Below are 69,278 nucleotides of genomic sequence, written 5' to 3'. Positions count from 1 at the left end.
TGTAGACGAGATCAAGGTGGTTGAGAGAAGATAAGCCACCGATTTGGTAAGGTATTGCACCAGAGAGATTGTTGTATCCCAAGTATATCCATTTCAAGCTTTTCATCTTTCCTAACTCAGCCGGTATGCCTCCGGTTAACTGGTTTGAAGCCATTGTTAAGAACTCTAATCTTGAGAGGTTTCCAAGATAGGCCGGTACATGGCCGGTTAAGACGTTTCCGCCGAGATCAAGGACTCTAAGGTTAGAGAAAAGTCCGATGTCGTTGTAGATTTCACCAGTGAGCATGTTGTTGGAAAGGTCTAACGTGTAGAGGTTCGGAAGAGAGCCTCGAGGGACCAAGCCAGTGAAGTTGTTGTTGCTAAGGTTGAGGTAACGAATAGAAGGAGACAAAGTTGTAAAGATGTCTTGAGGGATTGGACCGGACAAGTTGTTGTTTGAGAGGTTGATAGTTCGAAGAAAAGGTAGCCGGAACGTTTTGGAGTTGAGTATTTGGCCGGAGATGTTCTTGCCGGAGAGATCAAGTGAGACAACACGAGAGAAGTTGTTGCAAACGACACCGTGCCAAAGACACACATCCTTGGTTGTTGAAGAGTTAGACCAAGAAGAGAGGTGTCTTAGAGGATCTTGAATTGAGGCTTTGAATGATAAGAGAAGCTCAAGTTCATTTGCATGAAGGCAAGAGAAGTGAAGAAACAAGAATAATAATGTAGTGATGAGATATGGAGGGTGATGAGGATGATGATGATGAGAAGTAGACATGTTTGCTTTTGTGTTCTTTGGCTTTGCTCTATTATTAACATAAGGTTGTTGCATATGTATATATATGCTCATGTGATGAGAGTGTTGCTCTTTTGGATTTGCTTTGAACCTTAGCTGTAAAACAGAAAGAAAATATAAATTAAAGAGGAGATCAATGATGACCTTTAATTAGAAAGATTATAATAGTCTTATTTTTCTTTTATATTTTCTTAATGGACCATTTTGTTTTGCTCCATATAAGAGAGTTTTATAAGAAAGGCAATGTGCATTATTCTTTGTACTAGATAGAAAAGGGATAAAAAGTGTGCTAGGATGGGCTACAAAAAGGGGAATATTACCAAAGTTTAATTTTTAAAATAGAAAGAAACAAAAAAAGGTGTCAAGCACACTGGCACCTTAAATTATGGCTAATTTTAATATTAATATTATCCATTAAAAATCTAGAGAAGAATTAATTATTAATTAACATTTATTAAAACAAAATATTTTTTTTTTAATGATGAACTAAGTGATTTCATTATAACTTATAGACATGCGATTTCGGTTAATTCGGTTAATTCAAACCAATTTATTCGGTTTTTTGGGTAGTTCAGAATTCAAAATTATGATCAGAAATAATCAAAATAACTAACGGTTTGGTTTGGTTATTGAGTTTTTTGGTTAATTATTTATTTACAAAATTTAGCGAAATATTACAGATTGTTAATAGACCAAATTATTCGGTTTTTAATTTGGATAGTTCAGAATTCGAAAATATTATCAAAAATAATAAAAATAACTAACGGTTTGGTTTAGTTATTGAGTTTTTCGGTTAATTATTTTCTTACAAAATTTAGCCGAATATTACATATTGTTTATTCAAATTCGAGTAATTAGGATAATATAATGTCATATAATTGCGGGTAAGTTTGCAATATTTACATCTAAAAATAGACATGTTTGCTAGAAAAACACTTAACATCATAAGGGTAAGATAGTGAGATTATGAATGTTATAAATCATAAACCTAATGCGAGATCGAGTAATCATAGAAACATTCACTTTTTTTTTTTCACTTTTGGAATCGGACGTTTGAACACGAACAGATGAGGATGGGATTGATGTCGTCAAAAAGCCTCTGAGATTTTTGTCGGCTTACTATCGAAAATGTTCTTTTGACTGAAGAAAAATAAAAATTACTTTTTCTTGTGACTTATGTGAACGTTGAAAAGCATTTTCCCACTCTACGCACTTAAACACTTTTTTTTTGTACTTAATCATGCCTACTTAAACTGAGATCTTCTTTATAATACTAATATATTTTTTCAATTCACTATATTATAAAACAAAAATTTTAACTATGTGGTTACAAAAATATTTTGGACGAATATATAAGTATATATACTAATCTATATGGGCAATTAGTTCATTTCATCACAAATCAGATTAGTTACTATATGTTGTGATATAAGGGGTGGTGGAGCTGGTATTGTTGATATGGGTATGAACCTCAGAACAAGCCAGCTACAAGTAAACAGCCAAAAACCGACGGTCGTATCCGTTTGGAAACCGTCGGAAACGACTTAAACCATCAGTCCAGATCTTGTCGCACATCCGTCGAGAGTCCATCGAATATTATCGACGGATAGCTATCCGTCGGAATTGTGTCGGCAACGACATTGTTTTCTTGTAGTGAATTAAGTTGCATAATCATTGACATGTATCATATATTTGCATAAAAGATGTACAATATTTCTTCAGATAAATGATTGTACTATCGAAGCACTTACAATATCATGTTTGATACGCCTTTTGCAAAGTTCATTCGTTTATAATCAAACTCCAAATAAAATCCTAAAGAAAAAGAAAAAAAAAATCATTGCAAAAACGAACAATGAACTTGAGGTACGTAACTGTTAAACTTATATTACCCTATGACGCAATGTCATGTTAAGGAAACATAAGCTCGAGTGAAAAGGTTTAGTCCGCACAATGATAAGATAGCACCCTTGGGATTTTCTATGTGAAAGGTTGTCTTTTGTACGCTCACCAAGTATTACCCTCTCCTTGGTACTCTTCTATGTTATGTGGCACATGGGACTCTAAGTCATATGCTCTTTTTTTTTTGTAGGCACAAAAACACTAACTATAATACTATCGGAAAGATACTCTGCGCTTGGGAAAGCCAACTGGATGCCGGAATCATGTGGGAGAAGATGCAATCACGAGTTCGAGCTTGCTTGGCAAGATGGTCCGCCCGGATGTTGGAGAGACGAGGGAGCAGACGTAAACGGAACATCAGAAAGCTTTTTTGAAGAGACTTGAAAGAAGTCAATTCCGCTACAAAGGTAGGCTCTCTGTTACATGTGGTACCCTCTCTCAAGCTTAACCAAATCATCTTTCAATCTAGAAAGAAAGCAATTCAGAGATTTGATGGCTATTTGAATTATATGATGGACAATTGAGCTATTTTCCACGAGAAATTTCGCATCAAGCTTGATAATTGACACTAAACAATTTCTTATGATTTTTTTTTTTTCGGGCAAGATTATAGGTTAAAACCTCAACTTTGTTTATATATATGTTATTGACATTCATATATAAAAAAAAGATATATACATTTAATTGTATAAAAAGTCTTTTTGTTCCAATAAAGTTGTACTATATATATATTTGCAACCAGAAAAGAAAAGCATACTTAACTTTTGAGGTGCGTCGATAGTTTCACTGGTATACTAGCTAGGAGATCTATGGAATGGGAATGTACCGGCCTCTAATCATATGACTCGATGCTAAGGAGGAGTCTAATATTATAGGCTTCTCGTATTCCTACCCGACCGAACTATGAGTCTATGACCAGGATGGTAATAATGTTTAGAGTGTACTGTTAAGTTGTTATCTTATCGAACTTGTATAGTTATGAAATGGGTTTGTACGAGTACCACCAAAATACGCACCTCGAGAACTAAAATGGAAAAAGGACTGGACCAAGAAAACAAAAAGAATAAGTTATATAGTGGAAGGAATATTCAATATATAGAGAGAGTGGTCATTGTCGCCACCAGGGGCATGCTTTGCTTAATTCCATTTTCTAGGGTTTTGCAATTTCACCCCACACTCCCACTTTCTAGTTTCTACCACACCACGCTTGTTCTCTTCTTTTTGTTTTCTTCCTTAAGTTAATGGGAATAATTCCAACTTGCTTTTCTCACTTCATGAACTAAAAGTAAGAATATCCAAATAAAGAATGTATATACACCAAGTAATTAGATAATAACATATAGAGAAAAAAGCAAATCCACACGAGTGAAGGCAAAAAAAATAGAGCTAGTAGTTTTTTACTATCTTTTTTTTTTTTGGAGAATTAAATTTACTTACTCAAAAAAAAAAAATTAAACAAGAAAAATTTTATTATATAAATTATGGTTTTCAAAATTAACTATTAACGCCATCGTAACATGTGTTAATTGAATTTATAATATGTTGATACATGTCAATTCTAAAGTTATTAAATTATTATAAAAAATCTCTAAAACTATTATATAAAAAAAAATCATGTCAATTGAATTTTGTTTTTTTTGATATAGTTCAAACTGAATATTTGAATGTTTAGACTATTAGAAAATAATAATTATTAGTTTAAATTATTTCACTATCGCAAAAAAATATATTAAACATTGATAGGAAATTTGTAAGAGAGATAGACTATGGAAGGCAACCAAATACCATAGAGTTGAATGCTCCAAAGGCCTATGAACCACTTGCAAATTATGGTACTTTGAACTAATCATTCAAACACCAATAAAAACAAGACACAAAGAGCTTTGTTATGACTAATGATGAGATACGAATGACGTTTTAGAGCCGACCCGTTTCCTTTGGAGGAGTTGTCTCCATCTTCTTTACACATTGATTAGTATTGTTGTAGGTCTAATTGTGTTCTTAACTAGTGGTCCAAAGTAGTCACTACTAATTACTTTATCAAAATTAAATTAGTGAATGAGAGATTAAATCTAAGTTTACGATATTGATTAGAGTTAAAGAGTATCGAGTGACTTATCAACTTATGTTTGTGTTGCTTCTTTTGTTTTCATTTTAATAATTTTGCTGTCTAAAGCCTTTGCTTTTGAATAGTACTAGTATCTACTCATGTCGGCCTTGATTGGTCCACTAAGATATTGACATGTTCGTTTATAAACTTTTTTTTTAATGGATAAGATAAAAGTTGGTGATTATAGTATGACATATTGCCATATTGCTATAAATTTGTATTATTTTGGTTTTGAATTCTTCTTTAATTTAATTTTTACTTGGTTGCACACAAAGAAAATATGAAATTGTTACATGAAGAATGATATTATCCCATAATATATTGGTTTTTTTTTTTTTTGCTAAAAGGCCTCATAATATATAGTTTTATTATACAAACATCTAATTTATCAAATTATAAACTAATTTAATAGGTAAGTGACGGCAATATACTTTATTGCATAATGTCGTAATTAACAAATAAAAGCTTATGTTTAAGCTTTAATTGTAGAAACCCAATATATAAAATCAATTCTTTTTTTTTTTTTGAATATATCTAATAGGGCCATGGGCCCTAATATTGTTATGGGCTTAATTAGGTCTAGTATTATTGTAACTAGGGTTTATATAACCTAAAGTATATATGTATGTGTGTATAGCCGTTTATGAATATACAGAATTTTCAGAATCGTATCTCTTTGACATTTAATTATTGAAGAAGACATGTCACAAATTCAGATATAAAAATACAAATAAGTATTAAACATAATCGAAATGATGAAAAATCGAGGCATTAAATAAGAATTCAAGTCTGATGAATAAGTACATATTGCAAAACACCTTTATATCATTGTAAATGTTTTAAGGAATAACTATAACTTGTTTTGTTTGTAATATATAGAAGAATAACGTGACGAACTTGGTTCTACATCATCGCTCAAGTCTTGGATCACAACTGATTGTTCGAGAAATTTTGGAACCTAAAGAAAAGTCTGATGACATTCTCTTCTGATTGCTTCGTTTAGCGATATCTCTCATCGATCTTGCGAAATCAAGTTTAGGGTTAACTCTTGTAGTAGAATTGAAGTCATCACAAATCCCTTTGTGCCAGTCCAAGGCTCCTTGTATCCCCGCGGCTGTGAGAGGATCCTTGCGAAACCTCTCAGTGATTACTACGGCGCAAAGACCACAAACCCAATTGCCTGAATACAAGTTTCTAACTTTGTCTATGTATTGCACAGTACATTCTTCTTCTATACCACAACAATCACATTTCACTTTCTTCACTTCTAGCTCTTCTCCTTCTTGTTCTTGCTCCTCCTTTTCGCGTATATTTCGTTTTATCTCGAGGGAAACATCAGAGAAGGCCTTTCGAAGCTTCCTTTCGTCCTAAGCATATATATGAAGATGAAGTTTTATTTTAAGAGAAGCTATAACTAATTGATAGAATACTAACGTATACTTCTATAAAAGTAAAAACCATATTGCTTTACCAAGTTTAAGTACCATATCATATCTTGTAAATATAACGGACGTGTATATATATTGGATTAACTAAATAATACATCATGCAGTACATATAGTTCAACTAAACGAAGGACATGAGATTTGATAAGAAGCGTTGTGGTGCAATAGAAGTTAAGACTATATAAGTAGGGAACAAAACTTATGTAAGTTTACTATATACGTACCATTGTCTCCTTGCAAGGTTGGCCTTGTAAGAACTGTGTATCTTCTCGTTGCTCTTCAATGCATGAAATATAGATAGAAACTTTGATATTCATATTTGAATCTGTATATATATAAGATTACATGCATACGTGATACGATCATAGCTACCTGCCAGTTGCATTGATGCTACTAGTAGGAGTGAGAATCATGCACAACAAACTTCACTTTACAGAGAGATGATGAAGGCGTTCCAGTACTTTATCTGAGAGCCACGATACAAAGAGTTTTCAAACTTCTCTTGACTTTTCTCATTGATATTTGAAAGGGATAAGATCAGCTCTTACTTGTAAGATATATCGAATATGAATGTGTAAGGGTCATTTTGATTGAATAAGTGATCATACAATAAAATTAATGAAGTTTTTCTCTTGTAAAAATAAAGAACTTATGTAAAAAAACAAAAAAAAACTTATGTAACTTACATCATAACTTATAAAAAAGAACTTAATTATTTTAAGTTAAAACATAAGACCAACATTATCAAAGATATCTTAGAGCTAAGATTTATAAAAGTTATTTTTTTATGTAAATCTTAGCTATAAGATATTCTTTATAATACTGTCCTAAGTACATAAACCGACACACATGTCGATTGACACAATCCATATAAAATCTATGAAATAAAAATAAAATAAAAAGAGTTTTGCAAGAACACGTTTCTATAAGTTGTAAAAAGAAGATAACGAAATTCTAGACTTGTGAAGATCTCAAGAGTTCACGAGCGAATTGGACTTTCCCCCAACTTGCTTTTAACCAAATCTAAACTGAAATTTTCTCATCTAGTTACTCATGCTTTATAGTTTACTTATATCATTTGACAAAAAAATTTGTCGCTATTGAATTTTTTTAATTTTGTTAGATACATATATAAAATCCTTTAATAAATAATTAAAAACAAAATACATAAATTTATAAACACCTTATAAACCTTATAAAACGTTATAATATATTCAGATTAAAAAAAAACAAGTGGATAGAAAAATATACCAAAAATGATATTTCTCAAAATTTCTCATATTTTCTTTTAAACAATGATATCTTAAACAAAACAAATATTTTTTAAGATGATATACAGAAATATACTTTGAATATGGCTCTTTCAAAATTAAAAGTTAACCTAAAACTAAACATGTGGAAATTTAAAATTGGATATTTAGTTCGGTTTGGATATAAATCAAATTATATCCCAGCAGATTTTTTATTTCCATATCTAATTTCACATTTTCTAATATTTCTCTAACTAATTAAAACAATATATATATATATATATATATATATCTTATTATATAAACCTTGGTTTTCAAAGTCAGCCATTAACAAGATCGTGACACGTGTCAATTATAAACGATAAGATGTTGACACGTGTCGTAACTAATTTTGTTAATATTTGGATAAAATAGAAATATTATTAACCCTATCGAAAAAGGAAATATATAAAATAAATATTATAAAGAATTATATATTAAAAATTATTAACAAAATTAAATAAATAACCTAATTTTAGTTATGTCAATTTGTTTTATTAATAAGATAGGGATTTAAATTTTATAATTAACAAGAATATATGGCGATTTTTGTTTACAGAAGAGGATTAAGATTTAAACTTTAATTATACAATTAAATCAGGTTATTTGTTGGTTTGGGTATATAAATGACAAATAAGAATTATGGTTTATTTTTATAAATTAAATTATGGTTTAAGTTTAACAATTAAACGAGATTATAGGTCGAAACTTGGTTTTTAAATTTACTAACTCACGTGATCATGATAAATGTCAAGTAAAACCATAAGATGTCGCAACATGTTATATCTAATTTTGTTAATATTAAGATACAAATAGAATTTTTAAACAACATTAAAAAAATTATAAAAAATTAAAGAGAATTTTTGAGAAATACCCCTTTTGGTGTACCCCTTTTCAAAAATACCTCATTTATCTATCCATTTAAAAAAATATCCACTTTTAAATATGAAAAATTACACATTTTTATATGGTTTATAAGGCACTTCTATATAATAACTACTACTTGGAAATTTGATACAAATATTTTATAATGTTTTAAAAGATTTTAAATCGTTTTTACAAGTTTTATAAGGTTTTAAGTGGTTTTTAAAAGGGTTTATAAGGTTTTTAAAAGGTATTTATAAGTTATTTTACGCTATTTGTGAAAATATATAAAAATTTAAACATATATAAAGGTAATTCATGTGTATATTTATAAGTTTTCACACATATTTGGATAAATTTAAACATTTAAAGTGGTTTTTTTATAAAGTTTGAAATAGAGGTGTTTTTAAAAAGTGGTATGGAAAAAGGGTATTTTTGATAATTAAAAAGTAAAAAAATTGATATTTATAAATAAAAATATGTAAGCTTATATATTTAGACACAAATTATCTTTCTATGTGTGTAAATTTAAATACCATATAAATACCTTTTAAAGACGTTTTAAAAATTATTTAAAAAGAGAATTTTTGAGAAATACCCCTTTTGGTTTACCCCTTTTTAAAAATACTCCCTTTATCTATCCATTTTCAAAAATACCCCTTTTTAAATATAAAAAATTATAAAGTTATATATAGTTTATAAGGTACTTCTGTATAATAACTACTACTGGGAGATTCGATACAAATATTTTAAAATGTTTTAAATAGTTTTAAATCGTTTTATAAGTTTTATAAGGTTTTTAAAAGGGTTTATACGGTTTTTATAAGGTTTTTATAAGGTTTTTATAATTTATTTTTACGCTGTTTATGAAAGGTATATAAAGTTTTATACACATATAAAGGTAATTTATGTATATATTTATAAGCTTACACATATATTTGGATAAATTTCAACATTTTTAGTGGGGTTTTTAATAAAGTTTGAAAATGGGGTATTTTTAAAAAGAGGTATATGAAAAGGGGTATTTTTGAAATTCCCCCATTTAAAAACATATAAAAACTTTTTAAACCTTATAAAAACCGTATAAAAGTCTTATATATGCCGTTTACAACCTTTTTAAAACTTTATAAATAAATTAGATTTTGAGTTTAACTAAATACATAATTTTATTCATGATTTTTATTTTATAATATGTTATATTTTTTTAATTTTTAATTTATGTATGAATGTATTATGGCATTGAGCAATTTCATTGTCTAAAACATAAGGGTGAATAAAAGATTTTCGAAAATAATATTTTTATCTTAAACTAAAGATAACAAAGTTCAATATAAATCGTAATATAGTAATTTTAAAATATTTTTAAAGAAAATATGTATTTTTTTATAATTCTTATTTGAAAGATTTTTTAATGTTTTCCTCAACGATGCTATATTTATTTTAGAATCTTTATGTTTATTTGCGTTGTTTATATGAATTTACAAATGACTGTATTTGTATTTAACATCATATTTTAAATTGATGTTAATTTGAAAGAACTTTACCATCATATTAAATAATAATTCATTACTTTTCATAGTCTGAGAATGATTTTTTGAAAAATTGAGAGTAAAGAAATAATTTTTTTTACAAAATGGTATAATCATGTTTTAGAGGATAATTGCTAAATTAAGATTTTTAAAAATATTTTATCAATATTATGAGTAATGGTGAATAGCTCCCAAATAGCTCCCAAATGTTTTGGTGATTGTCAATTTGACATTACTAGATTTTTATAATTAACATTTAGTAACGAATTTTAAGAGATATAGAGATGTATATATATATATATATATATATATATACACGTTTATTTGATACTTCTAACCAAATAAAATCTCTTTTCAAAAAAAAAATTGAAAATTGTTTTTTTATAAGTTATAATAAATTTTAATTTTAATTTAATTTTAAATAAAGATAACCCGTCCATCGGACGGGTACTAAACTAGTATTATATAAAGCTTGATTTTCAAAGTCAGTCATTAACAAGAGTGTGACACATGTCAAATATAAACGATAGGATGTTAACACGTGTCGATTCTAACTTTGTTAATGTTTAGGTTAAAAAATATATAGAAATATTTTTAAACATATCAAAAAGGAAATTTATAAACTAAGTATTACAAACAGTTATATATTAAAAAATCTTATGGAAATCTTAAAGTTGTTAAGTCGGTTTCAAAAACTGAGAAGGTTTGAAGTTTAGATTTTAATTCTTAAGGTTTAGATTTTAATTTTACAATTAAAAGTTTAAAACATATTAGATGTTGGATTTGGTTTATAAATAAAAATTATAGTTAAGCTTTATAAAAAAGAATTATGGTTTAGGTTTAACAATTATATATATATTGAAGCTTGGTTTTTGAAAGTTACTAACTCACGTGATCATGGTAAGTGTTAAGTAACACATAAGATGTCGCCACATAAGATAAAAAAAGTTTTTAAAAACCATATTGAAAAAATACATTAAAAATAATTATGTTCAACCTTATCAAAAGTTGAATATAATTATTTTAAATGTATTTTCATTTAATGTATTCAACCTTATCAACCTTTTTAAGTAAAAAATTAAACTATTAACCTAATTAGGTTATGTCGGTTGGAATTTATCAATGTTATTAGGATTTACGATTTAACAAGATTAAATGTTACTTTTTGTTTATAAAGGAAGATTGAGAGGTGAGGCATAGGTTTTACAACTATATGGGTTATATGTTGATTTGAGTTTATGAGCATTATAATTTAAATTTTATAACTAAATGAAATTATATGTCGATTTAGGTTTATAAGTAGGATTTATATTTTTACAATCTAAACAAGATTATTATCAGTTTGGGTTTATATTTTACAATTAAATGAGATTATGAGTTTAACTAAACAAATATTTTTATTAAAGATTGCTTTTATCTTATTATATATATATATATATATATATATATTAATTATAAATTATGTATAAATGTAATATAATCTTCTAATGATCGATTTATGCAAATGTTTTGGTGATTGACAGTATAATTTTGTAACAACCCGTCCTGTGGGATTATACAGCGTTGCAGCGCATCGACCCTAACCTCTCTCCTGTGGGTCCAAACTGCACATCTCACTTGCTCGCAGCCTCCTGGCCCACCAGGTAGGTTATTGGTGCGCCTGGCGTTCCTCGAACCCAGGTCCTCACCCTTTAACAACCTTCCCATAGGACAAGTTGTCATCAATTGAACTGCATATGTAACAACCCGTCCTGTGGGATCATCCGCCATGTGGCACATCCTGCCACATGGCATCCTTACAGCGCTGCAGCGCATCGACCCTAACCTCTCTCCTGTGGGCCTAAACTGCGCATCTCACTTGCTCGCAGCCTCCTGGCCCACCAGAGAGGTTATTGGTGCGTCTGGTGTTACTCGAATCCAGGTCCTCACCCTTTAACAACCTTCCCACAGGACAAGTTGTCACCAATTGAATTGCAGATCAATTGGTGTTTTAGATTATTGTTGGATTTGTTAGGGTGTTAGAATGGAATTTAGAAACATGTTAGGATGATCATGTTTTGGAATAATGTTTGGTTGAACTTGTTGGTTTAATGGAATTGTTTTATTGGATTTTTGGTTAAGTCTTCCGCTGGTTAATATTGTTGGTTTACTTTAATGAGATTGCTTGGTTTAATAGATTTAAATTATAATGGCCGGTTTAGCTGGTTTGAATTAATTGGGTTAATCCGGTTTGCATGTTTAAAAAAAGAAAAAAATGGGATAGGTTCTTTCAATTTGGTATCAGAGCCCTTACGGTTATAGGGCGGGAGTAAATTGGTTATTTTTAATGTGATGTGTGAATTTTGTTGATGGAAAATGATGATGTAGATTGCATGCTGATTGATTTGTGTGTTTAATCAATTGTGTGAGCATGGAGACCTAGATCATCCTCTCGAGCCTTCAATGAGATTCCACGGTAAGTTGTGATGTTTTGTCTTTTCTCTAGTCGTTTTTTTTCCTAGTTTCTGCTTGTGGCAGTGTGGGAGGCTAGAGGTTGCGAGCGTGGTGCTCGCAGTAGTTGTGTGGTCGTGGTGGTTGTAGTCCAGAGCGCGAGTCTTCGGTGATGTTTTGCTGGAAATGGATTTCCAAGAAGTTAAGTTGGAGACTATTATGTAATACCCTAAGTGACGGGATGGTTTGGGAGTTGACTTGGAGAATGGTCATGGTAGAGATGATATTCTAGGTGGGAATATTGTTTGGTAGGTATGACATTGTGATGTTCTACTTGGATTATGTGAGTATTTCTTGGATTTGACTTGTTGGTGTCATGAGAAAGAGAAATATGTGTGAGTTTCTAAAAATAGAAAGCAGCGGGTTTGATGGTTCTATTTTTGGAAAGTTTTGGGATTGTGGTTATGCGATGCTATAGGGGAACCACGGGAGGTATATCTGATCTAGAGATATACTCGGTGGCGTTCAGACTTATTTGCTCGGATGTTACGTGATAGTCTCGGATGACGATTTGAGAGCACACTTAAGGGTGACGACCCGAATACCGTACCTTGAAGGCTTGAGGCCTATTAGTGAGCCGGTATGATTTGAAGGTTGCGACCTGAGAGTGGGGGGAGTGGTGAGATTTCCCAGATACCGTAGTTTGAAGGCTGGACGCCTAATAGTGAGCCGGTATGACTTGAAGGTTGCGGCCTGAGAGCGGGGGAAGTGGTGAGACTTCCTGGATACCGTAGTCTAAGGCAGCTCCGAGTTGGGACTGAGCCTTTCGAATGATAATGCTTTGTTTCGTTGGAAAAACCAACTGGTAGGGCTCGCAGCTTCGCCAGAAGCGACGAAGGGGGGCTGGGGAAGGCCGACGACTACATGAGGGGGTGAGAATCTAAGGCGCTTAAGGAAGCATCTCGAATCGGGCGTGAAAAAGATCCATCTTTGGTGCCAACGCAGGCCTATCACCTAATCTCCACTGCGAAATCCTTTGTTGGAAGGCCAAAATGGCATAACCAAATGATTGTTTAGCCAATGATGGATTTCGCGCCACAGAATGAATCAAAGAACTGAAGACGTAGTCGAGTTTGTGTTCACAACCTCTCCTTTCAGGCGCTTGAGAGGACCCCGGGGAGCTCTTCTGTGATAGGCTCCGAGTTCCTGACTCTACTAGGCAGTGATTGGGAAGGATGATAAAGAGACCTTCGCTTTTCCTCGGAACAGCTACAATGCTTTGAATTCCTCTGTGCTTTCACGAACAAGCCGAATAACCTTCTATTTCGGGGCACTAGCACGAGCAAAAATGGTTGTTTCGGTATTCACTCTTGTAAAGGACTAAAAGTGCTCTCCGAACCGTGCTGGATACCACTTTTGAGGCCGATCACTACATAGTAGGCCTAAGGACGAGCCGGTATGATTTATAGGTTGCAACCTGTGGACGGGGAAGTGGGTGAGTATGAGTAAATAGGGTCTGAAATGTAAGTATATGGATTAGATAGGAGCCTCTGAGGAGTCAGTTGTGGGAGTGCGGATCATTTGGGACGGTTGCACGGAGTCCTAGACAGATGGACGATGTTGAAGGATTTGAGGACGAATCCATGTTAGTGGGGGAGAATTGTAACGCCCGTGTTCTGGAAAATAATATGAGACTTGAGTGTGTATAAGAATTAGTGTGGAGTCGGTTTGATTCCGGTGGATTTTCCTAAACTGGTCGATTTGTTTAATTAAATCAAAAGAGGTTTAATTAATGTCGGTTTAGGTAAATCCTGATTTAATCAGAATTAAACCAAAAGCCCTAGATTTATAAAGAACGCTTCATTCTCTCTTCTCTCTTTTGTTTTGTCGTTGTTGTTTCTGAGAGTTGAGTTGAGAAAAGGAGAAGGAGAAGTTCACTTGTGAGAAGGAGAGGGTTAGCTTTGCTTTGGTGTTTAAAGCAAGAGAAGCAGATTCGTCACGTCTTGGTAGAATAGAGTTCTGACGTATCAAATCTTATCGAAAGGTAACTAATTTTGGTAGGTTTGTTCTTAAGGAGTGTACGTTGTTTCTCCTTTTTACAGAAGTGAATTCGGATTAATATTCAGTGAGTTATATGCAATTTGGTGAGACGCTTTTTCTCTGTTGCGAACTGAGATCAGCGGAGTTTGTAAGTGCTATCCTGGTATCATCGTTTTTCTGATCGGCACCAAATTTTGTGGGAATATTGGTGACGTCTGGGTCTTGCTTTCCACCGAAGGGATGAAGAAGTTAACGGTTGGTTTATGTTTTAGGGCATCATTTCTGCGGCTATAGTTTTTCTGCTGTTTTTGTCCTTTTGGTTCTTAGAAATTTTTGTTTATGTGGTTTGTTGTAGGGCATTGTTTGGCTGTTGCAGTCGCGAGGAGAGTTTTTCCTGATTGTTTTTGTTATTCAAATCACCTTGTTAAGGTGAGTGCGTGACCATGAGCTTATCTAAGCGATTGGGATCGAGTGACTTGTTTTGTGATGATTTGTAGGTGAATTGGATGTGTTATTTGATGTTTAGTTTGCTGGATGGTTTGTTTTTGTTATATATGTGGGTGTTATCTCATTGCTTGTGTGTATAGCTCGCAGATGGGATGATCGCCCTCACTAAGTATTTATGAAATACTTATGCATCTCTTTCTTTGATGCAGATAAAAGCAAAGTGTGATCCATGGAATCATGGCGAGGAGAGGAGGATGATCTAGGCGCTCATTGGTGTTTTAAATTATTGTTGGATTTGTTAGGGTTAATCATACCAAATTGAAAACATTATTCCAAAACATGATCATGTTTATAAATTTCATTCTAACACCCTAACAAATCCAACAATAATCTAAAACTCCAATGATCGCGTAGATCATCCTCCTCTCCTCGCCATGATTCCATGGATCACACTTTGCTTTTATCTGCATCAAAGAAAGAGATGCATAAGTATTTCATAAATACTTAGTGAGGGCGATCATCCCATCTGCGAGCTATACACACAAGCAATGAGATAACACCCACATATATAACAAAAACAAACCATCCAGCAAACTAAACATCAAATAACACATCCAATTCACCTACAAATCATCACAAAACAAGTCACTCGATCCCAATCGCTTAGATAAGCTCATGGTCACGCACTCACCTTAGCAAGGTGATTTGAATAACAAAAACAACCAGGAAAACCTCTCTTCGCGACTGCAACAGCAAAACAACGCCCTACAACAAACCACACAAACAAAAATCTCTAAGAACCAAAAGGACAAAAACAGCAGAAAAACTACAGCGGCAGAAACGAAGCCCTAAAACATAAACCAACCGTTAACTTCTTAATCCATACGGTGAAAAACAAGATCCAGACGTCACAAAGCTTCCCACAAAAATTGGTGCCGATCAGAGAAGCGATAAAACCGCGATCGCACTTACAAACTTCGCTGATCCCAGTTCGCAACAGAGAAAATTCGTCTCACCAAACTGCATATAACTCACTGAGTATTAATCCGAATTCACTTCTGTAAACAGGAGAATTAACGTACACGCGTTAGGAACAAACCTACCAAAATTCGTTAACTTTAGATAAGCTTTGGTACGTCGGAACTCTGTTCTACCAATACGTGACGAATCTGCTTCTCTTGCTTTAAACACCAAAGCAAAGCTAACACTCTCCTTCTCACAAGTAAACTTCGCCTTCTCCTTTTTTTCAACTCAACTCTCAGAAACAACAGCGACTAAACAAAAGAGAGAAGAAGCGCTCCTTATAAAAGTTAGGGTTTTTGGTTTATTCTGATTAAACCATGATTTACCTAAACCGACATTACTTAAACCTCCTTTGATTCAATTGACAAATCGACCAGTTTAGGAAATCAACCGGAAATAAACCGACTCCACTCTAATTCTTATACACAATCAAGTCTCCTATTATTTTCAGAACACGTACGTTACAATTCTCCCCCACTAACATGGATTCGTCCTCGAATCCTTCAACATTCTCCATCAGTCGGACTCCGTGCAACCGTCCCAAACGATCTGCACTCCCACAACTGACTCCTCTGAGGCTCCTATCTAATCCATATACTCACGTTCCAGACCCTATTTGCTCGTACTCACCCACTTCCCCCGTCCACTGGTCGCAACCCATGAATCATACTGGCTCGTCCTCAGGCCTCTGCCTTAGACTACGGTATCAAGGAAGTCTCACCACTCCCCTTGCACATATTTCTCTTACACATGACAGAACAAGTCAAATCCAAGAAATACACATCTTATTAATCACCAATGTCATAATCATTACACCAAAAATGAAAATACAAAAGAGATACAACCAAAACAAAACTCAAAACAAAACAAGCCAACGGTCTACTCCTCGACCTGCTTGTCAAACCACTTCCGGAACCTTGCCTTCATCCTGGCCACTGGCTCCCAAGTCTCCTCCAAGACTCCATCACAGTCCCACTGGCTCCCAAGTCTCCTCCAAGACTCCATCACAGTCCATCGAAGTTCTTTTACCCGCCTCTCGAGAACCCTCACTGGCCTTGCTTCCAAGGTCACTAGGCTGAAGATCTGCCGGGATCGTAGCCAACACCTCATCATCCTTGTGAAGACACTTCCTTATAATTGACACGTGGAATACCTTATGAAATGCATGCATTACCTTAGGTAACTCCAACCGATAAGCCACAATCCTGAAAGGACATATAAACCTCGGACTCAGGTTAGTCTTGGTAAGGGACCTGTTAGGACCACGCAACATCGCCATCTTGAGATACACCATATCTCCAACCTCAAACTCCAACTTTTTGCGCCTCTTATCAGCATAACACTTCTGCCGATTCTGCGCCTCTCTCATGTTCAGCTTCAGAACCCGAATCTTCTCTGAAGTCTCCTAAACAAAATCCGCACCATAAATGCTCCTCTCTCCCACTTGAGTCCAGCATATAGGTGTCCGACATGGCCTCCCATACAACGTCTCATAAGGAACAATCCCAATACTCGCCTGATAGCTATTGTTATAAGCAAACTCCACCAAGCTCAAGTGATCTGCCCACTGACCACCCCAGTTCAACACACACATCCTCAATAGATCTTCAAGTGTCTGAATGGTCCGCTCAGACTGCCCGTCTGTCTGAGGATGGTAAGCCGTGCTCAAATGCACCTTAGTACCCATCTCCTTCTGGAAAGCCTTCCAGAACGCCGAAGTGAACTTCGAATCCCGGTCTGATCTCTTCACGATTGAGTTGGAGCCCGGGACAACGCCGTTGTCTAAGGCTCCGTACCGGATGGCTCCAGCAGAGATGGCTGAGCTGAAAAAGTAGTTCAATTGGTGACTACTTCCACGGTGGAAATGTTGTTAAAGGGTGAGGACCTGAGTTTGAGGAACGCCAGGCGCACCAATAACCTACCTGGCCGACTTTTAATTGTAACAACCCATCCCGGTGCGAATCTCTGCCACATGGCACACCCTGCCACATGGCAGCTACAAGCGCTGCAGCGCACCGACTCTAACCTCTCTCATGTGGGCCCAAACTGCGCAGCCCACTTGCTCGCAGCCTCCTGCAGATCAATTGGTGACAACTTCCACGGTGGGAAGGTTGTTAAAGGGTGAGGACCTGGGTTCCAGGAACGCCAGACGCACCAATAACTTACCTGGTGGGCCAGGAGGATACGAGCAAGTGGGCTGCGCAGTTTGGGCCCACAGGAGAGAGGTTAGGGTCAATGCGCTGCAGCGCTTGTAGCTGCCATTCGGCGGGGTGTGCCATGTGGCAGGGGTTCCCACCGGGATGTGTTGTTACAAATTTAACACTACAAGATTTTTATAATTAACGTTTAATAACGAATTTTAAGTATATATATACCTATATCAAATTCTTTAGACCAAAAATAGTCTCTTTCCAAATTAAAAGTTTTCGCTTATCTTTTTAAAGAAAGCTTTGGATAGTTATAATAAAGTTCTAATTTTAATTTTATTTTGAACAAATATGGACGGGTACTAAATTAATATGTTTATAAAACTTATATGTCAATCTAAGTCTACTTTATCTGCAATATTCATGCATCCACATCTTTCTTTAGAACTAAAGATCCATGTCCATATAATGGTCCTTAAGGTTATAACTTAATACTAAGACCATACAAATCTTATCAAATCAAAAAAAAGTTGACCTCAAATAGCTAATCATAATTTCTTAGATGTTGATGTCATCTTTAAAAGTTACTTAAACCCCATAAGCATCAACGTAACCTTTCCAAAATATGTTGATTGGCACTCAAAAATATTTTATAGTAGAAGTAGTTATGTACTTACCTTTATCGTCGGAGTTTATCGATAAGAATCGATATAAGCTTATGGAAATCCGAATGTTAGGTGAGAATCGATGTATTGTTCGGTTTGTTCGGACAAGATGGGACTTCTAACACTAATTTTGCCTCCTTTGCAAACTCAAAGTCTGTTAACTACATATAAAGTTAAGTTTCTCATCCCATTTTGACAGATTAAATTTCATCAATAAGAGGAATATACCAAAACAAACATACATATTAGACACAAGTGAGAGTTTAGTTTGTATACTTTGTATTCATCATCAAAACATGAAATGACATCTTAGGTAGTGTTGTCAGTTGTATAACATATATATATATAGTAGCAACAACATTAAGTTTTTGTGAGAAAAAGATGTTTGAGAGTTTATCGCCATGGCTGTGCTTATATATTGGGTGGCTGATAGGCGATTTAAGCCCATAGATTGAAGTGAAATAGAGAGTGTGACATTGTGTGATAGAAAGACAGTTTTTTCTAACTCTTTTGCTCATACATGTGCCACATTTTATATTTTTTAAGCCCCAAATTATATGGGTTTTGTTACAAATTCAACACAATCTTATTTGCTAAAAACATATTCGCTATCAACTCTTATCAACAACTTTTCAAAAGAGACTCTCCTCCATGTTCTTGGTGATTACCCCAAGTGCTTCCTCATACGACTTAACTAAACCATCTAAAGACATTCCTCTCACCGGATCAACAGTGAAACTCCACTCAACCACACAACCATCAACGTCTCCAACTTCACCACGTGGCGATACCTTCACCGTCGAGACGTATGACTCGAATCCAATGTTACTCTCTACTATCTCATACCTCATCACACGCTCCACAGGATCAACAGCCACGAGCTTCTCCTTTGACCATCCGGAGCCGGAGCCGGAGCAGAATCTGATGCAGCCGGGTTCACCGTAGATGCCGTAACACGTACGTATCGTCGGAAGCCACTTGTTGAGATTGAAGAAGTCAGTGAAGAGAGGCCAGATTTGGTCAGCCTTTGCCTTTAAGAGGGTAACTGAGACTTTGCCTTGCCATTGCTCTGCCCTTGAAGCTTCTTCCATGTCACAAGAAAGAAGATATATGAAAACAAGATAGTAAACTCTTATAATGCGTTCTATTATTATTGGAAAATGACAATTAGCGTGGACCGTGGTAACAGAGAAACTTGTTTTTTTGGCAGTTTTTTTTTTAAGGAGAATGACCAACTTTAAAGAATGTATCATTTTTGCTAAAATCTTATGAATTTTTCATTTTTGAACTTTTAAAAGTGTCTATTTTTCGATTTGTTAAAAGAATTACTTTATAGTAAACTAGATAAGAGCCCACGAAAAACGCGGATTAAAATTTATGTTTCACGTATGAACTAAAATTTATGTTTCACGTATGAACTAAATATATTGCATGTGTTAAAATTTGGATAATCATAACATTAAAATAAAAAATTAATCAATATTAATTGAATATCATATTTTCTAATATAGATTAGGGCCCGTCTAATAGACGGGTTATTTATTTTCAAAATAAAATTAAAATCAAAATTTTATTGTAAAAATGTTATAGCCAAAGTATTCAGAAAAAGATAAATTTTTAAGTTAGTAAATTGTTTTTTCTTGAACAAAATTATTTATGTATAATACATATTCAAAAATTGTTATTAAAAATTCATTATAAAAATCTAGTAATGTTAAATTATCAATCACCAAAAAAATTGTGAGCTATTCACCATTTTTCATAATATTACTATTACCAAATTGTTTAGAAAACTTAATTTAGATATTATACCCTAAACATGATTATACCACTATCCTAAAAAATGTTATTTCCTAACTTCCAGCTTTTTTAAAAACTATTCTTGCATATTTTTTTACTTTGCAATCTATTTTATTTCTTAAACTTAATTAATTATTACAAAATTTTATGGTAAATGTTTTTACAAATTAACATCAATCCAAAAAAAATGAGTTATAGTGTCGTTGAGATAAGTATTAAGAATTTGTTTTTATTAAATATGAAAGTATGCAAAATTACATATTTGAAAAAAGTATTTTAGAAATTATTATACTACAAATTAAATTGACTTTTTTATCTTTATTTTAAGTTAACAATGTCTCTTTTTAGTTCCCTTTTATTCACCCCTCTTATTTTAGCCAATGAGATTGCACTATGACGTATTATATTTAAATGTAAATTTAAAATTAAACAATCATAACATATTAAAAAAAAGTAAAAACATTTAATAAACACATTTATTTTGTTAAACCCATAATCTCGTTTAATTGTACCATCTATATCTTAATTCTCATAATTGTAACACATAAATAACCTTCTATAAATTGTGTAATTTAAACTCTACTCCTTATTTATAAAACTAAATCGACATAAAACCTTGTATGAATTGTGTAATCTAATCATTTTCATATTGATTATGCACTATTGTCTTAAATTTTATATATGATGTGGGACGTTGTACATAGATATTTCTTCTTTATCAAATTGAGTAATATACAGTATGTCTATTCTGAAAAAATCAAACTGCAACATATGAGAGAAAAAATAATTTTTATTTATTAGAAATATGTTTTGTATAATAATATACAGCAATATAAAAAATAAGATCAAATAAAGGTGAGAGAAGAATAAAAATTGTTTGAAATATATTAGTTTAAATTAGGTAGAGATATATTAGAAAAATACAAAACATATTACATATATAAAATTTCAAATTTAATATGCCATTTTTATGGTACAAATTAATAATTTCCATGAATATTGGTTAGGTATTATTTTTTTAATGTAATTTTATATTTTTAAAGTTGATTTTTTTTTTCATAGAAACTATGTGAGCCAATGAATCCATCTCTCATTACATCCGATCCGAATATCTTATTCAAGATCCTTATTGATAGAATGATAGGACCAAGATCCAAGTGTAACATATTTTGCAGTCTTAACTTTTTTTTGGATACACCCTCTATATTAGTGGCATTTAATTCATTGTAAATATGAAAAAAAAATTTGCTTAGTTTGTAATGAGTATTTCTCCTTTAATAGTATAAATAAATAAAAATGGCAATGGTTAAATTTTTTGTGACTATTTCTTAAGCAATTATCTTCTCTAATCTCTAAAAAGCTTTCAAATTGCCGAAATTGTAAATCGATTTAAAATAAGAGAAATTTTTATAGAAAAATATTTTAGTTTATGGTTTTTAATATAGGAAAAGAAAAGAATAGTATATTTTTTAATATAGGAAAAGAAAAGTATTTAAAGTATGTAACATTTAAAAAAATTGATGATTTCCGAATAAACTAAAGTTATTAGGAATAGACTAATCACAATTAAACACCTTACATTGATGCACATTATAGACCACCATATAATGGTTTAACCAAAATTGAGCACCTACTCTTTGGTTACTGAACTCATACATGTGCCATATATTTTTTTAATTTAACCCCAAATTATATGGGTTTTGTTAAAAATTCAACACAATCTTATTTGCTAAAAACATATTTGCTATTAACTCTTATGAACGACTATTCAAAGAAGACTCTCCTCCATGTTCTTGGTGATTACCCCAAGTGCTTTCTCATACTTGTTCACCAAACCATCTAGAGACATTCCTCTCACAGGATCAACGGTGAAACTCCAATCAACAACACAACCATCGACGTCTCCAACTTTACCACGTGGCGATATCTTCACCGTCGAAACGTATGACTCAAATCCAATGTTACTCTCCACTATCTCATATCTCATCACACGCTCCACAGGATCAACGGCCACAAGCTTCTCCTTCGACCATCCGGCCGCGGACACAAGGTCACTGGATCTTATGGAGGAGCCAGAGCAGAATCTTATGCAGCCGGGTTCACCGTTGTTGCCGTGGACGCCGTGACACGTGCCTAACGTCGGAAGCCACTTGTGGAGATTGAAGAAGTCAGTGAAGAGAAGCCAGATTTGGTCAGCTTTTGCCTTTGTGAGAGTAACTGATACTTTGGCTTGCCATTTCTCTGCCCTTGAAGCTTCTTCCATGTCACAAGAAAGATGATCTTGATGCATATATGAAATAATGAAAATAAGATAGTGTTACTTTTATGACAATTTATGTAAGAATCTCATAAGTAGAAATATGTATTAGCAATTTGGAGAATGAAATTTAATTACCTTACCAAACTCTTAAACGTTATGATGATATCGATGATTTTAGGTAGACCAAGTTCTATTATTATCACTTCTTGGGAAATTGATAGTGGACGTACGTGGTGGTAATAGAGACACTTGTTTTTTAAAGAGCTTTTTTTTTGTATTGTTTTTTTTGTGTGTGTGTGTGAGAAGTGTTAATGGTTTTTGGCAGTTTTTAAAAAAGTTTGTGAAATATAGAAGAAGAACTACAAATTTATTTAGTAAACAAATTAAAAAGGCAGTGTTGAATTTTTGTGATTTATTTCTTAATCAATCATATAAGTCTAAAACCCTTTTAAATTGCAGATATTATAAATCTATTTAAAATAGGAATTGAAAGATATTTCAATTTATATATGGAATTTAATAGAAATTTTTTAATATTAAAATATAATAATATAGGAAAAAATGAAAAAAAATATATATATCTTGGAAAAGAAGAGTACAGTATTCAAAGTATGTAACATTTATTAAGAATAGACTTAAGTTATTAAGAATAGACTAATCACAATTTAACACCTAACATTGATGCACATTATAGACTACCATATATAATGGCTTAACCAAAAATGGCCATGATGATTCCTTCATTGATGCTATTATATCTACTCTCTAGCAGTTGCTCTTTGGCATTTTTAAAAACCACCAAATAATATAATGGCTTAACCAATTTTTTTTGTCAAATAGTTTATGTATTTAGGTAGAAGAGTATTGAGTCATTATGCGAAGGAGGATATCGTCGACCAAACCTCGTTAAATACTCTCACTAAGGACCTCGAGAAGCCCAATAAATGAACTAAAGGAAGCAACTAAAATTCTCAAAGTGTTTGATCCAAACTATCCACATCTTACATCTACAAGAGGGGAACATGTCGAAGGCAGCTAGAGATCTAACTTGTAGGAATCTTTATATGTTTCTATAGTTGAGAGAGTCCTCATATGTCAACCAATACACATTGCTCATTTAAGCACATCAAAAGAAACCTTATCATGGGACGAGGAGAAGTGAAAGGAACTAAGAGCATCTCCAATGGAGGTGTTTAATGGGTGCCTAATAGGTTGTTTATTCTTATATATAATGAATATAATCAAAAACAATCTAAAAATCTTAAGTATTGTTGCTTAAATTGGGGTTTTAAGCAAATCACAAGCACTTTAAACTACAAATTATCACAATTTTTTTATAAAAATATTGGTAAGCATTCATTATGGATGCTTACCATTGGAGGTGGCCTAAGATCTCTTCGATAGTGTTTTGTGGATGAAATAACATTTCACTAAAACATTGTTTTCGCAAACTTAAACCAGCCGAGAAAGAAGATGCGTGAAAAATTCTCCTAATCACTCTTTATTAGGAGTACTAGAAATCTTAGGCCGAGTTCACATACAGCGCCGGCTTAAGCATTTGATTGGTCCCGGGGCTAAATATAAAAACAGAACACCTTTTGTACTTATAAAACAAAATCGTTTACACAAAGAAAGCAATCAGCAAATAACACATCTCTCATTTTATTATCAAGGTTCTCCCAAATATGAGGATCAAAAATATTAACACAAGAACTTGGGTTTTCACATACATTCAAACTTTCAACATTAGATGCATTAGCCACAGTATCATGCTGCTCACACAAGTGACTAGTGTCATCAACGGAACTATTATTTGATTGAGAAACATTATTTATACCATCAGGTTCTGAAATTTCATTCTCATTAGCACTTGTTCTTGTCACAAATCTATCTAACGAACCTCTTAGTGATTGAACAAACAATGTATCTTGTTTTTTTTTTCTTTTAAAACATTCAGATTTATGTCCCGTCATAATGCAATCTTAAGTCAATATGGCCCTTTAAGTCAATTAGATACTCCTTTTCGTTTTTATATGGGCCCTTAAGTTACAATTTGTTTTTAAACGTTAGTCTTAGAAAAAGAAAAAAAAATTACACATAAATAAGAATTAAAAAATTGGGAAAATGTCAAATAATTCGCGAACTTTTAAATTTACGACGAAAAATTCGCGAACTTTGATGATGCCATTTTAATCAACAACTTTCTGTTAACTTTACTCTAAAATGCCAAAACTATGTTGACCGGGCCAATTTGTTCTTGGGTTTAAGTCTCTGTGACGAGCTTAAGAACGAGATTAAGTGTCTGTTAGTTGTTTCTGTCTGTGCTTAAACACAATGTTTAGGAGAGACGAACAAGCTTAACAGACATAATCCCCAAATCGATTTTTGCTTTCAACAATCGAAACCCTAGAAAAGAAAAATCGAATTCTCTCAAATCTCTTCTGAAATTGCGATGGCACGAACCCGTGGAGGAAGACGGAAGCTTCCGACTCGTAGGTTTGCAAGATTAAGTTCGTCAAAGGAGGCAAACGAAAGAGACGTCAATGGAGATGAGATGGTTAATATCGAAGGAGACGTCAATGGAGATGAGACCGTAAAGATTGTTCAGACGACAGAGACAGTAGAGGCAATGGAGACAGAGACAGGACAGGCAATGGAGACAGAGACAAGACAGGCAATGGAGACAGAAACAGAGGCTGAGAAAAACAACCCAACAGAGAGTGAGCCGGTGGAAAATGCACCAATAGCAGACAGTGAGGTGGTTCGCATTCCATCAGAGACCTCGCCGGTTTCAAATCCACCCGAAGCAGCGACTAAGGTGGTTGGTCAACCCAAAGAGAAAAGGAATATCAAAAAAGGAAGAAAGGTCAAGATATTGAAGAAGATCGTGAGGCTGTTAGTGGGGATGATTGTGCAGTAGCGGGTGATGAAGACTGTGATGAGATTGGTTATGCAGACGAGGAAAACAGAAACAGTGAAGAAATTATACTTTAGTTGGTTACTGGGATCTCTTTAGTTGTGGACATGGGGCCGTCACACTTATTGTTCCCCTTGTTAAGTCGAGGTTGGTTACATACAAAGGTCACAAAGAAAGAAGCAAAAATAAGAAAGAAAACAAAGTAGACACATGAATGACTTACTTATGCATATTAAAGACAAATCCTTGGAGTAGCACTATTAGAATATTCAGAGAGGAAATTAAAATTATTTTTGTAGGACAATTGTTCCTGTAGCAAACTCTCTCTTCTCTCTCTTAAGCTCTCTCAACCTAGATCTTGCTTGTTCTGGTGGCCTTGTTCTTAATTCTCTTAGGTTTCTAGGTGATCCAAGGGTGGATGAGATCTCATCTCTGTCAGCTTGGGTTGGTTCTCTCTTCTCATTGGCGTGAGAACCACTACCCTACTTGCTCATTCTCCACAATTTCTAATTAGTTAATTATCAAAACCCATGGAAACATGATTCTGGATGTCCTATAATTATGTAACTATGTCAATAAAAGGTAATTATGCTTCCTAAAGATTATTCCCATAAGTCCCATTGGACTGTGCAAAGAAATATGGTAACCATGGTATGTCTATACCGACAAAATGTGACCTAAAAATGGTACGATGAACTCTTTTAGTAATTTTCTTTTGTCGTCCAAATATTTTTCTGCCAAATTCTTTTCCATCCGATCCATATGAAGAACTTGTGCTAATAATTTTGGACTTGTTTTTGCTAATTAATTTTGGACATTGAAGTAAACACCTAACATGTTTCACGAACAAAACCTACTCAAATATTTAAATGAGCATATCCAACTCCAAATGATCTTGAGATTTTGGTAGAACATGTTCCTTATAGTCTCTCAAAACGTAATATTTTAATAAAAATATACCTTTTGGGAAAGAAAATCAGACACAAAAATGTATTTAAAAGAAACTTACTTACTTTTGATGAAGTTGATGATCAATGACATGAGCAAAAATGTGAGAATCACCTTTGTAGTTGTTTTAGTGTTGCTATATATGTCTCTGTTCACCAAGATACCTAATATGCTTTTAAGGTATTTTTTTTTTTTTTGAAACTGATACACTCACTTGAAACATTATCATATATATAATATGTAACTTTAAAGAAAGTGTCACATTTATCATGAGATGTTTTAACATAAAAAGAGATTGTTATTTACAAATCAAAGGTGAAAGGTTAACTTGTCCAAGATATCCTTAAGACCTCTTGATTTCTTTTCCCCCAAATAAAAATGAGATAATAGGAAGTTTAGTACATTTATGAAACTTAATTAGAGAAGTGATACATTTACTATTTATAATTAGAAAAACAATCACTTTATACTATTTACCACTATTTGTAAGACTTTACCATCCTCTGAAACAATTGATATTTACAACACTTGCCACTCTTTCTCATTTTTTTTTACGCTCACATTTTTTTTCTTTTTCCTTTTTTCTTTTATGTTTTTCTTTTTATTTTATCCACCTTCAATCTAAAAGCTATAACACTATTCAATAAAAATAATATTTTTTTTTAAAAAAAAGTCAGATATATAAAAACCTATGTTTTTCTCTATTATTTGATATGCATTTTGCTAGATGATTTTATTTGATGATGTCAAATAATTTTTTTTCAGATTTTAGATCTGTACAACTTAATAAATGTACAACTTAATAAATGTACAAATGTATTATTAAATGTACATATGTAATATGTACAACTTATTATATGTACATATGTAATTCGTACAACTTATTAAGTGTACATTCAGACAACTTATTAAATGTACAATTATAGAGTAATACACACAATTTAATCTATATATCTCATAACTGTAGATATATGTTATATACAAATTTTCACCCGTACATCAAAACTACTGTACATCAGAACTACTGTACAGAAGAACTACTGTACACCATAATCAAGTATATTCCAACACCATAATCATGTATATTTCAACATCATAATCATGTATATTCCAACCATTGTACATAATCACAGCCTTCGAAGTCACTGCTTACGCTACAATTAATGTACAAAACCATCACGTACAACACTGTTGTATAGATAGAGAATGAAATGTATACTCCCCCGTTTCACAAAATGTGTCATTTTAGAGTTTTATTTTTGTACATATATTAATTTGTATAGATTTCCTCTGTACAATGATTTATATCTGTACAGACATCTTTATGCATAGTGATATACAAATGTACATATATTTTTGTGTACAGTTGTATCAAACTAAAACTTCGAGCAATAAACATCTGTGTAATAAATTGTACGCATAAAATATGCATGCAATGTATTTGAAACTATTAAACATAAACAATTGTATATATATAGCTTAAATTGTACATATATATATATGTACATAAGAATGTATGTACATATATAATTATATATATTTAGACTATTATACAATTTTTAAAATTATTTAACAAAATGCATATCAAACTATTGAGAAAAAAACATAGATATTTTTGCATGTGAAAAAAATTAGAAAAGAAAATTACATTGACAAATAACTTAATTAATAAACTGAAGGGGTGTGTAATAAAAAAAGATAAAATAAATAATTAAGTAAAAAATTTATTATTTTTCTTTTCTACATAAAACTAATTGAGAGTGACGAGAGTTGGAGAGAGGGAGATGAGGGAACCCATTTTTGTCTTTACCCATATTCTGCCTTACCCCACCTCATTTTCTATACTCTTCTTATCTCACGCACAGTGTTTTACACTCATTTCACAAATTATAAATAATATTTGTACTATATTCCTAATTAGTTTATGAAAATGTACTATAATACCAACTCACCCTATAAAAATTGGATAATATTACTAACTAACCTTTGACTTATATAAAAATTAGGATAAAAGTCATGAATCATAAAACATAAGGAAAATGTTTTTCAAAGAGGAGAATAACTAAAACTGCCTTCAAACAAAAGAAAAAGATGTAGTAAAGGAGAAAAACAAACTGCCTTAGGTAATTTGTAAAAGAAAAAAATACTCCGTAGAGTGTCATTCTAGCATTTAACACACAAATTATAAATAGTAAACAAATTTTATTTTTAATATTTATTAATACACTACATAATACCCTCTCTCTAATTAATAAACTGAAATAATAGGGATAAAAAAGATTAAGTCATTAAAATTGCATTGGAAATACAAAACGACACTCTTTGTGAAACAAAATTAAAACCTTAAAACGACATTCTTTGTGAAACGGAGAGAGTATCATTTAATAAAAATGTCAAGTCATAGTAAAGGAAACGTCAAGTCATTTAGAGAAACAATGTGTTTTAAACATTAAAATCAAACAACATTGTTTATTCCTCTCGTCGCCTCTCTTTTGAATTTATCTTTCTCAACAACCTCTCTTTCTCTAAATATTGCGACCCATTCTTAATTTGTTTAACATTTACATATTTTCTCCGACCGCTTTGCAAATTCTAAATTTTATTTTTGAGTTTCATTAATTCTTCTTAAAAAGTAGTTCATAACCACGATTCATCAGAAGAAAAAATCACTATTCATCATTGAAGTGTTTTACAACTAAATTTCTTCAAGCAGAGCTAACTCCGTCTACATTTCCGCCATCGCTGAAAAACATTGCATCATCGATAAGTCGAATTATGGTGAAAAAAGTAACTTGTCTACTCATCCAAGTTTTGAAAAAAATCTAATATTTCTACTTTTCAAGATCAAAAAGAAAAAAAAGAACAATGATAGTTCATTTCCTCTTTTAACCGCCGATTTACACCAGCGATTTAGTTTGTAAATCGCCGGCCAACATTTCCGTCGTCATTTTCTGAAGCATCTAGAAAAGAGAAACTTTCGAACAAAACCTCTTTCAATTCACTCAGATTTGGTTAATTATGTATAGCAGATTTGATAAATCAACATTAATTTTTGTGTAGATGAAAGAAAATAAAAACAATAAAACCCCATTAGATTCTTCTTTACTTCTAAAATAAAAACCCATCAGATTGAAACTGTGAAGAAACCAAAAAAAAACAAGACCCATAAATAAAGAAAACACTAGAAGGTGAAAAAGATCAGAGTCCTCTTTAGATTCGATTGCCAAGTCTCAAAGAATCCCCAAATCTCTCAACCCATTTGCATTTGAAGCTCTCTGTTTCTTCTTCTTCATCTCTTCGTTATCTTCGCTTCGAATTTACCTACCCCTCGGACGGTTCTGGAAAGCTTCTTTCTTTCTAAGTGAGTTGGATCGTTCCATGGACGTCGACCACCAAGCGTAGATGCCTGAGCTGCGTAGCCACGCACGCAGAGATCGGGCTAAGAAGAACCCGAACCAGAACCCAATTGCTTTGACACAATCACCAGTTAGGAGAAACCCGAGGCGGCCGCAGAAGAAAGTGTTGGCGAAGGAAGCGATCGTAACGGTAGAGAAGACGACACCTTTGGTGGATACTGCAGTTAAAGAGGAAGAACAAGTTAGGGTTTCGAGAGAAGAGAAGAAGATGGATGAACACGACAGTGGCGGTCAAGCAGCTCCTGTGCCTGATGATGAAGGAAATGCTCCTCCTCTTCCTGAAAAGGTGTCACCTTTATTGTTGGGTTTTGTTGTTTTTACTCAATTTAGCTTCCTACGAGGTTGGATTATTGTCTCTTGCATTGTGGTCTCCATGACTAGGAGAAGATATGAAACTTGGGCATGGCTGATTCTCGCAAAAGTTTGAATTTTTACTGCTTTAAGATTATTTGATTTTGGAATTTTTGGTTTTACAGGTTCAAGTTGGTGGTTCACCTATGTACAAGTTAGATAGGAAGCTAGGCAAAGGGGGTTTTGGACAAGTTTATGTTGGTCGAAAGATGGGTACAGCCACTCCTAGTGCTAGATATGGCCCGGGAGCTATAGAGGTATGCTGTTTGTGTTTGCAAATTTACTTTTGATTTCGTGTGGGCTATATTTAATTGTGATGTGTCCACTTTTGCAGGTGGCTTTGAAGTTTGAGCATAGAACCAGCAAAGGGTGTAACTATGGGCCACCTTGTGAGTGGCAAGTTTACAAGTGAGCGCTATGGTTTCTTGTGTTTGGCTCTAGGATTCCTATTCTGCTTGTCCAAATAGTTGGTTTGTAAAAGGATGAGATGGCTAATTTATGCTTTGTTATCTGTTTGTCCAGTGCTCTTGGTGGCAGTCATGGTGTGCCACGAGTTCATTTTAAAGGTCGGCAAGGTGATTTTTATGTGATGGTACGTTGAAATTAGCTATGTTTGGGCAAAAGCGTTTTCTATTCTTAGCTACTTGCGGTATTACTAATATCAGCTTTAATCTTTCATACAGGTTATGGATATTCTTGGGCCTAGCTTATGGGATGTTTGGAATAGTACCAGTCAAGCGTGAGCATTCCACCTGAGAAATCTTAGCATTATTTTGTAGCATCTGAAGATTTTGATATTTAAACCATTGGTGAACAGATACGTTTCTGAGATGAGCCATTTTGTATTGGTGCTGACCATATGCTTTGTTTGTCTTATACGATGCAGGATGTCAACAGAGATGGTTGCATGCATTGCGATTGAGGCAATATCCATATTAGAAAAAATGCATTCGAGGGGGTAATTTTCTTATATTCTTACTGACGCTACTGCCTACTACAACTCACTTGCTTTAAATAACTTAAAATTTTCTAATATTCTCATTTTTCTGGCAGATATGTGCATGGCGATGTAAAACCAGAGAATTTTCTGCTTGGGCCTCCCGGGACTCCAGAAGAGAAAAAACTTTTCCTTGTCGACCTCGGTTTAGGTATACTGTATTTTGTAGTAAGAGCAAGCATATTTTGCTTTCTTTTTGTTGCTTATCCAATTTTTGATCTTGCAGCAACCAAATGGCGTGATACTGCAACTGGACTACATGTTGAATATGACCAGCGTCCTGATGTTTTTAGGTAAGTTTATTCAGTTAGGCATAAAACTTGTGAGATTGATTCGTATCAGGGACGTCAATCTTATGTACGTTGTTGCTTATTAATGTTTTGGGTTTTTTGCATTCTCAGAGGAACAGTACGCTATGCTAGTGTACATGCTCATCTTGGCAGAACTTGTAGTCGGAGGGATGACCTGGAATCTCTTGCTTACACTCTTGTTTTCCTTCTTCGAGGCCGACTTCCATGGCAAGGGTACCAGGTTGGAGGATCTAAAAGTTAAATGTATTTTTTTTTTTGCATTGTTTTTTGCCAATCATTAACCTTTTTTTTAGGGAGAGAACAAAGGTTTCCTTGTTTGCAAGAAGAAGATGGCTACTTCCCCAGAAACTCTTTGCTGCTTCTGCCCCCAACCTTTTCGTCAGTTTGTTGAGTATGTTGTCAATTTGAAGTTTGATGAGGACCCTGACTATGCTAAATATATCTCCCTTTTCGATGGAATAGTTGGTCCAAACCCAGACATTAGGCCAATAAATACTGAAGGTGCACAGAAGGTGTGATTCAGTGATCTTTTTTATGACATGTTACCGTGGGTCTGTTATTTTAAGTCCAGTCTAGAATGCCTAAAGCTTTTTTGTGTTTGTTCGGTGTAAAGCTCATACATCAAGTGGGTCAAAAGAGGGGGAGACTGACAATGGACGAGGAGGACGAACAGCCAACAAAGAAGGTCAGATTGGGAATGCCAGCAACACAATGGATCAGCATTTACAGTGCACACAGACCAATGAAACAACGGTGCCATCTTGGATCTTACTTGTGAGTTCTTGGGACATGCGTTGATGAACATGCTGCTGACATGTCTTTTATGTTTGTGCAGATATCATTATAATGTCACTGATACAAGGCTTGTACAACACATTGAAAAAGGAAATGAGGATGGTTTATTTATCAGCAGTGTAGCGTCTTGCGCGAATCTATGGGCCTTGATCATGGATGCGGGAACTGGCTTTACGGATCAAGTTTACCAGCTATCACTGAGCTTTTTCCACAAGGTAACTTAATCAATATTCTCCGGTAATCTTTCCAAATTTGTCATGTCTGCACTGCTGCTGTCACTTCCATTTATTATGTTTTCCAACTTGGTTGTGTTTCGATTTGGTGCATCCCTTCTAGGAATGGATTATGGAACAGTGGGAAAAGAATTACTATATTACAGCAGTAGCAGGAGCAAATAACGGGAGCTCATTTGTGGTTATGTCGAAGGGTAATGTTGTTTTATTCTTTTTGAATGCGGGTGTAAGAGCTGTTTCCGTTTTATCTCCTTTTCACAGCTTTCATATTTTGTATTCAGGGACCCAGTATTTACAGCAATCCTACAAAGTCAGCGATTCTTTTCCCTTCAAGTGGATAAATAAAAAGTGGAGGGAAGGATTTTATGTTACATCTATGGCAACTGCTGGAAGCAAATGGGGGATTGTAATGTCTCGTGGAGCTTCTTTTTCTGACCAGGTCTTGTGAAGTTAATTTATTTGTTTTGGGTCTTGCCTTGCATAAAAGCATGCATCACTTGGAACTGCATCACGATAATATGAGGATTGTTCTGTGTTTCAGGTTGTAGAACTCGATTTTCTATACCCTAGCGAAGGTATACATCGTCGATGGGAGAATGGCTACCGAATTACATCAGTTGCTGCAACTTGGGATCAGGCTGCCTTTGTTCTTAGTATGCCTAGAAGGAAGCTTACCGATGAGACACAAGAGACTCTTAGAACCTCAGCTTTTCCTAGTAGTCATGTCAAGGTTTGTTTGTTGGTCTCTTATTTCCTTGTCCTTTGTTATCTGATTTTCGAACTTCATGGGGTGTAACTTCTAGTCGTTTTTTCTGCAGGAAAAATGGGCAAAGAATCTCTACATAGCATCTATTTGTTATGGTCGAACTGTTTCTTGAAGTTCTAATTTCTGTAGGATGCAACTCAGTTTAGCTTTACCATACATCCGCACAGTGTGAAAGAACATCTGTTGTGATCAGTGATGCTGTGGCTTAGGGGAATCTTTTTAGGGAAGTTTGAATGAAAGATGGACGCCAAACTCTTCTTCACTAGTGCTGTAATGAAGTGTATCAACTGCAATGCAAAATTGTCCTGTTTTTTGAACTTGGATGACCTGTTTAAGGAAATAAGTTTGAATTATGTTAGATAAAAAAAGGTAGTCTGGCGTTATAAATGTTCATATAATGTTAATCTGAAGTGGCAGTGGCTGTAATGAAGAAGGAAATGGATGTTTTTGATATGTATTATAAACCTGTCTTGAGAGTTTTGTCTTGTTGTTTTGTCAGTGGATCATGTAGGAACCAAGGAGTTGAACCATAAAAGAGATCTTTGACTCTTTTGTTTGGGGTTCAAGATTGAAACATATCTTGATCGTCATCATTTAGCTTCTCTACAGCTGAAAATGGGATGATGTAGGGCAACTCCTCTGAAAATGTAACGATTTGCTTTCTGAGAGCCACACGCTTCAGCTGTTCTAAGATGTCGTATCGTATGGGTTATTTATCCTTAACCTTTCAATTGCTTTATTGCAGCAGTTCTTCACCATTAGGCCAACTGAATCTTTAGGTAACTGCAGAATATGAGGTACTGCTGTGTATGCTGCTTTGTATCTGATATGATAGTTACGTTTTCTCATGGTTCAAACTTCAAAGTACTTTGAAGCATGAAGATGAAATGTACAACAGTGATCCAATTGTTTGTTAATAACAGTGTATGCAAAACAAGTTCACTGTCATCAACTAGTCAAGCCTCACTTGTATTTCTGATTTCTGCCTTTGTTTTGTTTCAATTGTCCTAGTTATGTTTTTTATATTCCTCTGGTTCGGCAGTTTAGTGAAGTACACATCATTTTTTCACTTGCCTTCTCACTTAAGCCGAGTGATTTCAGGAAATATAACTCAAAAACTTGATCTGTAGTCTTATATTATCTAAAGCTTGGTCTATAAACGTAACCAGTTAACTATATATATTTCTGTGTACAAACTAATTATCATTTGCCGCACAGGTCGCAATCTTCAAAATTGTAAGTGAATCCTCAGTGGTAACATTCTACGTCTTCCTATATTTAAAAGTCCCAATCGTCAGTGACAATACAACCACGTTGCTTATAGATATATAACAAAAGTCTATGTTGGATTCATCCCGTTGTAAGCCAAGTCACCCTTGACCATTATTTCCTTAAGAAAAATAGCATACAAAACTGAAACGTTCAGCAATGAATAACGTGAGTGTGTAAGTTGAACGGATATTACCATATTAAGAACACACCTTGTAATATTATACTCGTAAGCCTAACGCTACCACATTATTATTATGCATGCGAGTACATATATATAATGTTATGTATATTGATGAAAATATCTAAATCCTTTAGCTGTTTTGTTACAGCTTTAGAATTCTATACTCGTAGTCGGCTTTTACTTTCACAAGCTACCTTGTAATATTCAGGGTATCTATGGCACTACTGATTTGGTATTGAAGTACAAACAGATTGGTGAGTAAGACCTGGTTTTAATACCGTTTCAGTGCATGTCATCTGCGACCTGTGAGCCCCGAACTGCCCAGAAAGACGATGGCTTCAATTTTTGGTTTGTTGCTGTGAAAAGCCAACCCAGCTGGGTTTCACATGTCGCACAGTTTGCAATTGTCCATGCATACCTGCGGATTTAAGACACATAAATCAGAATTATGGTAAGACTTAAAGATTACGGATTAGGCTTCTTAATAAAGTACAATTGTTCTCTTTGCCTATGAACAATTGATCTTAAGGGTTTACTTGCACCAGCTGATTTATATGCTAATGCTTTGAAAAATTAGCTTCTTTTGAACCAAAGCTAGTTTTTGATCATATAACTTGGTAGCTCCCTAAGACGTAAAAGGTATAATAGCGATTGAGCTCTATTTCTAAACTACTGAGGTACCAATAAGTATAATAAAGGAAGTAAGTCAAATAGTTCAAATATAAACGTGATTAAAAGAGAAACATTAATGAAAGAAATCTTACCCGGGAAACCAGCTGTCCTTTTTAATAGGTCTACCTGTGAGCGCTATGTCATTTGCTTTGTAAAAGGTCATTACCTCGTGCACATAGCCATGTGGGTTTACATACGCACCAAGAGGACCTTCATTAGACATAACCAACATGTCTTTTCTTCTTGCTATGACAGTCTGCATTAATATGCAAACGTATCAGTAACTCAAATATTCAACGGAGAGGAAGTATAAATGGTATTTACCATGCTCCCAAATACCTGACAGTGTTTACATCGAACACGATCAAAACTTTCAAGCAATTCGATTTCTCGCTGCAATCTGTATGAGACTCCATCAAGCTCTAAGAGCTCTTGTCTAATTGACTCAGACACAGGGATTTTACTAGCAATGGAAAAGGACAGAATATCTGGTTTATTCACAAAAGCCTCCATGTTTGGAACCCCAACTATCTGCTTCCACAGATCTGCAGATTATCTTGACGTTAGTAGACTCTAATTAAGTGTGCTACTACTAGAAAATGATCATAACAAACAAGAAATTTACCAGCTGCCCTTTGAGCAAGATAATATGAGTCGTACATCTTATACAGCCAGAATGGCCAAAATGCTCTTGGGGCCATACGGAATCGGCTTAGATCAGTATTTTCCCGGAAATTTGCCAGCCTATTTTGCTTCTCACATTTTCTTTGTGAAACAGGAGTCTTGCTAATTGACGATTGCCCATCTTCCTTTTCATCATCATGGTCAGAAGCTAAACATCCAACGGATCTAGAGTAGTATGGGTTAGACCCACTAGATTGGATATCAGATGTGCTGACTACTAGGTCATCATCACTACTTGCTGAGTTATAATATATCGAGTCAACTACTGAAGAATAATGAAGTCTTCTTTCGGAAGGAGAAAGAGCACATTCAAAACTTTCTTCAGAATTTGCTACCGACTGTGTGTCCAAATCTCTAAGAGGTGTAGACAACGACATTGCACTCAACGGTGATCGACCTTGCAACTTGCTTAACGGTACCAGTTTGCCAAACGCATCCCTGGGAGTCCTCAGGGGCACATCTTCCTCAACAATTTGTACCTCTCCGCAAGGCTGCAAGAAGGAATTCATGAAATATAAGCTTCTTACACAGTAGACAATGATGCATTCCCCACTTTTATTAATAAAAGAGGTGAAGTGCCTATGTTTATATATGAGAGAATGTCCATACAAATCCTTCGACGTCAGTCCAACGACGCATTAAACGGAACCGCTGTTGTCCACGAGTAATAACATTGAATGAACCATCACCAAGTCGACGATACTGTCGTATCTGCGATTATCACCAAGAATAGAAAGTTACACATCGAGAATTAGAAGATACACATTATTCCCACCAAGTATATATATAAAACAACAACTCTCACTTTTCCCATCTTCCTACACCAAGACCCCTGTTCCTAGGCATTGCCAATAATATAAAAAATCCAGTGTTTTACGCAAGAAATTGATCAACCAGGATGCCAAATCTAAAATGTATTCATTCCTTAAGAAATGCTACTGCTACCACCAGTCATATCAGATCCCACAATTCCATATACAAAACCGCATAGGTCTTAAGATGAGGCAAAGCAAAAAGTGTTTTAGAAACAGAAAACTGAAAGGTATAACTTCATCTAACAATCATTAGAAAGAAAAGCCAGTGAGAAATTATAGAAAGGTTACCTCTGCGGTTGTCCCCACACTGGCATATTTGAACTGAGAACCTTCTCTGTAAACACGAATCTGAAGATAACAGGATAAATTTAAATTTTAAGATTAGTAACTTTTTCTTGTATAAAAGAAACAAGATATTTCGAACCCAAAACAAGCAAAGCAAAAGATTAAGTACCTACCACACCTATCGTAGATGGAGAATTAGCCTGGTTCAAAGCTCTCTCAACAGCAGCCAAGAAACTAGCCTGAATAATTCTAAGGGGTAGTGTCGCCTCTGGAAATAGAACCACTCCTGAACAAAGCAGCAGTGTGAATTTGTTACACACATATCTGGATAAAAAAACACTCCTGAGGGGACAGAAAACTCTTCGCACCATACATGAATCGGATTTTAGAAAAGCTACAATTGAGGGGATACTCCTTGTAAATCTGAAGAAGGAGAGATATAGTGTGCTAGTTCAATTCAAGCATCTTCATCTCCTTGAACATACAACTAGATTCCTAGACTAAAGCTACAAATGTAACCACTAAAAGAAAAAAAACTATCACCACACCATATCATCAATACAAATACCTTCAAGATAGAAAAGCGGAATCTTCAAAACAGTGCCTCCATCCACAAAAGAAATTCTGTTTGGAGTATCCTCAACCTCTGTCAAACAATACCAAAAACTTAACCTCAGATGTATAAAACATATAGAAAGACACAAGACCGAGAGAATCCATCCATACCTCCAAGATAGGTATGTAAAGAAGACAAAGCTGGATTGAAAATAAGTTCATCATCACCACGGTTGCCACTAATCAAACATCACCAAATCAAAAGTCAGAGAATGCGGATTCATTCATCACATCACACCCCACACCCCAATAAAATCAAATTCCGTAGATTCGTTACCTAAACGATCACTAAACCCTAAGAATGCAAAAACTGGGAAATCAAAACAGTAGAAACGAACACACTGAGCAGTCACTAGAAAGAGCTAATGAAACGAAGTAGGTAACAAAACGATAACAGAGATTAACCAGGTGGTGAGAGGAGAGATTGCTCACGAAGGTTGGGAGTGGGAAGAAAAGGGAAATGCAGAGAGATCAACATCATCATCATCGTCTTCATCGGAATCGTGAAGGTAATCAACTTCTTCGACTTGTAACTCCTCGAAATCAAGCTCACGAATCTGCTCGATCTGAAGCCTTTCTCTCTCTCTAATCCTCTCGTCGTCCATTTCTATCAGACTTTTTCGTTTACCCGCCACCACCAGAGTCTGGTCTCTCTCTCTCCTCTTCGTTCGTCACCTCCGCGTTTTTCAGGTTTGTCTCCGTCATGGTTTAGTTATTGGGCCGGTTTATAGATCCAGTACCCGGCCCAAATATTTTAACCCGTTGTAGATATAACAAAATGACTTTTTTCACCGTTTTGTAAGAATGATGTGTTTTCATTTTATACGTAACTCTTTTTGTCAACTGAAATTTTATTAATTGAAGTTGATATGAAACGGAACGTAATGAATTTTCCTATCCTAATTATCTCAAATCAAAATTTTTGAAGTAAATCTAATTATCCTAATAATCATAATTTTGAAGTAAATCTAGTTATCTGAAATCTAAACCCGGAAACGCCTAGTCTTAAGATTAATTCATATTTGTATCCGTATCCATTTTTTGAACAAAAAATGGATGGTAAAATGACTGATATTGCGGATACTAAAATGGATAATGCGATTTTTAAAAATGATAACGGATATCCATTTTTTTAACTCGAATATCCGATTATTTTGGACCGGATATCCGGTATTTAGATATGGATATCCAATGTTTTGTTCTAAAATATACGGTATTTCGATTTTTTTTTTAACATATTTATAGATATCTGCGGTTATCCTTAGATAACATATTTAACGGATAATATGGATACGGATACAATTTTTAAAAATAAAATCGATATGGACTCTATTAACAGGGCTAGTCAAATGCCCAAACCTACGAAATACAATAGTCAAACAGGGAAAACTCAAATCGATAGACAAAATAAAAGTTTCTAGAGATAAAAGCAGGAGAAAGACGTGATTTATCTGAAATATAAACCTTACGAAAGAGCAGAAACTAAAGACATTAACATTGTAACGAGCAACACTCTAAGCAAAAACCTAAAAACGATTTAAGAGTAAGAAGAACTCGATCCATATTTTAACTCATTTTTGTTTTGAATTCTAAAGTTCAATCAGCAAGAAAATGCGCAATCGTTTCTCATCTATTAAACTCATGGGAGATGGACGTTATGAAACGGAGTGCAACTTTGGTTTGCTTCCACAATCTAATTATTAAAAGATCTGTTTTCCAGTTCAAGTGTTTTAAAAGTTCAGTTGCACTAGTTGTAAAAACGTTTATTTTTCTTGAATATAATCTAACATTATTTTTAAAAAAAAATTCAAACCACAATATATTATATGCTTAGATAATCTATTTTTATTTAATTTTCAGTGATACACGAGATTAAATTATTTATTTTATATTGGAATATATAAATAAGAAAAAGATGAAGATGACATACTAATTTCTTAATTCAAATGAAAATGAGATAAAAAGATACTGAATAAAGTTAATTTCATCTAAAATTGTTGACTGTTGACAAAATGATCAAAATCCCTTATATTGCCATAAATTACATTTTCAACCATAAGGCAACCCAATAAAAAAAAAATGCTAATAATAATACATTTTTCCAAATTCTAAGTAAATGACATCAAAACACACAACTAAAAGACCATAAGTCTTGAGTCTTGACATAGTTTTTTATAAGGCAACAAGTTAAACACTTAGTAGATTTGGCATCACTTAAGAGAGAAGAAGCCTGAGATGATCTAAGAACCATAACTCTGAGCCAGACTCCTTAAACCTCAACCACCGTACTTGCAAAGGTTCTCGAAACCCATGTACTCATGCCGTTGGATTTTGCCTATCATGTTTGCTATTCCCACTCCACCTGCCAACAAATAATCAAAGTTAACACAATTACCAAATGTGTACATACCAAGCAAATATTAACACTAATAGATGACTGGAGCAGAACAAATAATAAAAAGGTTTGAGTGAGAAGGAGATAATGTACCAAGCGATATCGCACTGGTAAAAATCATGGACGCGAGGATGAAGATGATGAGAGATGCCCGGCCAAGAGCTGCAATTAGCCTTCTGACTACATGCTGTCCAACCAAAGCTGCAATTGTTGCCACTCCCACAAGGTATAGAGCTGCAAATAAACAAAAAAAAAAAAAAAAACATTGAGGATATCATGTAAACGTTAATCGATTATGTGGCCTTATCGAACAAAATGATATAGAACTCACCATATGGAACGGGGAATCGTTTGAGAAGATAGTATTCTACAACAGACATGGATGATGAGAAAGTCATTGCAAAAGTGGCTGTGGCACTTGAAACCTACAAATAAAACCACACAAAAACAAGTCATTCTCGATTATAATGTTGTTTTGTAATGATAAAAATTTACTGAACTTGGTAAATCCACACCTGTGGTGGTACACCCAGCTCTAAGAACAATGGACCCATGATGAAACCTCCGCCTAAACCGAGTAGACCACCGACTATGCCAGCCAATATGCCAAATGTACAGTAAAGAACAAGCTGGCCAACAGTGAAATTCGAGTCTCCTTGTCCCTTAGATGCAATGATTCTTCTACCCTGGTACAAAGCTACTGCCTCATAGCCTGATACACCAATTGCAACCGGAATCTGTATGACGGTAAGAAAACATAAGAATCTATAAGCAGTATATGTGGATTTCTCTGTAAAAAAACATTTTTGACATTGTTTTGTACCTGTAACAAATTTATGACCCAATATGCTACTGAACAAGTAGCTAGATTTTGCTGTTTCAGTAGTAGAACATGAAAGAGAATCAATAAAGTTTGAATATAAAACAAGTATTTTCAATTTATACGTATTGCTAGATAAAGAAATATACTGAACCTTGGATATCTGCAGTGCCAAGAATACAAACCAGACGAAAACAAGAAGCCCCAGTTCCTTCCAGTATACATTTTCAAGAATACCTACCTGCAGTAGTACAACACTAGCATTGTGACATAACATCCATAACACAGAACCATCACTAGGTGTAAAGAGGATAGCATATACCACTTCTTTCTTAGCGTTCGTGCTCGGGGCAGCTGGAAGAGCCACATATTCCACTTCAGTGCCAGAGACACCTAATGTAAAAAACAGATTATGTGAATAATGCTTTTCCCAATAAATGCAAAGCAGAGGTTATAAATATTCAACTCACCATTTGATTCTAAACGCTTAGCAGCTTCCTGTAGCACAATAAAGAAAAAATAGTTTGATGTAACTTCTTTAAGATTTGTACAGTGTAGTAATAAATGATACAACTCTAGTTAGGTGTTAGGTGGATAATTATATTCAACAAACATGTAATGTCATGCAAGAAAGTGACTGATGGTACCTTTTTCTGTATAGTTTCCTTGTTCCAAGTCTCAGAACCTTTCATAAACGCCTTTGTTGACGTGCCTGCATACATACACACATTGATTAAAATGTTGACTCCACTTTCTAAATCAACCATAACACAACTAATCTGAAAACTCCTTTACCTAGAAAGAGGATGATAAGTAGAACAGTAACCAACCAATCTGGGAAAATGACATTAAAAGCAACACCAACACTAATCCCAAGCATAAGCATAGGCTGGATAAGTAAAGCGAGATCATAGTCTATGATTGGCATATCAAGTGTTGGATGCCTCAATCTAAGATTGTAATACACAGTTGACACAGAAGCACCCATTATCATACCTACAAAAACCCATGTCATCATTACTACTAAACACAAAACACCAATGAGAGAACATAGTAGAGATGTTGTTTCTTACATTTTGAAATAGCAGTAGCAGATTTAGGATCAAACCCAATAATCAAACTAAGCATAGGTACAAAGATACCACCACCACCTACACCACCTACACTACCAAACGCAGCTCCAAAGAATCCAACAAGTGTTCCCAATACGATTTGCCAATTAAACTCAAACTCCTGTTTATTATTACAATATCACAACGTGAACATAACAAGAAAGATGAGATGTTAGAAGAAGGGTAATGGTAATAAATAATAATACTTACAGGCCAAACATGATGGTAACCAATTTGATTAGATTCCCAAAGAAAGTTCACAGCTTTGATCAAAAAGCTTGATTCTTTTTCCCGCGTTTCATCTGAATCACCAAATCTCTGAGCTTTTTCTTTGATAAAGCTTCTCTCAGCAGAGACTAAGGCGAAAGCTAGAGCGAAACAGAGAAAACCCAAAATCACCGATCTCAAACCCAATTCCGCCATTGTTATACACAGAAATCAAAAAGATCGAAGAGGATGGAGAAAACAAAGCGAAAAGGTGACAAATTTGGGAAAAGGTGACAAATTTGAGAAAAGGGTGAAATGGGTTTTGTTGGTTCCACGATCTAAAGAGAGAGAGAGATTAGGATTCAGACGACAAGTGCATGGGAGAGTCAATATTTTCTGGAGAAAAGAAGGAAAAAATGAAAATTCGAAAATGGAGAGGGACTTGTATTTTTTAAGAATGCCAAGTAGACGAGAGCAATTGCGTAATCTAAAATGTTTTAAATTTTTTATAGACAAGAAGAAGATACAGAGATATGTGAATCATTAGTGACGCACACTGAGACATCATCAGACAACACAATAGATCGTGTAATGATGTAATACAACTACTTTTTTTCAAAAAAATATTTTTTAATTTATTTATGTATTTATTTTGGACAAACACATGACATTGAGATGAGACCAGCTGCCATGATATGTGCATTTGAGAATTTAAGAGGAAAAGAATGTGACAAGAAAGAGAGCAAAGTCTTGATGTTGTAATTAATGTTTTGATTAATTTGGTTCGTAACTAATCATAATTTAAGACTTTTTTTGGGGAAAATATGTACTATATACTACTTTTTTGGAGTATAATTTACGACTTGAATGCATAATTAAAGAGAGAAGCAAGGTGTGTATTTAAACAATATTGTAAGTAGCTTGAGATTTGGTAAATTCTTATATGTTTATGATGATTTTAGGAAAGTTTATATTATTTAGTGTAAAATTTCACATATCCGACCTAAAATCATGAGATTTAATAATCGTAAATTAAATCCACAAGCTGATTTTAATAACCGTAGGTTTTTATGCTGGATTTTAAACTATTAGTTTAATAATAGTGGATCCCAAAATTTGTGGACCGAAGTGGAGGCGTTAATAACAAAAAAAAAAAAGAATCAATTACCTCAACTTGCTTCAGTTAGAAAGAAGAAGTGGAAGAACAAGCTCAAAAGCGAGAGGTGGGGAGAATGAGAGAAAGCAAATCGTTTTTGAGAGAAAGCTCAAAATTTCCTTTTTGTTCGTCGGAGAATGAGAGAACGCTGCGGAGAGAAAGAGAGAGGTGGTGAAAAAAAATCAATTAGCAAAATTAAACAAAAAGAGGGATAATAATAATAGAAAAATTTTAGTTTTAATTAAAATTTCTTAATTATATTTAGAGATTTTGGATTAAGGGTATTAGTGGATTTTAATATTCTTAAAATCTTAGTACACCAAACTTTTTAAATATACTGTATATATATATAGAAAAAGGTTTGATAAAATGGCTACTTTTTACTTAAAAGAAAGAAAATTTGGAATGGATCCTAGTCTTTACTTTGGTCCTTTTCACCATTTAATTGCACATAATGCGTTTATTCACGACTAAACCTTACCTATCCTCCAGCTTGATCCACTTGAATTACACAACATTAATTTCACCTTTATTTCATTGTCATATCATGGGACATTTGCACTTATGAATGAAATGTCACACTTACTTCAATTTCTTTTGTTTAATATTGTTTTGTTTCATAAAATATTACAAAATATTGTAAAAACATGCAAGTGACATTTAATAACATCGTACTCTTGTCCAGTTTAGCTTTATTTAGTTTTATAATATTTTTTGTTAAGTGTTTGGTATGATTTTAAACCTAAAAGGAAACTTTTCAGGTTTTTAAGGATTAAGAAGTTTTTAAGGTTTTAACACAAAATATACCAAAAGACGAAAAACACGTTTAAGAACAGTTTCGAATCATCATTAGTATTATTAAAAGACTCTAGATTATTTTAGTCAAAGACAAAAGTTCATTAATAAAAATAAAATAAAAGTTCATTAATAAAAATAAATTATATATACGTAAGCGCATTTCATTCGTACGTGCCAATGTGCCACATAATATGACAATGAAATAATGGCCGAAGACTCAAGTCCATGCATAAAAAAATAAGTTAAAAAAGCCAAAACGTTTTTTTTCTTCTTCTATACGCATAACTAGTCCATAATTGTAATGGGAAAAGGGGGAAAAAAACGCTAAATGTTATTTTAAAGATATGAATCACGTAATAAATAAGAGAATGTTATAGACTTATAGTAACGTGAAATAACGTGTTACAGTAAAACCTCTATAAATTAATACTCGATAAATTAATAATTTCTATAAATTAATAAATTTCTCCGGTCCCAAGTTGGGACCAATGTAATTTTAGACATATTTCGATAAAATAATAAGATAATAATTTTTTGAAAATCCTTTGTAAATATATGGTCCCATAAATATTATAAATTAATAATTAGGTAAAATTTTCAAAAAATATATATATATATATATATGTATATATAGACACATTAGTTTTTGTTAGATTTTATTTCTAATGTTTTACTATATGAAAAATAGTTAGCAGTCTCTTTTAATACATAATTATTATTATTTTATTTGTAATTGAATATATAAAATACTAATTTTCATGATTAAATCTTATTTTTAAATATTGTTTTGAAAATATTTTCCAAATTAGGAATATTTCTCTATAATTTATCGATAAATTAATACCTCTATAAATTAATAGATTTTCATGGTCCCAACATTATTAATTTATAGAGGTTTTACTGTATATGGTGCAATATTAGATTATATAACATAATAGATATATAAACTATTTTATTTTTATTCTAACATGGTATATATGATTTTTGCTCTTTCATCAATACATATTTATCTTAAAAAAATTTTGGACCTTTTTGTTTCAAAGATATATGAGATTATTAAAGAATATCGAAATGCAAACCCTTTAGTACATATTTATATGTCCTAAGCAAAGCTATACCATATGCCTTCTCATATACTAAAAAAAAAAACCATAACCAATAGTATTCTATACATTTACACCTTTATATAATGTTTTCAAATTTTAAAAAACTGTTGAAAAGTCCAAATTATTTTTGAAATTCACACTAAATCATAATTCTACTATCTTATTATATAAATATTGGTTCAAAAGTTAGTAACTCACATGATTTGTAAGTGTCAAGTCAATTTTTTAGATCTTAAGAAATGTAAAAAAAAAATATAAATAAAAAGGAAATTATACAGTAAACAAAAATAGTAAAAGTAAAAAGATTACAGTTACTTAGAAAAAAACTTTATCAAGAAAAATAATTATACAAAAAACTATAAATTCTAAAAGTAAATGACTAACAAATTAAAAAATATTACAAAAATATAGTAATCACTAATTCCAAAAAGAAAAAGAAGATAAATATATTGTTAGAGTCCATACTAGCTAATTACTCCATATGTAAGTTGGCCTTTACAGTGAAGGACTTAATATTTTCTACTTCGAGCTGCTTAATTTCATATTTGTTGTGTCCCAACTACTTAATTTCTAGTTGTCCATTGACATTCTTTACTTCATATTATGCGATTACACTTTTAGTTGCAAGACAAATTCTCTTTATACTCAACCCTTAATAGTAGTGTCTCACCGTAGAATCTGGACGTGGTTTATAGTGTCTTGAATCGCCTATTATCACATCATACTCTTCATCTAATAAGACTGAAGCAAACCAAATGGTCTTGGTTTAGTGGTTTTCACTTGAGTAAGGAATTGCCTTGTTGGTTTAGCTTAGAGTTTGATTCTCCTCAAGCGCGAAATCACTAGATATTTCCATTTGGCTTTCACTCGGTCTTCTCCGGATCCTAGAGGAATTACGGCCTAAGGCCCGAACCTCCTAGTAATCAAAAAAATAAATAAGACTGAAGCAGCCTATATTCATTGTGATTATGCACCTACAATACTTGTATTTCTACTTTACTATATATATATGAGAAACTTTGATCTAGTTACTAAATGAAATGCAGTTTTAAAAATATAATAATGCTTAAAATAATTTCACTATATCAAGATATCAAGATGTAAATATAAACCCTAAAAATATAACAGGAATTGTCCCATCAACAAAGGTAAAATTCACTATCTAAAAAATGTAAATGGCCTTCTGCATGCATAGTACCACTCATTTTTCCTATTGACTATGGTGTCAAGCCAACAAAGGTATAATAATATTAATATCACATGGTGTTTCGGAAACACTGTTTCCCTACTTTATTTTTTTAATAATACACATACCTGACACATGATTTATGCATATTTAACATGTGGTAGTTACATGATACATACTATAATTAGTCATATAATTTTTTATTTAAATAGAATACTAAAACTACATAATGAAGAGTGTGGTCTTAGTTTATATAATTAACTATTTTTAATTATACTAAAACCTTTCATGCAAGTATCACATTGATTGGATAAAGCTTTTTTATAATATGGCAGTCAAATTCGTGGACTACTAGGAGGATGGAGAAACCCAATACAGTATTATATCTTCTTAATATGTTGTTTTTATGGTTAGAAACTAAAAATGATTTTGATTTGTGTTTGTCGGTCATATAACTCATACACTTACTATAGAATCTAAATTTAAATGTGAATCAAACTCAAATTACAGTAATATCTCCATAAATTAATAATATCGAAAATATAATATTTAATTCAGTTTTAAGAATCTTTTTTATAATTGAAGATTTCATCTTATAGCTCTAGATAATTAATATGAATTAAGACAATTTGATTTAAATAAAATTTCTATTTTGGATGCAATAAATATTATAATATTTGACCAAAAAATTGATTATAAATTTATGAAAAACCTGTTTTGACAACAAATAAGAAAGATTATATATGAATCCACTTTTATAGTTGATAAACTTATATTTATATATTTATAACTCCCTTGCACATTTTAACAACGAATAATATTATAAAAAAATGATGCTTTTCTATATTGAGAAATCAATATATTATATATATATATATATATATATTATATATATATTAAATTAAAATACTAGTGAAATCGTATATTTACACTGCCCTTCTCGGTACGAATAATTTTCTTATTTATAGCATTTTACTTTGTGGTTTTTTTTATAAAGTTTGAAAAGAAGTATTTTTGAAAAGTGATATTTGAAAAATGTATTTTTGAAATTCTCCTTGCATAAAACTAAATACTGACAATATATATGTTGGAAAGTTAATTAACAAAAAATTAATGCTTAATTTTATTGAACAATAATATATTTTGAAAAATGACCATTATAACTAATGATTCTTTCCCCAATATTCTAGTTCATTTGGATGTTTCCATCTAGTTTTTATTATCGTATTGCACACTACAAATTTTGTCTGCAAATTATCAAAAATTTCAATAAAAATATCTGTAAGAAATTCGATATGTTGTCTACAAATGTCATATTTATACTATATATATATATATATGAATATATATTATCTTATAGTAATTAGAACTCATTTTTCTATCTTTTCTTTTCTAAATTAATTAGAACTTAAATTTATAGAGAAGAGACAAACTCTCCAAATAAATCACTATCTTATTTTCTCCATGTATGTACATCTTACTATGTCAAGAACAACAAAAAAGATCCAAAGAATAAACTAAAACAGGTCAACGTTTGACTATTATATTTGTATATTAGTCAGAAACAAGCAATTAAAATGCTACCCTTTTTCAATAATTAATTATTTTCATTCATACAAGCTGGCTAACGCAGTTTTCATAAGCCTTTCAAAGCTGACTTTGAATAGTCTCTCTTTTACGTCTCCTTATCCATCCATCTACTACATCTATATAAATAACATAACACAGCTAACATTTTCACAAAAGACATAAGACAAAAGTATTACTCGACCAACCAAATGATGTTTGAATCTCCAAGCAAGAAGAGATGGAACAACATGTTATCATCATCATCAGCTTCATCTTACAGAGAGACGATTGTACTTGGAAGATATAGCAAAAGTTGCAGAGAACCAAAGCAACAACAAAGAAGAGAAAAAGAAAGAGTCGTCTTGCCCAAGTGGAAAGTTTTGTTGATGAAGCTTAAGCTGTTGCCTTCTTCTCATCGTTCTTCTTCTTCTTCTTCATCAACTAAGGTCGTGGCTTATGAGGCTTATGATTACTCTTTGAATTTTGATCAAGGACCAGGGTGGCATGACCATGATGAACCTGAGAATCTTTCTAGGTCTTTCTCTTGTCGCTTTGCTGATCCAACTAAGATCCGAGCTACACGTTTGCTCTTGTATTAAGTTTCTTTCTTCTTTTCATTTTTATAACTTTGTTTTTAAATGATGAGATCATGTAGCTTTGTAATGTAAAAATGAAAAAAAAAATATGTTAGGATGATTATTTTTTTGGTATATACAGTAAACCTCTATAAATTACTACTCTATAAATTAATAAACACTATAAATTAATAAATTTTGCTAGTCACAAGTCAGGCCAATGTAAAAATTAACCAAATTCGATAAGATAATAAGATAATAAGTTTTTTTGAAATCCCTATGTAAATATAGTCCCAATAATATCATAAATTAATAATCACTATGTAAATACATATATATATAAGTAGTTATGTTGAAATATGCTTTTAGTTTTTTCTAAAAATGAATTTCTCCTAGACCTCATATCTATATAAAAAATATATTATATTTTTATACTATATATAATCTTATAATATATTCCATAACATCATAAAATAGACAAAAAATTTCTAATGTTTTCTATTTATAAATATGCATCATATTCATTTTTTGTTTGTTTCATAGGATGGTATAAAAGATAACAATTGAGGTATTAATCATAAATTTGAATTTATGTATGTACTTTGTATTTTTTTTTGTCATCATGTATGTACTTTGTGAAGATAGGAATTTATTTATAAAATTTTGAATTCATTTTTATTTTTTTATAAATATAGAATTCAATTCGAAACTATAAAAATTTATATAATCTTAAAAACTATTCTTGTTTTGTAAAATTGTCCTAATTCATATTTTAAAAAACTTTAAGAGTGAAAATACCAATATAAATTAATAATTATTAATTTACACTATAAAATAATAAATATTAATTTATAGATAAATTAATATCACTATAAATTAATAAAATTCTAAGGTCCCAACATTATTAATTTATAGAGGTTTTACTGTATATTACTTCTCGTTAATTTTAGTCTTTTTCATTTTCATTATATTATGGACAAAACCTTTATGTCAAATTATATTTAGTTCCAATTTCAATATATTTCGGCAAAAGAATTTTCAGGAAACACTCTCTAGTGGCTATCTAGTACTATGAGGGGCTCTTTCCTTGGCTCATAACCATTAATAACTCACCGATAGTTGAGCTCTAAAACCAAACCTCTCGGTTTCGAATAGACATGATTTCTCTCTTTTGGTGTCAAAGCTTTAACTTAGACTAATACATCCTCTCATGTATAATAGACAAATTTTCTTCAAGTTTCCATTGTGGATATTTTGGACAATTTTCTAATTTGTGCTTTTTAATCAATCAATTTTGGACACTTATTTCTTACTCAAAATAAATTTCAGTTTAAAAAGTTGCTCGGGAAAAAGTATGTAGTCCAATGCAACTTGTCGAAAAAGTTCATATAGTAAGCATTGGTAACTGGTTCTAACAAACATATGTGTTAAACCACATGAACGTTTACAACACGTAAAAGATCATTCAAAAGACTTGGACAATTGTTTAAAGGACTGAATCATAAAGAAAAGAGCCTCTTAAAGATTCTGACCAACCGCTAAACAGCTTTCAATTCACGATATGAATTAACAACCGTTAAACAATTGAAATCTAACTCGAGATGATATTACACAAAAACACACACAAATTAGGGAGCAAATACAAGAAAATTAATTACATAAACTTCAAGACCACACAACAATTAACTTGAGAACACGACTAGGGTTCATAGATTAATTATGTGTGCTTTTCTTCTTGTATTTGCTAATGATACTTTGATCGATAAAGAAGACTATTCAATCTAAATTTCTTTTTTTTTTCCAGTAAATTCTCACAAACCAATCACTTGCCCAAACAATTATAAGTTTCAACTAATAAAGTAATAAACATTTATTATTAACCGATTTTTTTTTTCATATTATCAATAATTAGAATTATAAATTAGATATCCTTTTGAATTTGTAATTTTAAAAAATGAAATTTAGTTTTTCTAAATCTATATATTTGTAAAAATGATTATCGACTATAGGTTTTTGTGATGGTGTATAAAATTAAATTTATCTTATAACTAAAAAATATTTTTTCGATGGTGTAGATAAATTATTATCACTATTTATGTAATTTATCTGTAATTATCAAAATAATATATTCAATTTTTTTTGGGGGAATTTCAAAAATACCCCTTTTCATATACCTCTTTTTAAAAATACCCCCGTTTCAAACTTTATCAAAAAACCCACTAAAAATGTTGAAATTTATCTAAATATGTGTGTAAACTTATAAATATATATACAAATTACCTTTATATGTGTATAAAACTTTATATACCTTTCATAAATAGCGTAAAAATAAAATATAAAAACCTTATAAAAACCGTATAAACCCTTTTAAAAACCTTATAAAACTTATAAAACGATTTAAAACTATTTAAAACATTTTAAAATATTTGTATCGAATATCCCAGTAGTAGTTATTATATAGAAATACCTTATAAACTATATAAAACTTTATAATTTTTTATATTTTAAAAGGGGTATTTTTGAAAATGGATGGATAAAGAGGGTATTTTTAAAAAGGGTACAGCAAAAGGGGTATTTCTCAAAATTTTTTTTTTTTTTTTAGCCAAATCAATATATCTTCGTATAAAAAAAGTAATGAAAACCGTTAAAAAACTAAAATAAAAACCATTGGTTAGCAAATGTAGTAAACCGGTTTAATATAATCAATCGGTTTACTACATTTGCTGTACCAGCCTTAATGGTCTGCTCGACTAGGCCACGCTTCTCAGTTCTTTAGCTAAGTTGACGATTCCAGACCAAAAAAATTATTCACAACAAAATATCTGAAAATCACAACTGTGAAAGCCTCGAAGATATTTCAGATTGATCGGTATGTATCAGAAGTTTCAGTGATCGGAATTTGTGGCCGGCAATGGATAAGGAAACGGAGATTCTCTCTCGTCTCGCGGCGAACCACCTTCACCTGGCTCAATTCGAGCCATTGAAGGCTACGTTACTCGCTCTCAGGGTTCGTAACCCTGACCTCGCACTCACGATTCTTCAAACCATCGTCTCTAACGCTGGAAGATTCGATAATGTCCTCTGGTCACGCTCTTGCCCTTCGCCGTCTCTTCTCTCTTTCCTCTCCACGATTGAGCTTCTTAGATTCGAGAATCCTACTTCTCCTTGGGGTTTTGATTCGGAGACTCTTAGTTTGCGTGCGGATTTTTTGTTGATGGTCCAGGTTTTGATCGATAGGGTTACTGAGAGGATTAAGGAAGATCAGAGAGTTGAGTTGGAGAGTAGTGAGGAAGAGAAAAGGGATGAGAATGGTGGATTGGGAGATTGTTTGAGGGTTTTGCAAGGTGTTTTGGAGTTGGGTGTTGAGAGGTTGAAATTTGATGTTGATACGAGTAGTAGTGAAGGAAGTAATAAGATTGAGGAGGATGCAGTTGTGTCTTTGAGGAGTATAGTATTGGATTACTCTGATGTTTTCGATGCTTTGTGTTGTAATATACAGAGGCAACTTGTGGGTTGCGAGAGTTATGATACATGTTTGGTGGAGGAAGTTCAGGGAGAAGAACAGGGGAGGGAGATTAATGAGGCCACCACATGCATTGGTTCTCCGGAGCTGGATAACATCAATGTGTTTGCTTTGATACAGAGGAATGTTCAGTTAGCACAGTTGGATGCTATGAAAACAAAGTTAGATGAAGGGGAGGAGCGTGGGGCAGCTGATCACATTCGTTATCTTCACCTTGATTATGGAGTAGAGAAAGAGAATTATCAGTATGTGCTTGATTTATACAGTCTACAAATACATGAGGTTTTTAAATTATAACTGTGCGATTTGTTATTGTTTCCTAGTCCTGATTGTTCCCTTTGGCATTCATTTTACCGTTTTTTGTTGAATAAGTAAGGGTATAGGCAAATCAGTAAAAAGGGTGATCACTTTTACAGTGAATGATTTTCACTAGTTTTGTTTGCGTATATATTAATACATTTACTGTTCTCCATATCCAGTTAATAAAACTAGTCCTTTAATCATCTTGAGTAAACCTCTGAATGTTGGAGAACACATGTTTGGCAGAATTACTATGCCTGTTTTAGTTTTTCTTTCTACACATGTTTGGGTAGAAGGCCACTTTATTTGTTTGGTTGGGATTGTGCTAAAAATAGAGTAAGATTCGGATTAAGATCTATTCAGAGTTGTGGTATGTGTAGCTGTCTTATGTATGAAACTTCCCAACATTGATTCGTTTCTATGCTAATTCTTGTGTAGGGAAGTATGTTGAAGCCTTGTCCTTTTTGTTGAATAAATTGCATGGATAGTGTCTTATTATAATACATCCATACTGTATCCACTTTTGAGTGGATTTGGCTTTTCTGTTCCGAAGAACTTGAGAACCTTGACTTGGGCTAGGAGTTGAGGTCTAGACTCAGGGGTCACAAAAAAAAAAAGAGGAGCTTTTTAAACATTGCTATTTGGTATTCATTTAGTCCGATAGGAAATCTTAGACAGTCGAAAATGTTCATGTGATACTAGACAGGGATCTTTTATAGCGGATTAAGGAATCCCTGGCCTTAAAGATTCAATTCCATTCCTTGCATTTGACATCCTCTTCCTGGGAATTTACGTTTTTTTTTTTTTTTGGGCAAACCCTGGGAATTTACTTTAAACATATAAAGAATAGATAACTTACTTCAATCATTCTGTTTTCTTCTCTTGTGATAGTGCTGTTCTAAAAGCTCTCCTTTCAAGAGTTATGGAGAAAAAAGATGATTATGGTGACCCCTGGCAGATGGTGCGCCAGAACTTGCTGTTTATTTATAAAGAAGCTCTCTCATCGAATTGCGGAGATCTTGTTCAGATGATCCAGGTTGTTAGAATTTTTATAAATGCTGATTTAGTTAATCATTCTCATTTAAAAAGAGGTTTCACATGTAAGAAACAGCTATATTTTGGTACAGATTGCTGAAGTGAACACAAAAATTAATTACACTACAGATCCTGCTAATACGTACTATATTTAATATTCATTGTGCTTAAGAAAAGACTGCTATATTTATCTTGATCATACTGGAATTTGAAGCTTGTATATCCAGTTGGGATTGTTCTTCTATAGTACTTTGTGAATATATACACTGAAGGTAGTTTAGTTCAGTGGTCGGTTTGAGTTTAAGGGTTTGCACATATGTCCCTAATGGAATATATATATCTGTGGTTCTGATTAAGTTATCTTGTACTATAAGCTGTATGTGCTTACAATGTTTCCCCCTACAGGGTATTCAAGATGATATGCTCCTACCAGATAGCCAGCTACATTTATCTCTCGACAGTGAACAAATTCCACTCCCTCTTGAGTGTTTCCGGCGATATCTGGTAGACTTGAAAGCTGAGAGAAATATAGAGGAAAAATGTTCCCCTATGAGCAGGGCAATTAATTCTTGTCGCAGAGATCTGTATCATTATGCTCGTATTTCTGGATCACATGTGCTAGAGTGTGTGATGTGTGCTGCTTTGTCTTCTGTAAAAAAAGAAAAGCTTCAGGAAGCTAATGATGTAGGTGGAATAAAATAGTTACATATGTTCGTATTTATTGTCTTACTGCAGTATCATTGACTGGCTGCTACCTCATTCAGACTTCCGTTTTTGCATTGGGATCTGAAACTCTCTTCTGTTAATATGTTACAGGTTCTTTCTTTGTTTCCCCGACTTCGCCCATTAGTAGCTTCCATGGGTTGGGATCTATTGCCGGGCAAAACTGCAACCCGCAGAAAATTGATGCGGCTACTTTGGACTAGTAACTCCCAAGCAATCCGGTTGGAAGAATCTTCTCTTTATGGAAACCAAACAGATGAAGTAACTTTTTCTCTTTTGCATAGACTGCTATTTGATTATAATTTTTTTAGAGGATGACAGTCACAATCTAACAGGACACAATGATCTGGGCAGAAATCTTGTGTGGAAGACCTCTGCGATACATTATGCTATCAGTTGGACCTTGCATCTTTTGCTGCTTGTGTCAATTCTGGTAAATCATGGACTCCAAAGGAATCTTTCTTGATGCATGGTAATGCGTCATCTGAGCATGATGATGCTGAGGTGGATCCTTTTGTTGAAAATCTTGTGTTGGAAAGACTCTCAGCGCAGAGTCCACTTCGGGTAGGTCTTTCTTCAACCACCCTTTCTACAGAGACTAGATTTGGCTGTCCAAATAAATGTCCCTAAGCTATAATTTACTTTTGCACAAAATTTCATTAGATATCATACTGTCGAGATTCATTTGCTTACAGTAGAACTGGTGTCTCGTAAGGAATACGTGAAATTATATAAGAAGACATAGATAAAACGAAAAGATTTCATCATATATTGCAATGATTTATCAGGAGTCGAGACTAATTAATAATAGGGATCACAGTGGCACTTAATTCCATTTTTGATAAATATATAATTTACTATGAAGGTTAAGATATATGTTTTGTAAGAGGTTTTAATATTGTTATCGAGCAAGGAGCTGTGTTAGCAGGCTTCCTTGGATCAAATAATACTAGTTTTTGTTTTGGATATGAGTTCTTGGAGAAGTTTAAGAAAATACACTTTTTTCCTGAATAATGTATCACTTTTCACTCTGCCCCATTGATTTTTAGTACTGTATTTCGTAAAATGAACCTTTCCCCTGGAAGGACACTGACATTGCCATCAGTTTCATACAATAGAAATTTAAATGTGTGTTTGAGATCTTTCCACAGATTTTATGAGTTTGCTTTGGGACTTAGTATGTCATATCACCATTTATGTATCAAGAGAAGTTGATTTAAGTTTTTGTAGGTAATCTTCACTGGGAAGATATAAATATTTGCCTCTTTCCTCCCCTCTTCCTCCACCTCTCTGTTAATTCTTTCATTTATTTTTTTGCCAAGTTATGTCGATCTGAATTAACTAAGTGCTGGGATATCATGCACTGCAGTAGTGGCATGTGTTTTGTGTTGGTATAGTCATATGAGTTTGTCTCTCACTCTGCTAGGTTGAATGATAACAGTATTATTATCAATGGGTTAATCATCTGCAAGTTTTCTTTGTACTCGTAATCCGAAAAATATTAATCCATACCATTATGTAGGTATTGTTTGACGTTGTTCCGGGCATAAAATTCCAAGAAGCTATTTCACTAATTAGTATGCAACCTATCGCTTCAACTGCAGAAGCCTGGAAGAGGTCAGTTCAATAAAAAAGTTTATATAGATATGTTACAAATATTTCTGTCAGTTTTGTCTCTTTGATTTTTTGGATAGATGTATCCGTGTCTTGTTTTTAGCACTTGACCCTTGAACGATAATTGTAGCATTAGCAAACTTGTTTTGTCTGTTGTTGATTTTAATGCGTGTTTTGTAGATTGTGCATTCTGAAATGCTCTTCTGATTTTATATATCCGGGGTGAGTCGTTCATAGTCGGTAGTTTCACTTTTGATGTCTTCATATATTGTAGGATAGAAGATATTGAACTGATGCATATGCGTTATGCTTTGGAGGCTATTGTTTTAGCACTAGGTGCAATGGAAGAGGCCATGAAAAATGAGACGGATGCTAGTCGTCGAGTGGTATTTTACCATTTAAAAGACCTCACTAACCATCTGGAGGCCATTAAAAATTTTCCACGCAAGGTAATATACATACATACATTGATTAATTTACAAGAAGCTGGGCTTCTGTCATCAATTTTTTAATAACACCATATTGAAATTTAGAATTGAATATTATTTACTATGAAAACATATATTACCAAAATATATCATTGGAATTTTTCAACGTGTTACAGTTTACATGTTTTAACGTGAGATTTCTTCTGTTTGCAGATTATGATGGTGAACATAGTTATTTCACTGTTACATATTGATGATATCCGTCTCAGTTCTACACAATGTGTCTCATCGGAGTGTTTTTCTGGGAAAGGTGATATGCCTGATTTAGATCTTGGCGATCTTGTTACTGATGGGGAAACGAAAATAGTTATATCTTTCACAAGACAGCTACTTGATGTTTTACGCCGCAATCTTCCATCACATCTGGTTGAACAAGAGTGTCAGCTGGATGGTAACTACAGTGCTGATGGAAGACAGGCTTTAGAATGGAGAGTATCTATGGCTAAGCAATTCATTGAAGATTGTGAATGGCGATTATCTGTTATGCAGCATCTTCTGCCACTTTCTGAACGTCAGTGGGGTTTAAAGGAGGTTTTGAGTGTTCTCAGGGCGGCCCCTGCAAAACTACTTAACCTGTGAGTAGAATTATCTTTTAGTGATTGGTTAGAATTCCGTTTTTACATCTAAAATGTGAGGGAACCAAAATCGAAGTTAAAAATGAAGAATGATCTCTGTTTGTACGAAATGCTTATGTGATAATCAAGTTGTCTGAAGTAGTTTATCTAGAGTCAGTGTCTTTCTGTCTGTATGTATAACGGCTTGAAAACTTAGAAGTCTGAACTTTGATTTTCACTAGAGGTCTGTGGTGAAGTTACCTTTTTAATAAGAAGCTGAGCTCCTATCTGCAGAACCGATTAGTATGTTGGTAAAGAGCAGGAGTTCTAGGTTATGGATTGAGCTTTCTTCAAGGTGCAACTATGTTTTTTCATAGATGATATAGATCATTACTTCGTAGTTGTCCCGTTATGTTTTCTGCTAGAGTTCCCTAAACTGAATTATCTTGAATAAGAAATTGCTCCTTCATGCCACTTCTTTACGACATTAACTCTCATTCTGCAGCTGTATGCAAAGAGCTAAGTATGACATTGGAGAACAGGCAGTTCATCGGTTTGCGTTATCAGCAGAGGACAAAGCCACTCTCGAATTAGCTGAATGGGTTGATAATGCCTTCAAAGGAACACTGGTATCTTTCATAATATTACATCACAGTGCTTCACATTTATCAGCAAATATGTTGCTACATATCGCATAATGGGATTAAGACTATTCTGATATGAGACCCATTTTTGTTGCCTTGAGGATTGTATATTGTATGATGTTCCATTGTTCTTATTATATGTCGTTAGGGATGCAGTTTGTATATTGTTCATAAAATGTTGTGACGTCATTGATTTATTTTTATACTTCTGTCTAAATTTTATCTGATTCTATTGCACGGGATTAGTCATGAGGTGGATAGCATTGAACACAAGTTATCTATCTATATCTTGATTTCTTAATATCCTCAGGTAGAAGATGTGATGTCTCGTACTGCTGAAGGAGCATCTGCTGTGCAAGATTTAGATTTTCAATCTTTAGGTTCTCAACTGAGTCCATTAGCTGTGGTAAGTCCATGTCCTTACAATTCTTGTCTCAAACCATACAATTGCTTCAGCAAAATGTGACAAGATTTATCTTGCAATCACTTGCCTTGCCTACCTCTTTTAAGTTACATTTTTCTGATGCCAGATTCTACTATGCATAGATGCGGCTGCTTCTTCTGCCAAGTCTCCAACAATTTCCAAACAACTTTTAGATAAGGCAAGCACTGTTCTTGATTTCCTTATACTTTAACTTGGTCTATAAATGGTAACCTTTTGGTTACCTTTTGCGTCTTATTTGTACAAGGTCTCTGTCTCGAGTTCTATATTTTCTTTTGCATTCTGTGCAAAATATTATTTTGGTGAAGTGTATTTTGGGAGTCTGGTTTACCATGCATCCTTCTACATTGTTATATTGCTTTTTGGACTAAGCAAGCAAGCTTTAGTGTAATACTTTCCGCTAAATTTGAGGCACTGTTTGCATAGATATCCAAACAGTGTACTGTGGATAATAAATAGTGGTTGGTTAATGTTTGTTTTAAATTATTAAACGCGATGGTGGTCAATTGTGTTAAAATGTTCAAGAAAGTATACCTACTGTTGTTCCTAAGTAGTTTTTACTTTGTGCGCAGTCTCAAGTTATGTTATCAGAAATCTACCCTGGAGGATCTCCGAAGGTGGGGTTTACTTACTGGGATCAAGTCCACGAAGTTGCAATAATCTCTGTACTGCGAAGGATCTTAAAGCGCCTGCAGGAATTCCTTGAACAGGTCAGTCTTCAAGTTGCATTAAAGGCACAACTTTCATTTAGTTTTGTTGAATTTTATGTTGGTCGATATTGGGAGATCATATGTGATATTATTGCCTAGTACAAATGGTAACAGTTTGATCTGAGATGATTTTTTGATAAGTTGCTTGACTGCTTAAGAGAGGGAAATGACATATATAAAAAGCTGTTGTGACTTTAGTTTAGGAAGCAGTATGTGAGTAGAGAGTTTAACATGCTCTTTTCTCCCATTACAGAGGAAATTTTTTTGAATCCTCCAGTTGCTATAAAATATTTGAATTCACAGGTGCACAACAACATGTTAAGATCCTTCTCTTTTCTTTTCTTATTCCCATTTCCCTTTCTTACTAGTCTCCTGATCTGTCATGCTTCAGGATAACCCTCAAATACTTCAAGCCAGTTTTAGTGGAGATACCATAATTTCATCTTCTACGGAATCTCATAGACAGGGACAAAAAGATCGTGCTCTTGCAATGCTACATCAAATGATTGAAGATGCTCATAGGGGCAAGAGACAGTTTCTGAGCGGTATTTTATTTTGTCTTTCTCTACACTCTCTATATGTTCTTGCTGAAGTATGCAATTGACTTATCTGCTCTTTGCCAATTATGTATATTAGACTTTTCATGTAGTTCTAACTGTTTTCTAACAAACAACAGGTAAGCTTCATAACCTAGCAAGAGCACTTGCTGATGAAAAACCAGAAGTTAATGTAGTCAACGGGGACGGATCAGACATGGCCATTGAGAAGGATGGAGTTCTTGGTCTTGGGCTAAAATATGCAAAGCAAAGTCCTGGTTCAGAAAATAGAGACGCTGATGGAAATTCTGTATCCCATGAAACAGAAGACAAGGAAAAGAAGTCATTTGGCCCGCTAAGCAACAAAACCTCTACCTATCTATCTCAGTTTATACTCTATACTGCTGCTATTGGTGACATAGTCGATGGAACTGATACAACCCATGATTTCAACTTTTTCTCTCTTGTTTATGAATGGCCTAAAGACGTAAGTTTTTCTTGTTCGTTTTTTCTTTCTTATGTTCTCAGGATATTTTCCATTCCTGGTCATTCATGCTTGTGGTCCGATCCTCTTGTTCTGTTTATTTGGAGAAATACTACCTGGTTTTGCTTTGCTTTATTCTGTGATCTTTGGCAATACATGTTCATAAACAATATAAAGTTAGCACGCACGATGTGTGGCTTCTTGTTGACATAGTAGACGGAATTGATACAACACATGATTTTAACTTTTTCTCTCTTGTTTATGAATTGCTTAAAGACATAACTGTTTCTTTTATTTATGTTCTCCGAATATTTTCTCATTTAAATAATCTCCCTCGTGATTCATGCTTTTATTCTGATCCTTTTATTCTGCTTTTATTTGGAGAAATCCTACTACGTTTTGCTTTCCTTTATTCTGTGAACTCTTAGCAATTTATATACATAAACTATATAAACGTAGCGAGCACAATGAGTGGCCTCTTAAGATTTTGATATTATGGTTAATACTATTGGCCTCTATGTGCTTACTAAATATGAACTGCTGTGCGACAATGTTATACACATTGGCCATAGATCAAATATGCTTTTTGGGCACAGAACTATGACTAACCTCTTACTGTTGGTGCATGTTGCAGCTATTGACGCGTCTGGTGTTTGATCGAAGTAGCACAGATGCAGCTGCGAAAGTTGCTGAAGTCATGTCTGCTGATTTTGTTCATGAAGTGATATCAGCTTGTGTTCCCCCAGTTTATCCTCCACGTGCTGGTCATGGGTGGGCTTGTATTCCCGTCATTCCAACCACTCCATGTTCTCACTCAGAGGGTAAAGTGCTCTCTCCTTCAAAAGAGGCCAAACCCAACTCTTATGTCCGTTCCTCAGCAACACCTGGTGTCCCTTTGTATCCTCTTCAGTTGGATATTATCAGGCATTTGGTAAAAATATCCCCAGTACGAGCAGTTTTAGCTTGCGTATTTGGTGGGAGCATATTGTACAATGGCAGTGATTCTGTCATATCTAGTTCTTTGAACGATGAGTTTCCAATTTCTCCTGATGCAGACAGATTGTTTTATGAATTTTCTCTTGACCAGTCTGAGAGGTACTATCAAGCCAAAGTGTTTTCTCCTCCTTCCAGTTTGAAATCAACTCATTTTCTATGTTCCATCATATTGTGTGATATTTTACTTTTTCTTGACAGGTTTCCTACTTTAAACCGATGGATACAAATGCAAACTAATCTTCATCGAGTTTCTGAGTTTGTTGTGACACCTAAACAAAAACCTGAAGACACACAGATTAAACCTGATGAAAGAACTGGGATCAAGAGACTTCTTGAACATGACAGCGACTCGGAGTCTGATACAGAAGAGCTTTTTTCTAAGAATAACATTCAACCAGCATTGACAGACGGCAGTACACGAGATGGTGGATCCTTTGATACTGGAATTTGTAGAACTGATCCTACAGTTTTCCTTTCTTTTGATTGGGAGAATGAAGTACCATATGAGAAAGCTGTAAATAGGTATGTCGTTAATTTGTGAAAAGTCTTCCAGATTGAAATTGAAATACTTTCTGGATTTTGAGATTAATCACGTGTTCATTTTTGTTGGCTTTTATGCTAGATTAATTGATGAAGGAAAACTAATGGATGCTTTAGCACTTTCGGACCGCTTCTTGCGGAATGGGGCTTCTGATTGGTTACTTCAGCTCCTAATCAGAAGTAGCGAAGAAAATCCTTCGACATTAGGAATATCTCAGGGATATGGAAGTCAGAGCAACAGTTGGCAGTATTGCCTGCGGCTAAAGGACAAACAGCTGGCAGCAACACTGGCTCTTAAGTAAGTAAACTTGCAATTTCTTTAACAAGTAACAAACATGAAGTGCAATATCATATATTTATATGCCACCTGAGCTGAGGTTTTTCAAGCATTTTGTTTTGGTTCTCCGGAAATTAATTTTGTTTAAGTATGAAATTTTTTTCTCCTCGAATGATTTTGGTGAGGGTAAAACTCATTTTGATTGGATTTTCCTGAACTCTTTCCAGATGCAGTGTTTTTACCTCACCCATGCAGTGTTTTTACCTGACTTATCTCTAGGTGATAAACGATAAAAGATTAGCATCTTTAGTTTTGAAAACGTGAATCATTTTCTTTAGGTTCCTTGATTTGAATGAAACATAAAAATCAATTTCTTTAGGCTTTTTGACATGAACAGCTAGGTAATGAGCAAATCAACTTTGGTAATATCACTTTTTCTTAAATCATTATGTTGAGGCAGTGACGTACAAAATAGGGAAATGGTGTGGCTTAATATGAGATCTAGGGTCAGAATAAGATGGCTGTGCTAGAAGAGTGAGCGATTTGCTACATTGATTGTCTTGATTTTGTTGTTATCATATGTATGAGAACCAATGTCTTGCACATTGCATATTGCTTTTATTTAATATGGTTGAAGTGAAAGTTATAGACGCCTCAAGGGTTTATAAACCAAGTTATGCAGTGTTTCTTTCGCTTACTTCCTTACCATGTTTTTGTTCACTGTATTTGACTTCATTCCTATGATTCATTGGTAGATATTTTTAAATGCTTTGTGCCAAAATATTCATTCTTTCTGTTTATACACTTAAGTCCTCCAACTATAAGTTTTGAGTTGTTATCTGTAACTGTCTTAACACATGTATAATGTCGTATTTACGCTTGTGTTAGTAGATTCGGAAAACATCTTTTATTGTTGTCTTGTTTTAAGCAGCTACACGCGGTTTTACTCTGTCATGGATCGGTTTTGAGGTTCTGGTATCTCTTGGTTTCAGGTATATGCATATGTGGGAGCTTGAGGCAGCCTTAAACGTTCTTACAATGTGTAGCTGTCATCTCTTACAAAGTGATCCAATTAGTCTCGAGGTAGGGAGTTTTTCTTTCAGTTCTAGATTCCTGCATGTAAATTTAGCTCCTCAATCACCCTGTAATCAATCAGTCGAGAACTAATTTCACTTTCTTCTTTGAGTATATAGGTGTTGCATAGGAGACAAGCTCTGCAGAAGTACAGCCACATACTTTCTGCAGATAATCGCCATAGTAGCTGGCAAGAGGTTATGTTTCTTCCTTTTGTTCAAAATCATGTTTGGCGTTTTGGTATACTTTCATTTTAAAAAATCTGAAAAGGAAACAGGTAGAAGCCGAATGTAAAGAAGACCCTGAAGGCTTGGCTCTAAGATTGGCTGGCAAAGGAGCTGTTTCCGCTGCATTGGAAGTGGCTGAAAGTGCAGGATTATCAATAGATCTCAGAAGAGAATTACAAGGACGACAGCTTGTAAAGCTTCTAACCACTGATCCACTCAGTGGTGGTGGTCCTGCAGAAGCATCTCGATTTCTATCTTCACTTCAAGACTCAGCTGATGCTCTACCAGTGGTTATGGGTGCAATGCAATTATTATCTGACCTTCGTTCAAAACAGCTCCTGGTATTTTTTTTTTGCTTTTTTCATGGCGCTAGAGGTCATATTTCTATGTTGGATTTTGAAAAATGTTTGCTTCATCTTCTCTGTAGGTCCATTTCTTTCTGAAGCGAAAAGATAGCAATCTGTCAGATTTGGAAGTTGCCCGGCTTAATTCTTGGGCTTTAGGTCTGAAAGTGTTAGCAGCATTGCCACTTCCTTGGCAGCAGAGATGTTCTTCGCTTCATGAGCATCCCAATTTAATATTTGAAGCTCTGCTGATGAGAAAACAATTACAATATGCCTCACTGGTATCTAAAGACAACCTTCTTTTAAATTTTCCGTGATTCTTTCATTTTTGCTACTTCGCTGAATACCATCCCTATTCTTGTGAAAGGCTTTTCTATAACTCTTGTCAATGTCTATATAGCTTTCGAAAAAGTGATTTTCTCTATTCTTCCTTACTCTGTTTGCTCTTGAGAGTTTCTGAGAGTTACTCTTTATGTTTTCTTCAGATACTCAAAGAGTTCCCAGCATTGAGGGATAACAATGTTATCATGGCCTATGCAGCAAAAGCTATATCTGTTACGATTAGCCCACCACCTAGAGAACCTCGAATTACTGTGTCTGCGTCAAGACTAAGACAAAAGCCAAGAGCAGGACCAGCAGTAAAAGCATCTTTCACTAATAGCTTAAGCAATTTTCAGAGAGAGGCTCGAAGGGCATTTTCATGGGCTCCACGTAATGCTGAAAACAGGACAACGTCAAAGGATGTTTATCGTAAAAGAAAGAATTCCGGACTGGGGGCTTCTGAAAGAGCTGCATGGGAGGCGATGACAGGTATTCAAGAGGATCACGGTTCATCTTATTCGGCAGATGGGCAAGATAGGCTACCTTCTGTTTCTATTGCTGAAGAATGGATGCTAAGTGGCGACACAACCAAAGATGAAGCTGTTCGCGCATCTCACAAATATGAAAGCACCCCCGATATTATTCTTTTTAAGGTATTGCTATTCTTATTTACACCTGTGGCAATAAGTTTAAGCTTTGGAATTTTATGACACTGCTCTTCTTCTAGGCTCTGCTCTCACTTTGTTCAGATGAGCTAGTATCAGCAAGAAGTTCCCTGGATCTATGCATCAGGCAAATGAAGAACGTATTGTGCTCCAAGCAGTTGTCAGAGGGTGCATCTGTTGAAACAATAGGCCGAGCATATCATGCGACAGAGGCATTTGTGCAAGTATGACCAAGTTCTATTTAAATTATTTTCCCCGAATCATATTTGGTGGGTGTCTTTTATATCAGGGAGTTACATGGTCGATCTTGTAAGTCCTATAATTCGTTTACCTGATTTGGATGGCTAAAGCAACTATTTTTGCCTGTTTGTGTAGGGATTGTCTTATGCAAAGTCTTTGCTGAGAAAGCTTTTAGGTGCCACTGAATCGACGAATAACAATGGTGAAAGAAGTAAAGATGTTGATGATATTTCTTCTGATGCTGGCAGCTCCAGTGTTGGCAGTCAATCAATGGATGAACCATCCAAAGTTCTCTCACTTGCAGAAATCTGGTTGGGGCGCGCAGAGTTGCTGCAGAGTCTCTTAGGGTCTGGAATTGCTGCTTCTCTTGATGACATTGCTGATCAAGTGTCATCCGGATGTCTACGAGACAGATTAATATCTGATGAACGATATAGTATGGCGGTGTATATGTGCAAGAAATGCAAGGTAAAAAATTATAGCTTGAATCTATACCCCATGCTAAGGCCACTTCATCACAAATTCGCAATAACTTCTGCTTGTGTACTTGATTAATTTCAGATTGATGTTTTTCCCGTGTGGAAAGCATGGGGTCTTGCTCTGTTACGGATGGAGCGCTATGCTCAAGCTCGAGTTAAATTCAAGTACGTGATAGTTTAAAAGCTGCGACATACACATGAATTGTAACCTTCTTTTTGAGAATTTTAACCTCAGATTTTGTGCTGTTATATAATTCTTATTTTGTGCTCTATAGGCAAGCCTTTCAATTAAAGGGGGAAGATATTCCTGATGTCATTCAGGAGATAATAAATACAATAGAAGGAGGTCCACCTGTGGATGTGTCAACTGTCCGTTCTATGTAAGTGTCTCTGACTAACTATAACTGTTATCCTAGTATGGGGCGTAGTCGAGATTATTTCTTGTGAATTAGTATGTCGTAAGTACATAAAAACAGCTTAATTAGCTAAATTGTAAGGAATATAAAATTTGTGAGAATGGCGAATACATTCATGAATAATGTATGTTGAAGGGGGAAAAGGATAAGGCTTTGGTAATCCACCTCTTGATCTAATTTTTGGAACTGTTGACACATATCAGGTATGACCATTTGGCAAAAAGCGCGCCAACAATTTTGGATGATTCTTTATCAGCAGACTCATACCTGAATGTTCTGCATATGCCATCCACTTTCCCTCGTTCAGAGAGGTCGAGGAGATCTCTGGAATCAGAAAAAAATAATTCTGTACCCGGTTCAGACTTTGAAGATGGGCCGCGGAGCAACTTGGATAGTACACGCTATTCTGAGTGCACCAACTACTTGCAGGAAGTAAGGCAAACATATTCTAGTGCATTCTGGAATTTGCAAGTTTTCTCTCCTGGAATTGCTTCACAATAGACTTAACTTACCCTTCTTGAACATGTGTTTCATATTCTAGTGCATTCTGGAATTTGCAAGTTTTCTCTCCTGGAATTGCTTCACAATAGACTTAACTTACCCTTCTTGAACATGTGTTTCCTTAGAACCGATTTTTAGGAGTGCTTTCTGAGTTTGTATGAAATTAGCATTATCTGCATACATATGAACTGGTTGTTTACTTTGTTTTTTGGCTAATTGAATTCGTTTCTTCTAATTCTGCAGCATGCTCGCCAAAACCTGCTTGGGTTTATGTTCCGCCATGGTCACTATAAAGATGCATGCATGTTATTCTTTCCGCTAAGTGCTCTTCCCCCTCCTTTGCAAACTTCATCTGTGGGCGCAGTAAGCTCAACTTCATCACCTCAGCGGACAGATCCATTGGCAACTGAATATGGGACCATTGAAAGTTTGTGCGAATTTTGTGTCGGCTATGGAGCTATCTCATCCCTTGAGGAAGTAATTACAGAAAGACTTGAATCTGTAAAGCATCAAGATCAAACCATAAATCAGTACACAGCTGGAGCTCTTACACGTATCTGTGCTTTCTTTGAGATCAACCGGCATTTCAATTACCTTTACACGTTTCTGGTAAGAACATCTTTATTGTCATGGTTCTTTGCCTACAAATTATTGTTGGGTTGTATCACTTGGAATTGTCCACTGTTTGTTATACTAATAGTAACAAGGATCTTGCATGCGAACAAAACTGTGCATCTTATGATTCTTATTCCAAAATTCTCAGCTAGTCTTATATACTCGGTTTTACACCTCCTCTCCTCAATATGAACCATAAACCCTGATTCAAAGCTTGAAATTAGTTTCTAGTGCATCCTTATACGTGCAGATCCTATAGTTTTGAGAGGTTTTTGGTATGAATTTTATGACAAAGGCTGTGCACTTATGGTACTGGTATAGTTTTAACTCTGATGCAAGAAAAACGTATTTGTGATCATCTGTTGTCGATCATGACCTATTAGTGTCCTTTTCAGTTTCTGGTAAGACAGGCAAGCTGCTCGTAAAACTGTATGCTACATCCTGAGAGCATAACCTTTTTCACTTAATTTTTTCTTTTAATTGTTCAGGTACTCAAGAAGGATTATGTCACCTCTGGGTATTGCTGTATTCAGCTTTTTATGAATTCTACAACTCAGGAGGATGCTGTAAGGCATCTTGAGCATGCAAAGGTATAATCAGTAGCTCTTTTCTCACCACCCATTCCATCTCTGTCTTTAGTCTTGATTGGATTTCCTGCAATGCCTTTACATGCAAGGCTCATCTGAAAACCCTTATCAACTAAGTGAATCCAAAGTATGTGTCTTGCTAATTTGCTGGTCTTTTAATGCAACTTTTTTGTAGAATGTAAAATTTTGACCACAATAAAGTGGTCTAGAGTCGATTGAAACAATTAGGCATCACTTTGTTGACTTTGTGACAGTAGGTGACACAGAAATTTGGACCAGGGACGTTTTTTTCTCGCTCTTTTTTTTTTCGGCTCGGTAAACAGTATGCAATTATTTAAACCAGAGCACCTCTATAAGTTGCATGGGACATTAAAACAAGTTTTTGTTGCTTACAAGTTATAATATATACTACTTGTATGAATTATATATTACTTCTTGTTTTGGGGCCTATACAAAGAACAGCCCTGCAATCATAAGCATGCCAATGTTGCTCAAAACTACGATTACGGTGCTTGTTACTCTTTCTGTGTTTTTGAACATCGGTCTCTAACTATTTTCTGGGTACAGGCACACTTTGAAGAAGCCTTGACAGCGCGTCATAGAGGCTCAGACTCGAAAAAACTTGTTACAAAGGGTATTAGAGGAAAAAGTGCCTCAGAGAAGTTAAGTGAAGAAACTCTTGTTAAGTTATCCTCTCGGGTGAAAATGCAGGTAACTCTAAACATCGTTTATGTCATCCTTTCGTTGAAGTAGGGTTTTATAGATCCATAGCTTCACCTTTGTGGGTTTGTTATTCCTATAGATTGATGTGGTGAAGTCCTTCAGTGACTCTGAAGGAGAACCATGGAAGCATTCCTTGTTTGGAAATCCAAATGATTCAGAGACATCCAGGTTTGTCCTCAAAAGTTTCCTGCCATCATTCATCTGTGCAACTTTGTTCCCCCATTATTTAAACAAATTTCTAATATCCTTACATAAGTTAAAGAATATATATTGGTAGATTGTAAACCATATAAAGGAAAAAGACAGAGGGCTAGTTACAGTGCTGCACTGATCTGTATTTCTGTCCAAACTGCCCTCATGATTTCACTTCACTTTTCTTTGACACCCAAAGAGAGACTTACCGAGTATTTATAATTCGTTTCTAGCGTTCTCTTTACATATCCATGATGCCTATCGAATGACAGATAGAGATATTTTTCCCTTGTCCAGATAATTGAACACCTCTAATTTCCCATTCTTGAAAGTTGTGGTACTCCTCCAAATGAAACTGGAAAACCACGCTTAATAGTTTATTTGCTGTGGTGAAATTTTGAAGGAAAAATCTTCAGCTGATGTCTTTCCTTGGCTTTTACTTTCAGGAGAAGATGTGAAATAGTGGAGACTCTTGTTGAGAAAAATTTCGACTTAGCTTATCCTGTTATATATGAATTCAAGCTCTCAGGTGCCCTTTTTGTTTTATTCTAATATCTGTGTATTGTTGCTGTACATGGTTTCTGACGTTTCCCTTAATTCTAAGCAGCTGTTGATATATATGCTGGTGTTGCTGCATCACTAGCCGTGAGGAAGAAAGGCAGTCAGTTGACAGAACTTTTCAAAAACATTAAGGGAACAATCCAAGATGATGACTGGGATCAGGTACTGAACAGTGAACAGTTCAGGTGTTTAAGACTATTACATTTCAATATAAAACTCTTTACGAGATCACATAAACGTCTTTAATAAATTACCAAAATAATATGTTTTTATGATACATTCTTCATCGTCAATCTGTTTAGAGCCAGTGGTAAATATGGGTGCTCGGTTTCTGGATGTACCTTTCTATACTTTCATTCGGATTAGGCAATCGTTCAGATACAGGGAAAGCTAGTTCGTTAAGGCTTATATTCTGTGAAACGCTGCAGGTACTGGGTGCTGCCATCAATGTCTATGCCAACAAGCACAAAGAGCGCCCTGACCGTCTCATTGACATGTTAACAAGCAGCCATCGGTAATATATTTTGCTCTTTTAATTGCTTACATCTTGCCACTG

General features: G+C 34.0%; 9 protein-coding genes across 16 annotated transcripts in view; 3 read left to right on the top strand and 6 right to left on the bottom strand.

The window, feature by feature from the left end:
• LOC17890214 (probably inactive leucine-rich repeat receptor-like protein kinase At2g25790) overlaps positions 1-771 on the bottom strand; it is a 3,561-nt gene extending 2,790 nt beyond the window's left edge. Inside the window, exon 1 of the mRNA XM_006293568.2 lies at positions 1-771. This exon is cut by the window's left edge and continues 1,755 nt beyond it. Within this exon, the coding sequence (XP_006293630.1) occupies positions 1-760 (760 nt within the window). The 5' untranslated portion in view covers positions 761-771.
• Positions 772-5,698: 4,927 nt separating this feature from the next.
• Positions 5,699-6,505, bottom strand: LOC17889988. The gene is made up of 2 exons (XM_023783824.1): positions 6,460-6,505; positions 5,699-6,157 (listed from the first exon to the last, which is right to left on the bottom strand). Exons 1-2 carry the CDS (start codon positions 6,460-6,462, stop codon positions 5,699-5,701), a joined length of 462 nt encoding a protein of 153 aa, XP_023639592.1. The 5' UTR covers positions 6,463-6,505.
• A 12,683-nt stretch (positions 6,506-19,188) lies between these two features.
• Positions 19,189-19,846, bottom strand: LOC17889675 (lachrymatory-factor synthase). The gene has a single exon (XM_006295105.2). The coding sequence runs from the start codon at positions 19,758-19,760 to the stop codon at positions 19,302-19,304; it is 459 nt and encodes a 152-aa protein (XP_006295167.1). The 5' UTR covers positions 19,761-19,846; the 3' UTR covers positions 19,189-19,301.
• A 2,180-nt stretch (positions 19,847-22,026) lies between these two features.
• Positions 22,027-23,004, bottom strand: LOC17888499 (lachrymatory-factor synthase). Of its 2 annotated transcripts, none has more exons than XM_023784423.1 (2): positions 22,870-23,004; positions 22,027-22,749 (listed from the first exon to the last, which is right to left on the bottom strand). In XM_023784423.1, the coding sequence occupies exon 2, from the start codon at positions 22,730-22,732 to the stop codon at positions 22,238-22,240; it is 495 nt and encodes a 164-aa protein (XP_023640191.1). In that variant the 5' UTR covers positions 22,733-22,749; positions 22,870-23,004; the 3' UTR covers positions 22,027-22,237. The 2 variants fall into 2 exon arrangements, with proteins under 2 accessions (XP_023640191.1, XP_006295129.1); XM_006295067.2 differs by having other exon boundaries at positions 22,865-23,003.
• A 6,667-nt stretch (positions 23,005-29,671) lies between these two features.
• Positions 29,672-33,949, top strand: LOC17890297 (casein kinase 1-like protein HD16). Of its 2 annotated transcripts, XM_023783655.1 has the most exons (16): positions 29,672-30,296; positions 30,487-30,618; positions 30,696-30,769; positions 30,884-30,953; positions 31,045-31,100; positions 31,248-31,319; positions 31,415-31,509; positions 31,585-31,651; positions 31,760-31,889; positions 31,963-32,181; positions 32,283-32,422; positions 32,505-32,679; positions 32,801-32,891; positions 32,979-33,136; positions 33,239-33,427; positions 33,516-33,949. In XM_023783655.1, the coding sequence occupies exons 1-16, from the start codon at positions 29,997-29,999 to the stop codon at positions 33,573-33,575; spliced, it is 2,028 nt and encodes a 675-aa protein (XP_023639423.1). In that variant the 5' UTR covers positions 29,672-29,996; the 3' UTR covers positions 33,576-33,949. The 2 variants fall into 2 exon arrangements, with proteins under 2 accessions (XP_023639423.1, XP_023639424.1); XM_023783656.1 differs by lacking the exons at positions 29,672-30,296; positions 30,487-30,618; positions 30,696-30,769; ... (3 more) ...; positions 31,415-31,509; positions 31,585-31,651 and having other exon boundaries at positions 31,794-31,882.
• A 619-nt stretch (positions 33,950-34,568) lies between these two features.
• On the bottom strand, positions 34,569-38,641 carry LOC17889038. 4 transcript variants are annotated; one of them, XM_023783659.1, is made up of 11 exons: positions 38,420-38,641; positions 38,099-38,166; positions 37,941-38,018; positions 37,546-37,658; positions 37,376-37,435; positions 36,882-36,983; positions 36,214-36,763; positions 35,928-36,133; positions 35,681-35,844; positions 35,195-35,334; positions 34,569-34,735 (listed from the first exon to the last, which is right to left on the bottom strand). In XM_023783659.1, exons 1-10 carry the CDS (start codon positions 38,590-38,592, stop codon positions 35,199-35,201), a joined length of 1,650 nt encoding a protein of 549 aa, XP_023639427.1. In that variant the 5' UTR covers positions 38,593-38,641; the 3' UTR covers positions 34,569-34,735; positions 35,195-35,198. The 4 variants fall into 4 exon arrangements, with proteins under 4 accessions (XP_023639427.1, XP_023639425.1, XP_023639426.1 ...); XM_023783657.1 differs by lacking the exon at positions 34,569-34,735 and adding an exon at positions 34,743-34,876; XM_023783658.1 differs by lacking the exon at positions 34,569-34,735 and adding an exon at positions 34,743-34,853.
• Positions 38,642-39,984: 1,343 nt separating this feature from the next.
• On the bottom strand, positions 39,985-42,965 carry LOC17890408 (sulfite exporter TauE/SafE family protein 3). The gene is made up of 12 exons (XM_006294076.2): positions 42,525-42,965; positions 42,276-42,435; positions 41,998-42,198; positions 41,850-41,914; positions 41,673-41,700; positions 41,525-41,595; positions 41,357-41,443; positions 41,206-41,256; positions 40,898-41,119; positions 40,714-40,807; positions 40,476-40,616; positions 39,985-40,349 (listed from the first exon to the last, which is right to left on the bottom strand). Exons 1-12 carry the CDS (start codon positions 42,735-42,737, stop codon positions 40,264-40,266), a joined length of 1,419 nt encoding a protein of 472 aa, XP_006294138.1. The 5' UTR covers positions 42,738-42,965; the 3' UTR covers positions 39,985-40,263.
• Positions 42,966-48,525: 5,560 nt separating this feature from the next.
• Positions 48,526-49,024, top strand: LOC17887615. Its single transcript, XM_006295170.2, has one exon. The coding sequence runs from the start codon at positions 48,546-48,548 to the stop codon at positions 48,933-48,935; it is 390 nt and encodes a 129-aa protein (XP_006295232.1). The 5' UTR covers positions 48,526-48,545; the 3' UTR covers positions 48,936-49,024.
• Positions 49,025-51,711: 2,687 nt separating this feature from the next.
• The window catches only part of LOC17888269 (protein DDB_G0276689), an 18,462-nt gene continuing 895 nt past the window's right edge, over positions 51,712-69,278 (top strand). The window contains exons 1-34 of one of the 3 annotated variants that reach the window (XM_006293360.2): positions 51,712-52,679; positions 53,626-53,770; positions 54,175-54,453; positions 54,586-54,753; positions 54,847-55,056; positions 56,015-56,109; positions 56,381-56,555; positions 56,748-57,169; positions 57,654-57,777; positions 58,103-58,198; positions 58,323-58,394; positions 58,807-58,944; positions 59,336-59,489; positions 59,621-59,967; positions 60,599-61,059; positions 61,159-61,482; positions 61,583-61,798; positions 62,770-62,860; positions 62,971-63,048; positions 63,129-63,419; positions 63,506-63,703; positions 63,908-64,396; positions 64,471-64,632; positions 64,784-65,116; positions 65,210-65,292; positions 65,403-65,507; positions 65,747-65,975; positions 66,288-66,653; positions 67,148-67,249; positions 67,814-67,957; positions 68,049-68,137; positions 68,608-68,690; positions 68,769-68,884; positions 69,151-69,236. In XM_006293360.2, coding sequence (XP_006293422.1) covers positions 51,823-52,679; positions 53,626-53,770; positions 54,175-54,453; positions 54,586-54,753; positions 54,847-55,056; positions 56,015-56,109; positions 56,381-56,555; positions 56,748-57,169; positions 57,654-57,777; positions 58,103-58,198; positions 58,323-58,394; positions 58,807-58,944; positions 59,336-59,489; positions 59,621-59,967; positions 60,599-61,059; positions 61,159-61,482; positions 61,583-61,798; positions 62,770-62,860; positions 62,971-63,048; positions 63,129-63,419; positions 63,506-63,703; positions 63,908-64,396; positions 64,471-64,632; positions 64,784-65,116; positions 65,210-65,292; positions 65,403-65,507; positions 65,747-65,975; positions 66,288-66,653; positions 67,148-67,249; positions 67,814-67,957; positions 68,049-68,137; positions 68,608-68,690; positions 68,769-68,884; positions 69,151-69,236 — 7,328 coding nt within the window. In that variant the 5' untranslated portion in view covers positions 51,712-51,822. Of the gene's footprint in view, positions 52,717-53,625; positions 53,771-54,174; positions 54,454-54,585; positions 54,754-54,846; positions 55,057-56,014; positions 56,110-56,313; positions 56,329-56,380; positions 56,556-56,747; positions 57,170-57,653; positions 57,778-58,102; positions 58,199-58,322; positions 58,395-58,806; positions 58,945-59,335; positions 59,490-59,620; positions 59,968-60,598; positions 61,060-61,158; positions 61,483-61,582; positions 61,799-62,769; positions 62,861-62,970; positions 63,049-63,128; positions 63,420-63,505; positions 63,704-63,907; positions 64,397-64,470; positions 64,633-64,783; positions 65,117-65,209; positions 65,293-65,402; positions 65,508-65,746; positions 65,976-66,287; positions 66,654-67,147; positions 67,250-67,813; positions 67,958-68,048; positions 68,138-68,607; positions 68,691-68,768; positions 68,885-69,150; positions 69,237-69,278 lie in introns of those variants that run through there. The other 2 variants (XM_023784449.1, XM_023784450.1) reach the window with 2 other exon arrangements.

This window comes from Capsella rubella, unplaced genomic scaffold (assembly GCF_000375325.1).
Source record: "Capsella rubella cultivar Monte Gargano unplaced genomic scaffold, Caprub1_0 scaffold_4, whole genome shotgun sequence".
Lineage (NCBI taxonomy): Eukaryota > Viridiplantae > Streptophyta > Magnoliopsida > Brassicales > Brassicaceae > Capsella > Capsella rubella.
Note: the sequence above shows the minus strand (reverse complement) of the source record. Positions and strands in the feature narration are given on the sequence as shown.

Bases quoted from the DNA above. Each gene is read 5' to 3' on its own strand.
- LOC17887615 (XM_006295170.2), top strand. From the start codon at position 48,546: ATGATGTTTGAATCTCCAAGCAAGAAGAGATGGAACAACATGTTATCA.
- LOC17890408 (XM_006294076.2), bottom strand. From the start codon at position 42,737: ATGGCGGAATTGGGTTTGAGATCGGTGATTTTGGGTTTTCTCTGTTTC. The intron at 41,596-41,672 runs GTGAGTTGAATA...TTTTTACATTAG, and splicing joins TAAGCGTTTAGAATCAAATG to GTGTCTCTGGCACTGAAGTG. The intron at 41,120-41,205 runs GTACAAAACAAT...ACCGTCATACAG, and splicing joins GGGTCATAAATTTGTTACAG to ATTCCGGTTGCAATTGGTGT.
- LOC17889675 (XM_006295105.2), bottom strand. From the start codon at position 19,760: ATGGAAGAAGCTTCAAGGGCAGAGCAATGGCAAGGCAAAGTCTCAGTT.
- LOC17888499 (XM_023784423.1), bottom strand. From the start codon at position 22,732: ATGGAAGAAGCTTCAAGGGCAGAGAAATGGCAAGCCAAAGTATCAGTT.
- LOC17890297 (XM_023783655.1), top strand. From the start codon at position 29,997: ATGCCTGAGCTGCGTAGCCACGCACGCAGAGATCGGGCTAAGAAGAAC. The intron at 31,101-31,247 runs GTGAGCATTCCA...TATACGATGCAG, and splicing joins TGGAATAGTACCAGTCAAGC to GATGTCAACAGAGATGGTTG. The intron at 32,423-32,504 runs GTGCCATCTTGG...ATGTTTGTGCAG, and splicing joins CACAGACCAATGAAACAACG to ATATCATTATAATGTCACTG.
- LOC17889038 (XM_023783659.1), bottom strand. From the start codon at position 38,592: ATGGACGACGAGAGGATTAGAGAGAGAGAAAGGCTTCAGATCGAGCAG. The intron at 37,659-37,940 runs GTATTTGTATTG...TGCTTTGTTCAG, and splicing joins TCCGCTTTTCTATCTTGAAG to GAGTGGTTCTATTTCCAGAG. The intron at 35,845-35,927 runs GTATTTGGGAGC...ATATTAATGCAG, and splicing joins TTCGATGTAAACACTGTCAG to ACTGTCATAGCAAGAAGAAA.